Source organism: Ricinus communis, chromosome 10, assembly GCF_019578655.1.
Source record: "Ricinus communis isolate WT05 ecotype wild-type chromosome 10, ASM1957865v1, whole genome shotgun sequence".
In the NCBI taxonomy this organism is placed as follows: Eukaryota; Viridiplantae; Streptophyta; class Magnoliopsida; order Malpighiales; family Euphorbiaceae; genus Ricinus; species Ricinus communis.
In genome coordinates this window covers 21,101,830-21,173,918 of record NC_063265.1, presented here as the reverse complement: position 1 = coordinate 21,173,918, position 72,089 = coordinate 21,101,830, and the positions used below count along the sequence as shown (strand labels likewise).

The following is a 72,089-nucleotide window of genomic DNA, read 5'->3' as shown; positions in this document are numbered from 1 at the left end:
AGAAGAATCATGATGGTGAACTAGGCACTGATCCACAACGTAAAACTAAACAGGTGTACACGTACTAATTATTTGAATTATTAAAAATTTTAAGGATAAAAGCCTTATTGTATAGGTATGTGGAAACTGAGCATGTTATAATTTAAATATTTTATTGGTGCTAGAAATATATGGTTCTTCAAGGAATAAATATGTGAAAGACCAATAAAATATTTAAAGTGGAGTCTCAAGTAGTTCTCTAAGTTAGAAATATTCTTGGGAACCCAATAATACTTTAAAATACTTTAAGTCGGGAGCCCCAAGTAGTTCCTCAAGTTAAAATTGTTCTTGGAGATCTAGTAATGTTTTAAAATATTTTAAGTCGGGAGCCCTAAGTAGTTCCTCAAGTTAGAATTGTTTCTTAGGAACGATAATATTTTAATATGAAATCCCTAAGTAAAACTAGTTCTTGACGCTCTAACTTTGTCCATCGAATTTTTAAAATTAATCGATAATTATTTTAATATGAGAATCCTAAGTAAAATTAATTCTTGGTGCTCCAATTTTGTCTATCAGATTCTCCAAATTAACTGATAATATTTTAAATAAGGAGCCCCATGTTCTTGGAGATTTAGATAATATTTTAAAATATTTTAGTTCGAGAGTCCCAAGTTGGAAATGTTCTTGGGGATCCAGGTAATATTTAAAAAAAAATTCAAAATCCCCAAGTAATTTGGGTACCCCTAGAGCTTCAAGTTGGAAATGTTCTTAGGGATCCAATAAAAAATAAACTATTTTTTATATATATCAGGCTACATTTTAAAAAGTTTTCTAGCAATTTAAATATAATTATGCACAGTTACCCAATAAATAAACACATAAAAATCAAATATTTGGATAAAAAAAGTACCTTTTTAGCATTTTATTTGATAAACTTGGAAAGGCTTTTTGCAGGTGGGTATACTTCCCAGTACCAAGAATTTATGCAGATAGAATCTCACCAATTAACTCAAAGAGTCATGTACAAATAAGATGATTTCAATTTGAATCAAACCAACCGGCTCTCGGTTGAAGTAGTAGGTGGTAAGGATTGACCGACTAGTGAAAGGAAAACCATTGATGTAGTACCAACATCGTTGAACAGAGAAGAGGCAGTAGCAGAGGAACAAGTAGCGACAGTGTGATGGTTGTCCTCCTCAACATCGTGCGATTAGTGAAAAGTAGGCTATGAGGTTAGCAAGTTGCTGTCTTTTCCGATGTAAGGTAGCTGAAAATAAAGAGGTGCCACTAGTAGAGAGAGAAATTCAAGAAGACAAAAAGGTGGCTTGTTTATTGCTACATTGCTACATGTATTAAATGGAGGAGAACAATGGAGCTGATTTACACGTGTTATTGGCGAATACATGCGCAGGGGGCAATTATTGGCACCATAATTATTTTTTAGCCAAGCTATTGGAAAATAGAATTTTTGAGTCCAATTTAATTAATTAAATATTTGTCACGACCCCACCCGTGGGCCCGTGACCGGCACTAGGGAATGGGTAGGCTTAAGGCCACCGAAACCCGTAGTAAGCCTGACACTCACTAATTTAAACAAATCTCATCTCAAATTAGTATTATTAAAGCCACACTTTATCTTAACAGCTACATTCTACATAAATACTTCGGTCTGCCAGAAAAACTAGGCGAGACCTGAAGCTCAGAAAATTTACAACTGATACATCTACTATTACTACTGCGGAGAATCTAAGATTTACCAATTTACATACCAAATCAAATACATCACCCGATGATGAAGGAGTCGGGTTACTGAATAAGAGTCGCAAGAGAACTAACAGTCACGAATCTGAAAAACAGTAAAAATGAGACTGTCAGTCTCGAGAGTGAGTTAAAATCATATATCTAAAACAGTTTCAAATATCTCAATGTCACCTTATTTAATTTTAAAATAATTAATAAATCACGCGAACCATACGTGTCATGTTAAAACATATGTGTCATGCCATGCTTAAACAAAATTTATTCCACATGCAACGGGACGGAGTACTTCAGTAGAACTCTAATCCCAACTCTAAAATCTCGATTATTTCAACACTTATGTCTCAACTAACCTCAACTCTATCATCTCAAACCTCTCATGCCAACAGGAGTGGCGCCCAGAGAGCAAAGCTCGACCAGGGACCTTACCTCCGGTCCACTTAACTCTCGGCCTTAGCCTTTCGGCTCTCTTATCCAATAAGACTGCCCCGTGAGAGCTTAGCTCGACCAGGGACCTTACCTCCGATCGGTCACTTAAATTTCCAAATAAGTCGGCGCCCGAGAGCAATGCTCGACCGGGGACCTTACTCCCAAGCAACCACACTCTACTAAGCCCAGAGAGCGATGCTCGACCAGGCAGTCCTAATCTTTCTTTCTTAAAATTTTTACCTCTTTACCCTTTCCCTATCTCTCTCGGGATTATATTTGGGACACTCATCCAACTCCTATGTTCTACCGTCCCATCCCGAGTCATCATGCAATATTAAAATTGGTAATAAAGGAAAAATATATTTAAATAGTAATTAAAAGCATCATGCAAATGATAATAATAATAATTAAATGAAAAATTAAAATTGCAAATAAATATTCACAGTAGCAAATCAAATTTTATGCATGACACGTGCGTAAGCGATATATGACTTTAACTCACAGGGTTTGGCGACCTCCTAGCTCGCTCCGGTGCCTCGGTTGGAGCGGTGAGCGATCATCTAGTCACGGAAAATAATTTATCAAAACGATGGAACAATCGATCATTAATCCTAGGTCTAAACTCCTAGGACTGACTGTCTAAGAATCTCGACTCGGGAGAATTCTACCGAAAATCCGGCAGAACCTCCCTTACAACACGAACATTACCCCCCGTAAAAACGGGTCCAGGACCTGCCAGAAGAACACTTCCAATATCCAACAATTTAAACAACGGGAGTCGGGTCCCCAAACTTCACTATTTCCGACTCGCCACACAAAGACAAAACACAAGGCGAATCGACAGACAATTATTTTTGACTCACAATAATCATCAAATACTCAAAATAATCCAATAGACACAATTAAACCAAGAATTTCTAAAATTAACGGGCCAAAGATAATTACCGAGATGCTCGATCGCCGGCCGAGTCCGATCGACGATCCGAACACACCATCGGACTCACAATGACGCTACCGATGACGATCCCCGCTTTCGATTTTCCGATCCGACACCCGATCATCCGGGAGAGATTTGCGGACGATCTCGACTGTCGATTTGCAAACGAAGCCCGATCGCCCACGAAACCAGTGCCATCGCGAAGCTTGAAGCGGAGGAGAGTCGGGATACGTCCTCCGATCATCCATCCTCCGGCCGGATCTCACGGAAAACGTGGGCTGCCACTCTAACTTTCACTTCCGGATCTTGCAACTCGCCGCCATCGCCGCCGGGAAGAGAGCCCTCGTCGAGAGGAGCCGATCGCCACCCAACTCGGCCGCCAACAACGCCGGAACACGCCGCCGCCGCCGCCGCGCTCTTCCGGCCACCAGCTGCTGGCCGCAGCTGTGCGCCTCAGTAGCTCCGCCCGACGGCCGACGCCTGCAACGTCCCTCTCTCTCTCTCCTCCTTTCTTCTTCCCCGATTTCTTTCCCTTCAATATCGACATTTGACCCCTGAACTTATCCTTATTACAATTTGGTCCCTCAACTTTCTTAATTACTTACAATTTCATCCTGCAGAATTCCAATTTAATCCCTAAACTTCTTTTTAGCCTTTCAATTAAGCCCCTAACTATTTAATTTGGGCCAAATCCGAATTATTGAAAATACACAATTATAAAAATACCCCTGACCGACATATTTATTTACAAAAATACCAAGCTCACAAATTTCCATTAAAACCCCATAAAAATAACATTATACTTTCAATCCTTATTCCCAAAATAATCCTCCAATTTAGTCCTAACACACAATTAAATTAAATAATCAAATTCCAACTTAAAATTTAATACTACTAATCAATTATAATACCAATTTTTCCAAAATTCTTTTATAAAAACATCCTTTATAATTTCTTCCAAAATTTTCCGATATATAATTTTACTTATATAAATATGCATTTGGAAAAATTTTGAATAACCAAAATATAATCATTTCTCAAATAATTTACTTGAATAATTTCTGAAAATTTCAAACTAATTGGGTATAGAAAATAGCTCATTTATTTGATTAATATTAAATTTTTCATTAAATCATTTCAAATTAAACCCAATAATAATAAAGCTAAAATTAACTTAAATAAAACTCATTATTAAATATATAAAAAATTCCGGGTGTTACAATATTATAGTGGGTCAATGGATTACAAAAGGAGTGTAAAAGTGGAGCACAAACTAATAGTTAGTACACAAAGATATGAGTTACTTGACACTCTCTATAAAATAACTCCCTAAGTAGCTAAGATAATAGGGCTCTCCAACATTTATTTCCTCAAGATGCAATTAACTTGGAGTACTCTATAAATAGAAGAAGAGGGCAACAAAGGGGGCTGGAGAACAACAACAACAAATAAATTCTATCATTCTAGCTTTTTTAATTTACTCAAGTTTTGTTTGTTTCAATTCTAGTACTTTTCAAATACAAGTCTTGTTTCAATTCAAGCTTTTCGATTTCCAACAATGTTGATATTATCATGAATGCAATCCGATTTTCTTTCTATTAAATTATTTGGCTTTTACTCTCAATTTAATTTCTTGCATCAAACACATTATTTCCAATAGTATTTCATTAGGATCTAAGCAAATTGTGGTAAAGAAGCTTAGGAATTTACAATTACTCTGATTATAGAAGTCAAAGTGCAATTCAATTTCAATGGTTCGTGTACCTTACACACGTGGCACGTTCAACATCAAATTTCCACCAAACATCAATTCATTTTATCAATAAAAATATTAATAATTTATTAAGTATAAATCTAATTCTGAAAGTCTAACTCTATTAAAATAAACAAGTTAAGAACAATACACACAACCAATTAATAACCTTAATGCCATATCATTATAGATAATATTTATAATGAATTACAAATTAACAATGATTAATATACACGTGTATTAAAAATACTATTAGTTTATATAAATAATAAATATAATTATCTAAAAGTATCCATTATTATTATTATCACACTAATACCCTCCTCTCCACACCAATAGATTTTATATTCTTCTTACTATAGCCATGAATACTAGGGAAACTCTGGTGTATGATATCACTTCATTACCACACCATCACCACCTCACTCTAGGCATAGATCATTATCAAAAGATCACCCATACCATACCCTACTAAGTTTGCAAAGCGAGATTTTCCTAATACCTATATTTCATCCTCTAGAAGTTGGACACCACACTATAGGAAGAGCAAGCCATGGGATCTAAGGCCATAAGTGATAACAACCATGTTAGCTTATCAACGAGCATACCCTAAAGCCATAAAGTATACTTACTCCTTGGATAAAATACTGGAGAAAATGCTTTAGCTGAGGCGCCAAGCTCAGATGATAACATAGAGAGTGATCCTAGCAAACCTAGTGATTGGGAAGAAAAATAAGCCACTCCTCCCCCGAGGAAGCATGCTCATGTCACCTTAATACCGAGAAAAAGATGAGGATGTCCAAGGAAGGTTGAACAATCTTCCATGGTTAAGAGGAGAAAAGGACGCCCAAGAAAGTATTTGTAAGGCTGTTAGATGCTAGAATTGGAATCATATATGGATTAGTTAACTTAAATTTTTGGAACATTAGTTAGTTAGCTTCTAGTTATTTGATTTTATTTTTTTAGATTTGGATTTTGTTTTATTATTTAATGCTTCTTTCAGTTATTAATAAAACAAGTTTATTTTCATTTGGATTCGTGAATCTTAATTTTTCTTTACTAGATTCATCAGTATTATATCTTGATTTTAAAAAAAAGCTCTAAGAAAAGCCATGTTAAGGTGAACTGGCCCTACAAGTAGCCCTCAACCTACAAAACATTGAGAGCCCATCGTGGAGCTGGTTTAGAACAAAAGAGGACTGAAAATTTAGACATGCACCGGTCCTGCATAAATCCTCGAACCGGCCCTTATTTATGATGGGACTCAAATCCTCTCAATCTAAACTTAAAATCAATCATTCTTTTCAATTTTCTTCCAACCCAACCCCAAATTTACACGTCTAAACACTTTTAAACACATTTAGTTCACTTTGTAGCCAAGTTTGTCAAAGATAGGAGATTTCGACATTCTCGACAAAAATTAAGTGTTCTTCCTCCTTTCCTTTGGGGTTTTGGTTGTTCTCACCTTGACGCAAGAGGATCTTTCACTTCCCTTCTTAATTAGAGACTAAATTGCAAGTTGGGCATATATTGAGTGTTAGGGTTTTGAATTAGAAAATTTGTAAAATTGAGTAGGAATTACTAAATTGGTGCTTCAATTGAGTTTGTGTGTTGTGATTGGGCATTGTGAATTAAAGATTAATTTAAGTAATTGAGACTATATTTAAGAAACATGCCTAGGGAAAAAACATTAGCAAGGAAAACCAAGGCTAGTACTGGGTAGAACTGATAGAGATGAGGTCACTCATAATGACCTTATGAGTTTCACTACAAGAGACCATGAATTATGGTTTAATAGGAAGAGTGGCAATCATATCATTATGGAGAAGGCTTTAGCACCCAAATTGAAGCTCTTTTCAATTTAAGTGGAGCTTTTAAGAATATTGAATGAGAGGGTGTACTAGACATACCCAATATGACTATTTGGACTTAATTAAACATTTCTATGCTAATATTATAGAGAAGGATAATAAGAACTTAGATTCTATCTCTACTTGGGTTAAGGGAACCAGAGTGAATATAATAGAGAACTACCGTGTAAGAACCCTAAATGTTTCTACAGTTGGACCAACCTTCCACTTAATTAGAGATTTGGTTGTCTCTGATGTAAATTGGACTATCAGCATGTACCTAAAGAGGTTTAGTATTCAATTTTCTACAATGAAAAGGTGTGAATTAATTTTATGCAAGCCCCTTACTATTAGAGAGCGCTTGGTGGTTTATTTAATGAGTTGTAATGTGATGCCAAAAGCTAGTGGGTTAAATGAAGCGAGGATTTTCAACATGTACATAATGGACAAGATGTTCCATGTGTTTGATAGAAGAGTTCAAAGGATTCCCCTTACTCCGATTATAATCGAGCATATGAGAGAGGTGGTGAGATTCAAAAGAGTGGAAAAGCTGTTTATCTGAGGTTGATCACCAAACTCATAGAAAGCTTGGGCATGAAAGTGGAAGGAGCGCTAAAGGTAATGACTACCTCTACCGATGAGCTTACTAAGGGTAACTTACAGAGCATAAGTTATAGGAAAATTAGAGGGATTTAGAGGAATTTGGATAGGGAACCCCTTAAGAGAATGACAGGAAGAAAAAGGAAAGAAATGAAGGGGAAAGAGGAAATGATGAGATAGAAGAGGAATCCAATGAAGCCTCCCAAAAGCGGAGCATCAAGTAGACCCTCCTATTGAGGTACCTAATCAAAGAAGAAGTGCAAGACCAAGATGATCACTCCTATAACGAATTTTGAGTAGTTATAAAGGATTGAGGAGAGATGTTCAAGAATAGAGAGTAGTCTTAGATTTACTTCAGAGATAGGTTCAAGCAAATGAAGTGAAGATAGATAGGGCTCTAGAGCTTTTGGAGCAGTAGTGCAAACAATAGTAGAGATTCCATCCCATTCCATTAGTTTTTGTTACATGTCCGGATTTTCTTTTATTTTTACTTATCTCTTTGTGTTTTTTACTTTTTCTTAGTTATGGATGCGTTATTTTTCATTCCTAAGTTTATTATAGTTTAAGATTGTCATTAAGACTTTTATTTTGAAATGTGATGTTAAGAATTTTAATTTCTTTGGTTTGAGTATTAATAGCTATAGTTTATTCTCTTATCTTCAATCGAGCATAACTGTAATATCCGATTATAGGAACATCGAATCAAGAGGAAAGAAAGACACATGGGAAGTACTACTTCCTTTATTAATTTAATTAAGTTATCTTTTAACACTGAGGAAAATGTTTCATGAAGGGGATTCTTCTATTCTATCTTATTCATTTCGAAAAATCATAAGAGAGTAACCGGGTGCTTTCACCACAAGTATTAGTACTCATGTAAAAAGACTATGAACATCTTAAGGAAAAGAGTTAGTTATCATCCAAGTACTCAAAAAGAACAAATCCGGGATGATAAAAAGAAAGAGAAGGCAATCTCAGGGCAATGAAAAAAAATCAAACTAATAGAAGAGGTTGAGATAAATGCTTTAAAGACTAAGATGGTATGATCAGATAGTTTCATAGGTGATTGAATTGGTTGTTGTTGCTGATTTTGTTTCAAAATTGCATATACACACACACTCTTGCCTTAATTAGTGTGGCACTTGAAGTGAGTTAATTATATTAGTTTCTTTTTATAACGACATTGCATGGCAACTATGAGATTGTATCCAAAGTTATTGAGTTGTTTCCATAATCCGAGTAGGTTGATCAGTTTTAGGAAGTATTGATTGTCATTACTTAAGGAAAAGTAATAATTCAAGTATGGAAATTTTTTCGATAACTCTACATTATAAGTATATTTTATTAGAAATTACGTGTGTTTTAGGTTACATACTTGCATTTCTATAGAGTTTTTATTTGATTGTGATACTGAGTTATGATTTATGTGTTTTGTTGGTTTTACGATAATTTTATGAGGAACTAAAGAAAGTTTAAGCCTGAGCCAGCTCTAGAATCGGCTCAAAAAGCCACACTAGTGAATCGACCCTTAAATCGATTCACCAAGAGAGGACCAGTTGACAAGACCGGTCTAGAACAGAGAAGAAACAAAGTCAACTGGCCTTTACGACTGGTCCTAAGAAGGAAAGAAGGCTAGGATTAGCTGGAGAGCCGGTTGAGATTAAGATTTAGGCAATCACTCTACTTTATAGGTTGCTAGCTCAATAGTCACTCACTCAACATTAAATGTGATTTATGCCCCTACACTCTAAAATTGCCCTCATGTTTGGATTGTCCGAACTCAGGGTTGAGGTCGCAAAACTCACTGTCAAAGATTACTCTTTTTTTGGTTTTAGGCGGCCCTTGTGCTTCTCAAAGAAAAGAATTGTTGATTGCCAAGTGTCTCATGGTGATTAGGAGGCTTTTAGGTGCTCTTTGCCCATTGATGGTCAACTTGACCAAATGAAAAGTGACCTCACACTTTACGTGTCTTTACCAAACCAATTTGAATTACTTAAAAAGCTTTTATTTAATACTTGAACCTTTATAGGATTAAGTCATAGGCACTCAATGAAATAATCAGCAACAACCAATTTGGGTGTTAAGATCAAAATAGAGGTTAAATGACCCTTAGGTTAACACCTTAAATCATCATTCAACGTTCATCAACTCAAATAATATTCATTCTAAAATTATAGCAAGATAAGAGAATAACCCCATCCCTAGAGGGGAAAGGACTTTAGCTACGCATGAATTCCAAAATAACTAAAGAAGAGTTGTAGAATCAAAGTAACTAGAGAGAGTGATAAGTAGGTCTTTTTTCTTTAATCTTCAATAAAACACATTAAAAGCATAAAAGACTAAACATATATCCTTAACGTATGGTGGCTAGGGTATTTTGTTCTATCCTGTGAATAGAACCCTAAAAGCAATATGTAGTCCTTCTAGAAAAAGGATTACTAGCACCTGTTCATTTTTGTCTAGCTCTAGCAAAATCGAAGGCCTCAATTTTTATGCCTTATGAAATCATGGATCTCAATTTTGTATAGTAGTTTTAGCCAATTCTTCTTCAGAAATCAAAGGCTTTGATTTCTTATTCCTTAGAAATATAAAGCCTATGTTTTGGGCATTCAAGACTCCTTTGGACAGCTTTTTTCTCATTTACTCAGCATTTGTAGGGCTTTTCTAGCTTTTTTCTCCTTAATTTAAGGTGCCTATCAAAGAAGGTAAAGGCTCAGTTTGGATAACTATTTAAAATAGTTGTAGCCAATGATAAAGTGCTATTTTGAAAAGTTCTTTTTGTAAAAGTTAGTGATTATTTGATAAATATATTCTAAAAATACTTTTATAAGCATTTTTGTATGTTAGCTTAGATGATTTATAATATAGCTAAAGTCTCTAATTTTAAACTTGACATTCAAATTGAGTTTATATCTAATGATCTATCAAGTATTCTTATAGATTGAGTTGCTTTCAATAGTTAAGTCTGCTTGAAAAGCGACTGGATCCTATAGAAGCGTGATTGCGAAAAGCACCATTCACATGGCATAAGCTATTAGAGTTCTCAAGATAAAAATCACGACCGCACCAAGGAAAGTGCGACCGTGAAAATCAAGAGAAAAGAGGCAAAGGCTACTAAAATTTCAAAGCTCAAAATCGCGATCATAGCCCTTAGAAACACGACTGCGAATTTCATGATAGAATGTGATTGTTGCAAACCGCCATCAAACATCTTTGAAGAAGCCTATACCTATTTGCCATGTTAAATAGCCATTAGGGATGTTTTAAGAATCCCAACCATGAGGCAAGAAGCGTGACCATGATTTTCACTCAATAGTGCATTTAATGCACTATCTTAAAGCAAAAGTTAGTGTATCTTTGGGAGATTATTTATAATGGCTCTTTAAGGTATTCATTATTTATTAAAAATATAAAAGGATAAAATTATATATATAAAAGAATCTGATGTAGTGATGTTATTAATCTTTATTAAGGATACTATGGTGCAAATGAAAAAAAAAAACTAAAATCAATTATCAGTTGATTAAAAAAAATTCAAAATAAGGTTAATAAATTAAAAGTTGTTGAATACTTTATACTATCTAACTACACATTAATTTATTAAATAGATAAAGTGAGATAGGAAAATTCTACCATATATTCAGTATACTCACTTCAACAGATAGATGATCAATATATATTTATTTTATATTTTAGTACTAAATGAATGACACTTATTCCATTATTTACAATTAATGAATATATATCAATCATATATCGGTTTAGTGTATAGACAGGAATATACATTTAAATTAAGCAATAATTTTTCAGGTAAGAGTTAGTATCAGTATAAGCTAAACTGAAGAGATAGATAAATAATAGTAGAGCCAATTAGGAAGTGACTTTATTAGTATTACCAGTAGTGAGAATTCAGAGATATTGAATTGAAACAGGGGATTACTTATTAGTAAGGAAGGAATTATATAGAAAGTTGGTAAAGAAACATTGAAACCATAATTATGAACAGAAATTAAAGAAAACAGAAACATTAAAATCATAATTAATTCTTATACTTCTACTTCTCTGGATAGTGGAAATGTATTAAGAAGTAGTTACAGGTTGTTACTTTAAAAAATGATAGCAAATAATAATGGATTCTTTAACCATCTCCAACTATTTCAAACCTAACTTTTTAGACGTACAGCCATGTCAATATTCTGCTCATTTTTCTTTCCTTTCTTCTTCTTAATTTCTTTTAGCCTCCAAGTGAGTAAATATAAAATTTATTTAGCAAGATCTATTATTAAGCCTCTGAACTTTGTAAATTTATTCAATTGAGCCCGTCAGCTTCAATTGTGTTGCATTAGCCTCTCGTACTATTATTTTTTTTATTGCATGATAGACTTTTTTAATGGACTAATGTGAGTATATCACAAATATTGTTAATGGCGTGTTTCATAAAAGTACTTAAGAGAGAAAGAAGCCTAAAATAATATGACTAGAAAAGAGAAAGTATTTTCATTAAATAATTAAATAAATAAATATATATATATATATATAAAGAAAATTCAGATACTCAGTAAAAACTGAGAAAAATAACCATAATTTTTATCCAATTCTTTCTCTCTAAATTCATTTCTCTATACTTATTTATTTCTAATAAGCTTGCTTCTATCTTTCAAAATAAGAAATTATACTAAAGAGCGTGTAGAAGAGATCTATTAGTAATAAAAAAATTTAATATTTTAAATTTTATTGATTTTAAAAATTATTAATATAATAACATAAAATTTATTTTAAAATATTTTTAGTTTATTTTTAGTATTAAATTTATACTATAAATATAATTAATATTACTATTTTTAAAATTAAAAAATACTGTATAATTAGAATATTAATTTATTAATTAACTGTAGAATTGAAAATACAATATAGAATGTTGTTTTTAAAATTAAAATTAGAAAAGTAATTTATTAATTAATTTAGTATTATAATATAATTAAATATTATTCTATAAGATTAGAGTTATTATTTAAGGCCATGATCAGAACCAATTTGAGACCAAAATTGAACCGCATGTTCTAGTTTCAGTGGAACAAGAACCGAACCATAGGTAGACAATTTGATTTTTCAGTTCATAAATCAAATGGCTTAGTTGGACTCCTGTTTTATCCAGATCCAAATTATTCTTTTGAATTAAATTTTATAAACTAATCCCAAATGGAAGTTGATTAAAAGGATATGTTTAATTATCAATTAAATTTTAAATTATAATTTTTTTAATATTTTTATAAATTATTCTAAAATTTTAAAAATAATTACATATGTTTTTAATTTATTTTTAAAAATATTTTTTACAAATAATTTTTTTTTTCATAATGAGAAAACCGATGTGACATGTTAATTCTACTTACTGAAAGAAGAATTAGTGAATTAATAAAAAATTTATTGTATTTAGATATATTTAAATATAAGATGTATTAAAAGATACACATATGTGAGATTTTTAATAGCTATATCATTAAATTTAGAAAAAATTATTTTTATTAATTTATAATTATAATTATTTTAGTAAGTACAGTTAACTTTTCACACTATATTCTTACTGCAAAATTTCCAATTGTCATCTAAAGCTATTTTTAAAAATAAAATAAAAATATAAGTAAATTTTTAACAAATTAAAGAATAAAAAATATAAATTTAAGATTTAATTAGTAATTAAACTTAAAAAAAATAATTATAAATATATCAAATTTAAATAACAAATAATCAAAGATTAACATGGCAATTGGTTATCTATTTTTTTACTTTCTTTTTTTTTCCGGTGAATATAATGTTGCAACTCTAAACTACAATCAAAACGGCAATTCTGATTTAAATTGTTTTAAGAAATGAATAGACCTATACTGGAACCAGGTTATATAGTCCAACGACACAAAAATATAAATTAATTTTAAAATTTAGTTAAATTTATGATTGATTTAATCTAATTAGAGTCTAATTTAGACCGAAAATAGTTATATCTATAAAATAAACCTAAATTATTTATCAAATAAACTTTTAGAAAAACAAGTCTAAATTTATCCTAAGAAATGTATCATTTATCATGGACTACAGGAACGGGTCCGGATCCAATTCATCAAATTTTTCCTTTTCTTCTTCTTGTTTCTTAAAAAAGAAAGAAAGAAACATAAGCACAATTACTAAAACAAGAATTTGTACACCCTATTGAAAAATGGTCAGTGCATTCATTAGAGAGGGATACAGTTGGGTTAGCACAAAAATGTTTGAACATCTTAATCAGAGACAAAAATGACTTTTCTGTACAAAAGTACAGACTTCGGTGCAAAAGAAATATTAAAGTACAGACTATATTTACTGAGAAAATGACGACATAAAATTCTCCCCTTTTGTTCTTAAACCGCTTATGCTAAAAGTTTCAATCTGACGTGTAATATCTAATTTGTGCGACAGTGCTATTGTCCTTTTGGTGTTAATACTTTCTGAGCTTACCAAAATATGGTAAGAACAGAACTTGTACTATCATATAAATGACATATGTTTATATGAATATTTTTATAACTCTTTTCTTTTCTTTTTATTATCAAAATCCAGTATTATACTGCTATATGATTTAACCTAGTAGTAAAATGCGATTTATTTTGGCCCTTTCGCATGCGATTGATCAATGAGAGTGTCATATGCTAATTATTTTAAATAATTATTATGGATGTAATAATGTAAAATGTGCAACCGTTTGATTTTTATTTAGATGATTGTGCAGATAATAAAAAAAACTTAAACTATCTTGAATTTTAGTTAAATTGATATAGTTTTACTAAATCAACATGCAGAATTAAATAATAAAATAAAAGTAAAGTTAATAATGAGTTAAAGAATGTAAATTTAAACTATGAGCATATAATTAATGAACTAGGATTATAAAAATGAGCTCTAGGAATTAAGCTAAGACCTAAAATTACTGTAAGTTAAAGAATGATGATATGAAATGTAAATTAAAATATCTAATTGTAATAAATATAAGAGAAAAAAATAAATTTGGTATTTTAACTTTTCTGTTTTTCTATTTTGGTGTTTTTTTCAATTGAGTGTTTAAATCTACTAATAATATTCAATACAATGTCTCTAGCCAGTTTTGCACGTTAAAGTGCTTATTTAACTTATTTTGAATAGTAAAATTGACTTAAAGACTCTCCTTAAAAATAATATCATTTTTTTCTTATTTTTATCCATTTTCATTATTACTTTTTTTAAAATTTCACAAAAAATTAACAAAAAGGAAATTTTTTTATTTTTTTATTTATTTAAACAAAAATTGAAAAAAATAATATTATTTACTTATTTTTTCATTTTCGTGCATTTACCTTAAAGAATAAAATATAATATATTCTTTCACCTCAAAACAATAAAAGGAGAAAGAGAAATGTATTAAGTGTTCTACAAAAATAATTTTTAAAAATAAAAAGATGATAAGTAAATAATTTTTTTTATAAAATATTTAAAAGATTTAATTCAATATTTTCTGAGATGTATACAAGGTGATATTTGTGGACCAATTCATCCACCATGTGGATCATTTAATATTTTTATTTTGTTAATAGATGCATCAACAAGATGGTCACATGTATGTTTATTATCAACTTGAAATATGGCATTTGCTAGATTATTTGCTTAAATAATTCGATTAAAAGTAATAATCTTTATAATATACTATTAAGACAATTCGTCTTGATAATTTTGGTGAATTTACATCTAAGACCTTTAATGATTATTACATATCAATTGGAATAACTGTTGAACATCCAGTAGCTTTTGTTCACATTTAAAATGGTCTAGCAGGATCTTTTATTAAACGTTTCAAATGAATAGCTAGACCATTGCTTATGAAAACAAACCTTTTAAATAATTGCTTGGGGACATGCAATTATACATGCAACAACTATTATTCACATCAGGCCAACTAGTTATCATAAATTTTCACACATGAGCTTCAAAAGCAAGAAGTTTTAGATGTTCATCAAATTCGATCTATTGATAATCTAGCAGATTTGTTTACAAAAGCACTCCTTATAACAACATTTGAGAAGTTGGTAAAATTGGCTTGCGCTGACTAAGAAAACTTTGGGATATTTCAACGAGTTTCGATGAGGTATGGCCGATCAAAGGGTATATCTGGACTCCCTTCAGCTCAAGGTTTCCAATGGCACTGGTTTCGTGGCGATCGGACTCCGTTTGAAAATCGACAGCCGAAATCGTCTGTAAATCTCTCCGAATGATCGGAGGTCGGATCGAAAGCTGGGATCATCATCAGCGCATTATCTCGAGTTTGTAAGCGCGTTCGGATCGTCGATCGAACTCCGACGGCTAGAGGCGAGTCGACCAAATGATCAAGCATCTCGGTAATTCTCTGGCCTGTTAATTTTAGAGTTCATTGATAAAAAAATTATGTGTTTAATTATTGTGTTAGAAAAATTATATGAGGCTTATTAGTTAAAATAATAATTGTCAGGCCGTCTGCTAATTATAGTGATTTGTGTTGTGTGGCGGAGTCAGAAAAAATAATTTATTGTGGTGGCTCGACTCCCATTAAATAAATTGTTGTAGATTTAAAGTGTTTTCTGGCAGGTCCTGGATCCGTTATGCGGGGGGTAGACGTCTGTGTTTAGGGGAGGTTCTGCCGAATTTTCGATAGAATTTACGCGAGTCAAAATTTTTAAACAATCAGTCCTAAGAGTCTAGGCCTAGGGTTAATGGTCAAATATTTTACTGTTATTGATTGATTTATTTTCCGTGATTAGATAATCCATCAGTTCGGCTTGTTCCACTCGAGGCATCAGAGCAGAGCTAGGAGGTCGTCAGAACTGCCAGTTAAAGTCATATATCTTTTTATATGTGTCATGCCAAGATTTCACAAAATAGCTCTGATTACATTATTTAATATTTTAATTATTTAGTTAATCACTATGTATATATGTTTCATTTTCTACATTATGATTTTATTGATTGCGTCTTGACTTGGGATGGGATGGCAGTAGAACATGCCACCTGATGGGTTGCATCAGGACCGCGCGCGCACCGGTAGAAATCTGAGACATATAGTAAAAAAGATAAATTTAAAAAGTTAAATTTAGGACTTGCCCTGGTCGAGCATTGCTCTCTATGCTGAGTATAGCAAGTTTGTTAGAGTAAAGGTTCCTGGTCGAGCATCGTTCTCCGGGCGCCGGCTTATTTGGAAACTTAAGTGACCAGGCTGGACTTAAGGACCCCGGTCGATCTTCACTCTCTGGGCGCCAGTCTTATTAGAGTAAGAGAGACGAAGGGCTAAGACTATTAGTGATAATTAAGTGACCGAACTGGATTTAAGGACCCTAGTCGACCTTCGCTCTCTGGACGCTAGTTCTGTTGGAATGAGAGAGTTGAGACTGTTAGTATTGAGGCTAGGATTCTACCGAGGTACTCCGTCCTGTAGTATGAAATAAAATTTATTTTATTTTATAGAAGCATAGCATGACAAGTATTTTATTTTAATTAAATAAATATTTTATTGAAGTATTTATATTCGTTATGGGATATATGATTTTAACTCACTCTCGAGACTGACAATCTCAATTTCACTATTTTTAAGGTATGGTTAGTTTTCTGCAGTTCTTTTAATCTAGCAGCCCGACTCCTTCATCCTTGGGTTAGATGTAACTGAATTCATTGGTATGTTAACTTTTAAAATTCTAGATTCTCCGCAGTAGAAATTTTAGACTTATCAATTTGTAATTTTATGTAAACTCAAGTCTTGCCTAATTATGCTGGGAGACCGAATTAAATATGTAGAATTTGATATTAAAATTAATTATGAATCAGTGCTTTTTGGATTGAGTCCGAGTTTCAATTTGATTGAGTTAGTGAATAGTAAGGCTTACTACGAGATTCAGTGGCCTTAAGCCTACCCATTCCCTAGTGCTGGTCACGGACCCACAGATCATGTCGTGACTTTTTTTTTCATGCATAGATCCATGCCTTGATCACACATCTTTTTTATTGGGTTTTTTCTCTTTATTTATGCAATGAAATTCTTTATGTCGAATTTGTTTTATTATTTTATCCTTTTAATGTCTCTTTATCATATTTCTTTTTTATTCCTTTTGATTTTGCCAAAAGGGGAGATATATTAATAAAAATAATACTGATAACAAAAAATGAGCCTAGGTTATTAGACAATTACAAAATGAGCCTTCAAATTAGAATCATAAACTTAATATCATTTAAAGGGGGAGAAAAATCATATAAATAGATAATTCCTTTATCTAAAAACTTATTTTAGCTTCTCTTGACATTTTATGTCCCTATCTTAAAACCTACTTAGATTAAGGGGGAGTCCTTATTTCTAATCTTAAACTTATCTATTACTTATTCAATTGCACTTATAATCACTCAATTTATCTTTATAATAAATTTAGTTATCAAAATAAAAAGGAAGAGATTGTTCACATAAGGGTCAATTGATCTCTATTTTGATCTTAACACCCAAACTGAGTTGCTAATAAGTTATTTGAGTGTTTATATGATATTATCTTAAGGGACAAGGATTGGACAAAAGTGCCTTAAGCTTCTCAAGAATATTTTCAGATAACCTATAAAGCGCGAGGGCGCTTTCCATTTGGTCAAATTGACCATCTACATGTAAAGAACTCTTGGAAGACCCCCAACCACATCATGACACTTGAAAGTCAAAGAGTCTTCTCTTTGAAAAGTGCAAGGGCCTCTACAGTGCGTGAGGGCACTTAAAATCAAAGAGAAACATAGAATATGGCAAAAGGTTACGTGACTCGAAGCATGAGGGCGCTCCTAAGTGCGGACAAGGCCTTTACGAGGGCGGTATTCACATTTAATGCTGAGTTAGTGATCGTTACAAAAGACAGTCGCTACTGTAGAGCCACGTGTCTGGAGTCATTGGAGTCCCAACAACTATATTCAGAAAGCGAGAGAGCATTTTTCAAGCTGAAAGTTATTTTTTACCAAATCATCAAGGTTTATAGTTAATGAGTTATGAGGTTATTTCTAATATCTTTTAGGATTTGGTATGAGTATAAATACCTTTATAAAGACATAAGAGATAAGAGTGTGAATTCTTTAGTGTCCAAGCTCTTGCAAATTTATTACTCAATTTTCTGTACTTATTCTTTTATTGTATAGTGTATTAAGCTGAATTTCTTTATTTAACTAAACAAAAAAGGGTTTGCATGACAGCCTTGGTCTTAAATATACAAGGAATTGGTTGTTGAGTTTCCATTAAAACTTAAGGGTTAAGGGACTTAGTGAGAGATTGATTCATTAAGGGAAGATGTTTAGTGTTAGCTTGTCAAAACACCAAGTTGTTGGGTTAGCTTGCTAAAATTCAAGTTATGTAATCAAGATTGATTATAACAGAATACTTAAGTGTGATATCAAGGAATGGACATAGGTATGATTATTCTCAAACCACTATAAACCCCTTATGTCAATTTCTTTAACTCTTACTCTCTTCTTATTTCCTTGTTATTGTTTTGAGATCCTTGTGATTATCTACTTCAACTACTTTCCATGATTTGAAGTCACTAATTCAACCCCGCTTCTTAGTTCCAAAGGACAACAAAAAGCCCACTTAGTTTAGCCCAATTTTATTTATTAAGTCCAAATTTACCAACCTCTAATCTTAAATGGGCTATTTTGGGATAATTATATTTTTGGTCTAAACTTATCAAAAGAATGACAATCGAGTGGTTGAACTCTTAACATTAACAATTTAGTGTAGTAATTTGTAAGAAAGACAACAAAAAGCCACTTAGTCTAGCCTACTTTTATTTATTAAGTCCAAGTTTACCAACCTCTAATCTTAAATGGGCTACTTTAGAATAATTATATTTTTGGTCTAAACTTGTCAAAAAATGACAATCGAGTGGTTGAACTCTTAACACTAACAATTAAGTGTAGTAAATTGTAAGAAAGACAACAAAATAATATTTTTAATAGGTCATACTATAAATACCGATGTGGATTTTTTATGTTAAATGAGATGAAAAATAAAAGACATGCGGTAAAGATGTGTTGTAAAAATAATAAAATGATAAACTTGTCTGTCATATACAAACATGTTTTTACTAAGTTATTAGAGTTTTATAGTGTGACAATTATTAGAATTTATGAATTGGGAATTAAGAATTAAGATTACTAAATTAAGGATTAATAGAGCTCAAAGAAAGAGTCATATAAGATAAAATTTATTCTAAGGCCATATCACTAATTAATGCATTTTAGTTTTTCACGTACTCAAATTGTTACTCTCTCATTTATATCTGTTAAAAAATTTAAAGGAAACCTGAAAGTCACCTGCTAAAAATACTACTTTATTATTTTTTATAGGTTGTCAAAATCAATTGTTAATTTTAAAAATTCAACTACTCGATTGTCATTTCTTGACAAGTTCAGATATTAAAAATATAATTATACTTTTTACATACAAAGTTTGTTTTAATTTTCTAATTCTAAATGAGTTAGTTTATTAATTAAGCATGACAACGCCCACCTAAGTCTAGTTGGATTTTATAATTAGGCCCAATAATCATTTTATTAACCTAATGGTACAAGTTTTAAGTGAAAATTTAAATTTTAAAGCCCTAAATCTATATAAGTTAGTTTTAATTAGTAATCAAATAAGCAAGTACTTGTCCACTATCACAGATTATAGATATCAAAGAAAGCAGAAAAAGTAAAAATTACATCCCTAAGAATAAAAATGACAAAAACTAATAAAAAATGAATAAAATAGGCATAAACTAGTAAATCCAATCATCATGAGAAGATATGATGAAAACTATCAAAATCGTGCAACTAAAAGATGAACAGTCGATTAACTATGCTACAGAGCCGATCAGCTATTCATAGAGTTGATCGGATCTAGGATTAGTTCTAAGCCGATTTCAACAAACAGTAATTTCAGAATTCCCAAAACTGATGTACATGCATAAAAATACAAAATAATGATTAATATATATGTGAAATGCAGTAAAATAAGTAAATAACTTAATTTCTAGGGCAAAACAACACTAATAGATTTTAAATAAACTAATGGTAAATAATTAACTCTAAAGCAGATTTAAATAGAACTCAACTAAGTATGGCAATTTTTATCCAAAATACTAAAAGATAAAAAATTTAAAGTTTAATCATGCAACTCTAATAAGAATCATGGCAAAACTTAGATCTAACCATGCAAACTCATAAAAGTTATCCGGTTTAAAACCCTTACATGCATATCTAGTGAGAATAATATTAATTAAGTAAAACATCATAGAAATTCTAGATCTAAACATGTGAAGCGTATATCAAATAATATTCATTGTATAAATCCTAAACATATAAGCTTATAAAAATATTAAATAAAAGAAAAGGAAGATGATTGTTTAATAAATCCTCAATTTGTCACCATATTATGCAAATCCTCGAGTCTCAGAAGTAGAGGAGAAGGTTGATCCAAAGATGGAGTGAGAATCCAGAGTGTTTTAAGAATTATGTTTGTTTTGGAAATCACATTACGTTCACCAACTTATCAATTGTTCTGTCTGCCAAGAATTGACAACCCCCTAACCTAGACCAAAATAATCATCCTTTTAATTATCGATAATTCAAAGAATTATTGATAATTAAAGAGATTTATTAAAACCTTTTATTGATCGATAAATATAAATTTTAACCATTTGGGATAATTATTAATAAAAAACTATTTATTTGTAAAAATAATTCAAAGTTAGATAATTATCAATAAAACCTTATAGAAAGCACATTTTAGTAATTATCAATGTGTAAAATTGAAAAACACCAAAAAAGATGCAAAAATCCAAGTTTTAGGCCAATTGAAACTGTGTAGAGCCGATTGGCTCTAGGTTAGCAATTTTGAGGACTTTTTGCACTTTAGTCCCTAGATTTGGTAATTTGTTTGATTTTGACCCCAAAACTTAATTTTTCTTGTCAATTTAATCTAATTTGATTTTGAAAAGTAATATTTAGCTCAATTACTCATAACCCTAACCGAGATTTTGACTCTCCTCGACTTTGTGAGACTCAAGTGGAACAATAACTTTTATCATTGGATATTTTATAATTTTCTCGATATCTAGATTCGAAAAACGGATGCTTACACTTTACCTTCGGTTTGTTAAGATTTATAAATATTTTCATAGTTAAGTAAACCGAGACAAATCATATATATCAAGAATATGGTAAAAGAATTTATGAGTTGCATAAGCTATACTTCGTAGGCTCATGAGATCTCGAAGACCAACCTTCGAGAAGATGTATGCAGAAACTTTTAGCTTTGATTTAGAGACAATGTATGTCGATCCTTTTTATGATCTTGTAAGTTCATTATTAGCAGCTCATAGATATCGCCCGTCTTCTTATTCTTGTTCAGTTTTCTAATAGCCCTTTGTCCTCTTCTTTTAGCACTTTTTCAACCCGCTTCAATGCTTGTTCCCTTTATGTCCTTACCATTGCCCACTAGCTCAACTTCTCTATCAGAATCGTTATCTGCCCATATATCTTTTGCCCCACTGTCTTGGACTTCACTTTCATCCTTGGAGTTGTACCAGATGTTTATGGCCATTACCAACTTCTTTTCACCCTCCTTCCATACTTCTAGAAGGCAAGAGTCACTAGTTACTTGCTCATCGTCATTTGATCCCCAAACACTCGGCAGACTGTCCTTAATCCGAATGTCGACCGAATGGGGCCTCGAATACAGACCTTAAAGTTAAATTTGCTCGAAGGATGCCCTAACAGGTCCTCATACTCATTCCAAAGTTGTTCCACTTGCCATTCCCCACAATCTATCAGGTCCTAAATCTCATGTTTGAGACGATTGTACTAATCTGTCACATGCTGAAAGCCTAGTGATACTTACAATATTGACCATTATGAAGGATAAGATCTTTTTTTGGTGATAGGGGCTTGAGTTTCTTGCTCCTTACTAGATTTTAAAACACCATAGTTAATGGTGCCCCTAGCTCGTTGAAGGTTTTTTGTGGGATTTTTGGCTCTGGCTTTGGCACTATTTTGGGTATGAGTATGTCTTAGAAGAAATCCATGACCTCATCTTCACTAAAATCAAGGGTGATCATGGATACCTAGTTGGGGTAGTGTATTGTTGTAATTAGGCAAGGGGTTTCTTTTTATTACTGGGCTAGACAGGGTCAGTCAACTTTCTAGCATCAATAAGGTCTTAGATTTCATGCTTAAGGCGGATATAGTTTTCTGTGTGGTTTCTAAGTGCTTGGTGGAATTTACAGTAGATGTTGGGTTTATAACTAGGTGCATTAATGTTTGGTAAGTTTTTAAAGGTAGTAGGTTGGAGCAGACCATTCTATATTAGCCTTTCAAAAATCTTCAAGAGAGGCTGCTTGAAGTTAGAGAACCTCCTCAGTTGCTGGACAACATTCACATCTAGGGTTCTGCTTTCTCCAGCCTCCCATCTATTCTCATACTCTTTCTTTTATCGTTCTTGATTTCTTCAACCTAAAGCCCATTGTTATACAAATTCATGAAGGTCTTCGAGTTCATCATCTTGAGCCTCTCAGTCCATATTGGAAGAACATTTTAGACTACTATACAAACCTAGTCCTTTTTAGAACGCTTGTTCTTCATCAGTCCCATCTTATCCTCCACTTAGTTAAGAAATCAGAGAATGACTCATTTGGTTTTTACTTAGTGGACTCAAGGTCCCTTTTTGACACTTATAAATGAGTGTTGTAGTCATATTTCTTAATAAAAGAATTGCATAAATCTCCTTATTCAGCTTTGGCAGTTTTTTCGACTCTATGATACTAATTTACAGCAGGTCCTTCTAAGGGCAATACAAATAACTTGACAATTTGGGTCATACTCAGTTGAGTGGTTCCCATTATGATAACATATTGCTTTAGATGAACTTTCAAGTCACCAAACCTGTTGAACATGTTCATGTCGGGCATTCTAAACTTTGTAGGCAACTTGTCCTCAGTTGTCAAAACTAGCTCGTCAAAATCATAGGTCAGGTCCAACTCTTTAATTGCCAGCAATGCCTTACATCTTGTCGACTCTTGCACTTAAGGCACTCATAGTTTTATTAGTGACAAGGGTAGTCTCCCTCTTGGCCTGGTCCAACATAAATTCATCAAAATTCTAGAAGTTCTGGGCACTCCCCTCCTAGTAAGGTCTTCAAAATTAGCATTAACAGTAGTTATAGTAGCGACAACAACAGCTGGGTCAACAACAACAGGTGGATTGGCTACCACAAGGGCAGCTGGTGCAATTGGAGCAGTAGGTGGGCCTTGATTTGTAGCCATCCCAGCCAAAAGTTTTTGGAGCTCCTCTTGAATCACACCCCTCAAATCATCGATGACAACATTCTTAAGAATCTCGACATCTTGTTCATTAGCTCTCTCATTGGCCATCTTTAGTGCAACTTCGACTTCGATCACAAGAGCTTGATATTACCCTCTCTAGCCTACTATTGTCTTGTCTTTTCTAATCCAAATGATATTTTGTATGGCTTCAAAAGATAATGTTAGTGTGATGCATGAGATGCATAGTGCACATGTAATGCACAAATATAAAAAGAAGGTTAGCGAATATAGAAAAATTTACAAGATACTATACAAGCATCCTTCCAACCTTATTTCTCCTACATAAGATTCATGGTGAATCTTTCTTCCCTAGAATTTTAGGCCTAGGCTTTCTATCAACAGGGGATAGTAATCCCGATGCGCATGTTATAAGCTCTTAAATAAAATTAAAACAAACAAGTTGATATTTCCAATATAATAGTAAAACCTCCATATTTTAGGCTAAGGCTTGTCATCACAGTTTTAGGCCAAGGCCTTTCGATATATGGGCTTAAAACACTTATAGGAGAGAATATCTCATATAGCAAGCAATAAGGTTCCTAAGGAAGATTACTACTATTATTACCATGAGTTGAGTCTTGAGTAAGGATAAAAGGATCCCACAAATAAAAAGTATCCTTCATTTGCTCGTCTCTCCACCCAAGGGTCCATGCAACGAAGGAAATTTACTCATTATTTGTGAGTGATGGTTAGCCAGTATCATAAATTCAAGGTTTGAATAGAGCTAAAGAACTACTAACCAACGCCATCGAGGCTATAGAGACCAAAATGTAAGATATGCAATGTAATATTTACTCATTAAATAATAAAATTAAAAATAGAGATACATTAAAATCAACTTCTCTTATCCCTAATGGAGTCGCTATTGTGGGCGGCGATTTCGGGCACGCACCTAAGTGTCTTTAGCGACTACGGTACAACAAGGCTTTTCAACCTAATAAGGAACACGTTAATTAATCACAGAGAAAAGTGTGAATCCCCATTCTCTGGGACACTTTTACTAATTTAGTGGTATTTCTCGATTCCATAAGGAAACTTCGCTACATCTAGAGATAGATCAAGAAGCCAACTTCCTTATTTATATATCCTTATTTTTAAAATTTATTGTTTATTGGTTTATTCTTTATAAATGATACAATTTATATTTTACAAGCAAACATCACAACATGTGAAATCCACCTAGGTCTAGTTCATTTTATTTAAGCCTAATCCCCATTTAAATTATTAGCCTAATTAAACTATTAATTATATACAAGCTCATCTAATCTAAGCCCAATTATAAATTATATTTTTTTAATTTCCAAAGCTTTTAACATAAATTGACTATCTTTTTTTACATGCTGAGGCCCAATTGGATGACTTTATTCTAAGTGAACCCATTTAATTAATTAAAAAGTATGACAAAAGTCCACTAAGTCTATATAGATTTTACTTTCAAGCCCAATATGCCAACTTATTAACTTAATGGACTACCATTTTATGTTAAGGTCCAGTTTTAAGCCAGATGTCTATATGTCCAGTTTTAGTTAAGCAATTAGATATCAGATATTTGGCATACAACCAAAATAAAATAAAAATAAAGTCAGAAAATTAAATTTAGCTATTACAATCCTACTAGAACTAAGAAATAAAAAAATAACTAAATTGAGTTACAAAGTATGGAAGCCAAAAGAGAACAAAATCCAAAATTAGGTCACATTTTGGAGCGGAGCCGATTGGCCTGGGTCATTGCGCCGATCAGCTCTAGGACTTAATTTCAGACGATTTCGCTTAATTCTTCAATTCCCTCGCCTAGAAGTCGATTAACATGCATAAAAAATAAATAAAATGATTAATACATAAAATAAAACCAAATAAAGAAATAACTCGATTAAATAGAATTTAAATACATAAAAAATCAAAAAAGGACAACTAATAAAGAAACAAGAACTTCATATGGCAGATCCTAGATTCAACAATGTAATCTTAAAAGGCATAATCAATCACATAATCATATAAAAAAATCATAAAAATAAATCTAACATGAAACCCTAGTCATTTCAAACCCATCAAATCCAAAAATCAACGGAAATTATGTTATCAAATTCCAAAATCCAGCACAGATCATGTTATCAAATTTCAAAACCCAGCATACATAATCATAGCAGATATTAATCCATCAATAACCCTAGATCTATTCACATAAGTCCTATAAAGCATTGGAGGTTAACTCTAATCATGTTTCTAAAACCATAAAAATCAAAGAAAAAGAGAAGAGGATGCTGATGATGAAGGCTTTTGGAAACCCTTAGGTTGTCACCGTATTATGTTGATCCTCGGATATCTAGAAATGATGAGGAGGTAGAATCAAAGATTGGATATGAATCTAGCCTTTTTAGGATTTGATTAAGTGCTTGTTTGAGTGAAAGAAAAAATCCGTCATTCTAAAGAAAAGTTTCCTAGAATGGAGTTGTTGCTTCACTAGTCTTTTCTCTCAATTGCCTAAAAACTCTCTATTTAAGTGTCGTAGTTAATATATACTGCTAAAGATTGCTCTTAATAATTGCTAACCCTAAACCTAGGACATAACATTCTATTTATAGCTTTAGGGTTTAGAAAACCTTAGAAATATTAGTTGATATCAATAATTTATTAATAAATCAAACCCTTGATTTTATCGGATATTTAGTTAAATGAAAATCTATTTAAAATTTATTTAAATTCAAAAAAGTTATTGGCTCGGGAGCAAAAAGTTTATAAAATCCCTTGACGTTTTAAATCAATTAAACACATAAAACAATATCAAAATTCAGAAAATAGGCCAATCAGAACTGTGTAGAGCCAATCGGCTGTACGCGGAGCTGATTGATGAGGAGCTAAAAAATTTATAAAATTCTTGCAATTTAGTCTCCAAACTCTTGAAAACTATCGATTCACCTCTCAAACTTAATATTTTTCTATCAATTGGGTTCAAATTAATATTAGAAAAGCAATTTTAGTTCAATTACTCACAACCCTAGTGGCATACATTCGTCCTCAAATAATTCCTTGGATATCTAAATCCGAAAAATAAATGTTGACTTCGATTAACTAATTTTACTAAACAATTTCATATTTATCAACTGCAATTTACAAGTGACAAATATTAACTAATATTAAGAGTTAAATCAAATAGACTTCAAGAAATAGCTAATTATAATTAAGAATTTATTTAGGAGAAAAGTGAAAAAGAGCAATGTAAAATAAACTCAACAACATGGAAGCGCAGATGAAATAAAATAATATACAGAAGCGAGGTACATAAATGGCCACCAAAATGAAGCTTAGCAATACATCCAAAACATTGTTGTTGTGGACTCTAAGACCATATAGCTAAATGGTCTAGAGTCCACAATATAACTTACCCCGTATTAATTAAAGCATTAAGTATTAAAGTGTACTAAAACATTCGTAAGTAACTAATCCATGGAGAGAAGTAATAAAAAAATCAATTTAAAACTTGCAAGGATCAGATGTAAGACAGCTTAGAACATAATCTAATTTAATTACAGAAATTATCCTTGCTAGATTTGTAGCTTGCAAGATAAGAGTAGTGATGGCAGATTCCAGCAAGTTTTTTCTTTCTTTCTTATTAACTTAGTTTTGATGGCAATATTTTTGTATATTATCAAGAGAATATTAAAGTTGTAAAATGAAAGGCCTTAGATGGGTAAAGAACAGAGAGTGGCTAAATAATTTGACATATTGGGAATCATAATTTAGGTGTTTTTATATTCTAATATAATAGGATTTTATTATAAATAGTTAGGTCAGAAAATAATATCCACCAATTAAAAATATATTAAGTTTCAAAAGTTAACGGGCTCTACATAAATGATTTACTTAAATCAAGTTACCCACAAAATAACTCATTGATACCATTGCTTCATTAAATATATAAGTCTACATAACATAAATAAGAACCTAATAATACATTGAAATTATTTTAATATATACTATTTATATATAATAATATTTATTATGTTCATATTTTTTAAAGAGTTATAAACAAAAGTTACATTACATTATATATATTTTATAGATTTATGTATTTGTTTCATATGTATTTTTAGTATATAATTAATATATAGTTTATTTGACATATTTATTAATTATGTTTAAAAAAAACTAAAGGAAATATATAGTAAAAGGTTTGCTAGGTAACCTTTCAAAATTTTAGTTTATTGAACATTTTTATTTTGGAATTATTTTCATTTTTCGGTTGCAATGCAAATAATACCAATTCTTATTCAATATAATGAGATACAAAACTTATATTAGTTTATGTTGCTTATATGTTATATATTTATTATATTTATAATTTTTAAAAAAATATAAGCAAAAATTACAATAAATAGTATATATCTCATATATTTTAGTATATATTATATATATATTGATTTAATTTTAATATATAATTAATATATAAAGTTTCTTTTTAATTGTTTTGTACTTTTAGTATCTATTTGATGTATTCTAATTGGTTTATATTTTTATAAATTCGGAATATAACCAGAATTGAATTATGCTTCTGTAATGCGTTGCATTTAGAATAATATATTTTTTATTTACTAAAAATTGAAAGGAATAGTCCTAGAAAAGGGTATATGTTATACATACATACATAATTTTGTATGTATGCATATATGTATGTATATTTCTCTCAAATTAATTGTTAAAAATGAACTAAATAACACAGATTCTATAAGAAAACATGAAGAATGGAATGTAAATTTTTTAATCAAATATCAAATTTATTAATACTAAGCTAAAACATTTACTTAAGGAGAGCTATCAAATTGTACTATTCAATTTTCTTTTAAAAAAATAAATATTTTAACCAAAGTATATGTATATAGTGAAAGACAATTAAATAATCAAAAGTTCAATAATAAAAGTGTATATATCAACTTAAAATGTATAAACTAGTTAGTAGAGGAATTATTTATCAATCATGCATAACAATTAACATCACTTATATGGACATGCACCCATAAGTAAAAATGTATAAAAAGAAAATAAATACAATAAAAAAGAAATAATTTAAAAAAGTATATAGTATAATGTTCTTTATTATTATTAAGTTAAAAATATTAGAATTGATTATTAAAAATATCGGCATCTATTAATGTAATTTGATAAAATATAAAAACATTACAATAATTAATCCTATTATTGTTTTGTTAACATTAGCCCCCGGACACTAATTAACACATTCCCTTTCTGTTTCCTTCTTTCTCTGCTGTCTCACATTCCATAGAGTCGCTGCACGGTACATGAGAGTAAACCTTTGAATTATAATTGATTTTTAGAGATTTTGAACAGTGAAAAACTGAGAAAGCAGAGGTTGTTCGTAGATAGATAAATGGGATCTAAGCTACAGAAAATAGAAGGAGATGAGTCAGTGGTATTGCGCATTACTCACTCCAACCTCAAGACCTTCTCTGCCGATGTTCGCTTCTCCCTTGAGGTTAATAATTTTTCGTTTCTATTCACTCACTACTTCTCATACTTGCCATTTCTCATTTTATTTCTTTTGTTTTCTTAGTCTACAGTGGAATCTGTGAAAGAAAAGCTATGGAGGAAATGCGGGACTTCAGTTAATTCAATGACATTACAGCTATATGATGACACCAACTCCAAGATTTGTGATTTAAGTGATGATTCAAGACCCCTTGGTTTCTATTCTCCTCTTGATGGGTCTGTTTCTCTGTTTCCAAATTCTTTTAATCTTTTTTTTTTTTTTCAATTCTTTTTGCTAGTTTCTTTGTTTATTGATTTTGCTGCTGTTTTTTTTTTTTTTTTTTTTTGTTTTATTGGGACTGGAACAAAAGGTATCGGATACATGTAATAGATGTTGACCCTTCATCAGTAACCTCAGGTGGGTGGCTGGAAGATACTTCATTGGTTGAGAAATACACAATTTCTGAAGAGGCTTACGAAAAACGTGGAGGTGAGTGGGTTTTCATTCAAACTAGACTTGTTTTAAGTTTGATATTCTTGAATTTACAGTATTTCTTTTATCATGAAATGGCACAATTTTATTTCTTTCAAATGATTCATTTCTGTAAGGAATTTTTGTAGATTATTGTGATTGCATTTTAGGTTCAACTTGCTACCAATTGTCTTTTTCAGGCACTTTTAGAAAATTTAAGGAAAAATTGGTCTCTCAAAATCCATCTGCCTTCGAGCCTAAGGTACGCGTTCGGTTATTTTCTTGCTTTGAGGGGCTTCTACTGTTTTCATTTGGTAACTAACTAGTACATAATAAATGCTGGGTGTCCAAATCCAAATATGATGATGCTATACTAACATCTCTTTCACAGATAACTGAAAACTACATGGAGGACTTGTGTGCAAATATCAAGGTTGGTATTTGTTCTGTTGGTGTTTTAGACAGTAATTTATGGATAAGTTCAGTTAGCTTCAATTACCCATTACATAGAGTTAAAATTACATTCCCAATGCTTGAAATTTTTTCTCTTCTGGCTGTTGATTTAAGCATTATATAGACTGCAAATTTGACATGCTAGGAAATTTTTGATACTGCAAATACTGATGATTAAGTTTCAAGTCTTTAGACCTATATATTCTATCCTCTTTTAAGTACAAAGAGTGAATTCATTCATTTACATATGTTCCTATATCAAATATTAGTTATTGGCATTCCTCACGTCTACTTTATCATGGCACCTACCTTCATTTTTCTCCTTCAATTTCCCTATTCTTGAACAATTAGTTGGGAGATAGATGTGAGGTTGAACCTGGGGCGAAAAGAGGGATTGTCAAATTTGTTGGTCGAGCAGAATCTCTTGCACCAGGCTTTTGGGTTGGAGTTCAGTATGATGAACCATTGGGGAAACATGATGGCTTGTATGTACATTAATCTCTCTCTCTCTCTCTCTCTCTCTCTCTCTCTCTCTCATTATTTTAAGTTTTGCACATTCTCTTTTTCTTTTCCTTTAGTTTTCTTGGTCTCCTCTATATATCATGTTAGCATGCAAGAAGGCCCTATATAAGATTGATGTTGTTTGTTGATCATAGGTGTATTAAGGAAGAATAGTGTTGTAAGTTGATTAATTTTTAATTAACAAAAATGAACTTTAGGTTTATTTGTGTAGATTAAACAATCAGAGAAGATGCTTAAACCAGAAATGAATCACACATGTCATGAAAATTTTTGAAATAGATTAATATATAATGCTGTCTGAATGCTATTGAAATTTAACAATGTTGAGAATTCAATTTTGGGTTTGATGATGCTGCAATCTGAACAGAGTAACATTTTCTGAGTGAATCCCAGGGCTGTAGGTGTTATTTTCTCAGAATGACACTGTTATAGCAGATCATAGAGGATGGGAACCATAATATACTGAACATGATATGCTGGGCCTATGTTTGTATGCAGACATCCTGTCCTGATAACGGAATTAACTTCATATTTTTGCCTTGTTCTAAATTTCTTTGAGAACTATCTTGACCAAAGTCCTTCCAGAGAATCTAACACGTAGGGCTTGTTATTGCTGCTTTATGATAGCTTGAACTTACCCAACACCCATTTTAAAATCTCTCACTCTTGAATCATTATGTTCTACAATTTCACTGTTTCTTGATCATGTGCCAGGGTGAAAGGAGTACGCTACTTTGATTGCCCCCCACTTCATGGTGGAATGATCAGGCCTGACAAAATAAAGGTTTGTATGGAACTCTGTTCTTGCAATATCTGAATGATGGAACCCTTGCATTGCTAATGAAGAAATTCAGATCTAGAGTATTTTATAGCCGATACCATAATGACTTCAGATGCTGTAGTTTTGTATGTATTCCAAGGCTAAAAATATGAACCAGTAGGTTGAAGGCTGCAAAGATGTGAGGCAATAGGCTCCTATGAGCTTAAAGTTTGTAGTGATGTGGGTTTGCCTTACTGTCTCTAGCTGGTTGACTGCCCTGCTAGTATACTTGTTAGAAACATGGATATGGAGAATTTGACGCTGCATATTTTGTTACTAATAGCAAGCATGTTAACATTTTGTTTGCACTGCATCAAGGACTTTTAGGAGATAAGAGTGTGCACAGAGCACGCTGCAAAATGAAAAAGCTGATCACCTCGAGGACTAATGACCTTTGAAGTTTCCCTGTTAGAGTGGAACTCATAAGTACCAGAGATTGTCAATATTCTATTTCGGGATGCATCTAGCAATTTTGGGGTCATAATTCTCCTCCTTTCCGACTCTCATTAACATTTTATTTAGGATTTATGTTCATTAAAATAGGTTCCCTCGCAGGTTGCAACTGCAACTTTGTTGATTCTTTTTATCTCATATAACAATGCGTAATGCAAGACTTTTGGGGCCATTATAAAAAATCTGAGCCAATTTTCTTGACTGTAATTTAAATTTTGAGGAAAGAGCCCAATTTTGTTGTTTGCTTTGCTATAAATGTAAGAAACTGAGTTTTGAGCTTACTCTTTCATATTCTGTAGCCAGTTTTAGGAATTTATCCCAATCTCTTAGTGCATCTTCTTTTCCTATATGACAATTTTTATTGTGTGGGGGTGGGTGGGGGAGTTCAATCAAATGCATGTTTCTGAGCTTTAGAGCTGTGACAAGTTGGATGAATCTTATATTTTCTTTATTCAGATACCTTACCTAGTCATACAAGCATAGTAAATGATTCCACCACTGTTAGAAGGCATGAGAAATCATACTTTTACTCTCCATGACTTCGTGCGACATCAATCTTCATTTATTTCAATTGTTTTTGGATGATGTTTTCTGGGTAATATTCCTTGTATCCTAGTAATCAAGACAAATTCTGAGATCAACTACTGCCATTAATAGCATATTACACAATGTAAATAATTTTCAATATCGTTGAAACTAATAAAAGTTCCTGTTGAGAACATCCTAGAGATTCCCAACTACTGACCTGTATCATTTTTCTTTTCTGAACACTGGTACTTAATTTTTTAATGGATGTTATTCTTCAGGTTGGTGACTATCCAGAAAGAGATCCTTTCGAAGACGAAGAAATATGAACTGAAGATGCAATCATGCCCCTTGCATGCTCTGTATAACCATAACTTGAGTGTTAAATTGATGTTCCCAGTGCAGTTTTTCTTTCAGTAGCTTGGTAGGTGAAGATTGATGTTTATAGTGGAGATCTATGCAGGGCCATAAAATTAAAACTGAAGTGTTTGTCATCCGAAAATTTAAAGGATGATGAGGTGTTGCAAATCTATTGGCTTGTTCGAGCAAGCCAATACTAAGTTGCACTTGTAAAAGGGCAGGAGCTAAGTGTCCTCTTGTTTTTTATAAAGTTTCTCAATTTGTGCACTATTATGTTGCTGTGTGCCATTAGGCTATATACTGTAGAGCTTATGCTTCTCCTTTAAAAAATATTTTATGTACCCAAGGTAACAGAATTGCTCTGCAAGCAGTACATCAAAAGCAGCCAAAAAGAAAAATAACCCTAATTTCTATGTCTGTTGGAAATCCTTAATACAACAAGTTAACAACCATTTATTTGAGTAATGAAAAATTACAAGTTGCGGTAAAAGTAGTAGAAAGGAAGCTAGGAAGGAAGCTGCATAATCCTTATGGGGAATGTTAGGCTAGAAGATAATGGGTTAATAATGCTAGGAAGGAAGCTGCATAATCCTTACTACTGATGAGTCCCCTATCTTTTCAAAAACAACTATTTGGTCATTAGGCTTGAGTAATCCCACAGATTTCCCATGATCTAGAGCAACTTTTAGTGTTGATACTTCACTTGAAGCACCTGAAGTTGCCTGCTCATAGAAAAGAAAACACAAGATTTATCAGCAAAAAGAAGAAAGAACTTGCTAGTAAGCTCAATCTTCAGTCGAGAATTTCTGAACAAGGATTGTTACAAAGGCTTACCACAAGGGGACTAGCCAAAATAGGGTAAACTCCTCTCACACCGAGCAATTGACGAGCCTGAACATGAGAATTCAATGATCACAAAACATGCTTACAAAAGAAACTGTAAGCTTAGCAGCAAAAAATGCAAGAAATCTCTGATGAGTTCTACCACCAAAATGGTAAAAAGAGCTTCATGTACCTCTGCTGAGCCAGTAAAACTCCATTTCAACGAATTCGATCTAAGACGAGGAATGACAACAGCAAACACAGGTACTGGTGGCCTATACTTTGCAATCAACCTAACAGTATGAATTTGAAAGAGTCAGCTGCTAATTTCCCATTTCTCATTTAGTTAGCCTCTATCAGATTACAAGAACTGTATAAGAAATGTAAAAGAGTACCTGGGTGCTGCGCCGGAGGATGTGAACACAACAATCAGTGGAGCCTTGACCTTAATAGCAGCACGTACCTTCAAGGAACATATTTATCATCAGCGAACGTTGCATAGTAATAGAAAGGAGTTTGAGAACTACTCAGTTTTCATATGATTATGATAGAAAGATACCGCTGATGAAGCGACAGATTCAGCATGAGACATAGGCTCTCCAACATGCCTGCTGATTCTCTTAAAGTGAAAAGAATGATTGCACACGATTTCAGCCTATAGTATACAAATAATAAAAACACCTGAGTACATAGTAGTTAGATAAATTAGGAATTAGTATATAATGACCTCAAACAACATTCAGACTTCAATGTTAACGGCCAAGGCTAACACTAACTGGTATTGATCAGGAAGTGACTAGGCTGCACTTGATCTTTGAAAACTGAAAGTGTGTTATATAACAAACTGTGATGCTTTTACAAGTTTGAATTGAAAATTCCAGTTTGCAATTTGTAGCTGCCAACTATCAAAGTGCCAACTTCAATCAATGACCCAAATCTGTGCGTAGGACCAAAACAGAAGCACCAAACAGGAACTTCCTGGAATTAACAGAAACAAGTAATCTTTTGGATTTCTTCATTTCCTTGACAATTCACCATTCTGAATATTTCTAAACTATAGCAAGAACATGTAGTTTTATATACAAGTTCAATTACTTCAAGAACATTTGCAGTCATAGAAATGACTGCTGTGTTTCTTTCCTGCTGCCTTTCTACTAATTTGACCTCCATTTCCACTATTTCGGGCTTCCAAACATATATGATATTTTACATGAATGTATAATGATTTGCTGATAAAGAGCTCCTGTACTCACCTCCGCACAAATTCTTCCCACAGTTCTTATTGTGTCAATTGGATATAGACCTCTAAGTGTCTCAGCACCCAATAATATACCATCAGCACCTAAGTAATTATGCAGGAGACAAATTATAATAATAACAACAGCATTGAGTGGCCAAGAAATTAAGAGAGCTATATTAAACTTGTCAACTTCCATACCATCGAGAACAGCATTGGCAACATCAGTTGCTTCTGCACGAGTTGGTCGTAGATTTGCAGTCATGCTATCGACTACTCGAGATATTATGACAGGTTTCCCTGCCATGTTACACTTGTACACAGCAGATTTCTGGAACAAAAAAACCTGAAGTAGAGAGATCACAAAAATTACTCGGATAAAAAAATCTTCTCATGGTTTTGACATTTACTTGACTTTCAGATAATAGAGAAAACATAAGACATAAAGATAGTAGAGAAGTGCAGTTTGGAGAACAAGATATCCTCCTAATCCTTCTCAAGAAAGCCAGTTAAGTAGGTCTCTTCAATCATATAATGATTTCGACTGCAATATACAATTAGGCCAAAATAAAGAAGCTTTAGAAACTGAGTTCTTAGAAAAGAGATTTTGTCATCTTGAATTCATGGTCCAGTTAATAAAAGCTTAATCTGCATTAAGTTGTTAAGAAAATAGATGTTGGTTCTAGGAAGGGAACATTCTGACTAATCATTGTTACAGAATAGGATAGAAGTAAATTATTCCTTAATTATGGGGATTGTATATACTTAATTAGGATTCTTATTTTTCTTCCTAGTCAGAAATTCTTTTCCTCTCCGAACTGTTACATGGTATCAGAGCATAACTCCTCAGAATTCTTTTTCATCTTCTTCTTTGCTACCCAGTGGCCTTCTTTCTCGGCTGCCTAGTGAGTGGCTGCTGTGCTTCCTCAGATCACCCTTGAACGTGATCATCTGGCATCAAAGCCGGCACCAAGAGCAGTACCACCTGCCGACAGGCGATCCCCTGAAGTCCGGCCACCAGACGACCGACGCGTGAGCCTCACGCACCGATTCAGTTTTCTGTCTTCGCGTGGGACTCCAGCTTCTTCTCCGGTCAAGCTCTCCAGCGTCGCCCCTTCTCATCCAATCCTCCGGTGTTCTACACGCCTTATTAACCAGTTTCTTGTGTCCCATTTTTTTTGGTCTCTGTCACTGAAATTCCAGTAGATATTGCAGCACATATTTGGATTTGGGAGTTCCAAATTGATATTTGGAATTTTATGGGTCTGTTACTATGACTGAAGAGCAAAAGAACCTACTTGTTACGGATGTCATTCCTGTAACGTTCAAGATTACCGACCATAAATTAACCGGTTCTAATTTCCTAGATTGGTACAAGACTATTAGAATTTATTTACGCAGTATTTCTAAAGATAATCACTTGGTAGAGAATCCACCGACAGATAACACTCGTAAAGAGTGGCTTAGAAATGATGCCCGCCTGTTCCCAAGTATCAAGAATTCTATTGAAACAGAAATAATTAGTTTGATCAATCATTATAAATATGTCAAAGAATTGATGGAGTATTTAGAATTTGTGTATTCTGGGAAACGAAATCTCTCATATATTTATCAGGTTTGTAAGGAATTTTGTCGTGCTGAACAAAAAGAGCAATCACTGCATAAGGGCCTATGAAGGATTAAATGACTTGTTACCCTTCAGTACTGATGTTAAGGTGCAACAGACTCAACGTGAGCAGATGGCAGTTATGAATTTTTTAGCAGTTCTTAATTCCCAGTATGAGGTTGCCAAATCCTATATTCTTTCCAGGGCTGAGGTTTCCTCTCTGCATGAAGCCTTTACCATAGTTCTTCACACACATACTAGTGCCCTTGTTCCCTCCAGTGCTTTTGTTAGTCATACCAGTGGGCCTGAGAATGGAAAGTCAAATTCTAGAAATAATAACAGAGGAAGAGGTACAGGCAATCGAGAGAGTAGGAATTAAGATGCAGGGATAGGTTGCCGAAATCAGGATGTAAGAAAAGTCGAATGTTATTACTGTCATGAGAAGGGTCACACTAAACGCACGTGCCGTAAGCTGCTAAATAAATCTAGGACTTCTTCCTCTGCTCATGTTGCAACTTCTCCTAACCCAACCTCTGAACAGACTATTACAGTTTCTGCAGTAGAGTTGCTAAGTTTACTCAGTCCCAAGAAGCATTGAAGAACTCAACCTAGTCTATTACGGCTATCGCCAATTCAGATAAATCAAACACGTGTCTCCTTTTTTTCTCCTCCCAATGAGTGATTGATTATGATGCCATGGAACACATACAAGTAATTCTAGTATCTTCTCCGCTTTTTAATCACACACTTTTCCTTGTACTGTTATTCTAGCTGATGGCTCTGCCGCTTCAGTTCTTGGTTCTGGCATTGTTCACCTAACTCCATTAGTTTTGTTATCTACTTTACTAAATTTATTATAATTTCTTTCAATTTGATATCCGTGGCAAATTTACTCGTATCCTCAATTGTTGTATCTCATTATTCTTTTATTACTATGTATTTGAGGATCTTATGACAAAGTAAATTATGGGTAGAGGATATGAATTAAGTGGTCTTTACTGTCTTGATAGCAAGGTACCCAAGTTTGTTGCTTGCTCCAGTGTCTTGTAGCATTTTGAAGCACATTGTCAGTTGAGATATTCATAATGTCCCATCTTTGTCTCTTTTGAAGAAGTTGTGCCCTCAATTTTACAATGCATCCTCTTTAAAATATTGTCGTTTTTTATTAGTTTCTCGAAACTATAAATGAATTAGCTTTCCATTTGAGATAATTCATTCAGATTTTTGGATTTCGTATCTTTTTTTTTTTAATACTTGTTTTAAATATTTTATGACTTTTGTGAATGATTTTTCTAGAATAACTTGATTTTATTTAATGAAAAATTATTTTTTAAATTTTTCATATTTTAATGCATTTTATGCTGAAATTAAATCAAAGTTTAATATTTTTGTACATGTACTGAAAAGTGATAATGCCACAAATAATTTTCCATTTCTTTCCAAATATTTATGCTTCAGAATGACATCCTTAACTAATCCTCGTGTTGATACACTATCTCAAAATAGTGTAGCTAAAAAGAAAAAATAGACATCTTTTTAAAATAGTTAGAACTCTCCTATTCTAAATGCATGTCCCAAAACCATTTTGGACTGATATGGTCTCTACATGTTTTTTATATTAATTGCATGCCATCTTATATTCCACGTGGTGAGACCCCTGATAATGTGCTTTTTCCTAATAATATGTGTTTCTCATTGAACTTAGAATTCTTTGCAATACATGCTTTGTCTATGATGTTCGTCCTCGGGTAACTAAATTAGATCTTAAGTCTTTAAAATACGTTTTTCTGGATTATTTTTGTTTGCGAAAAAGGTATCGGTGTTTCGTTCTAGTCTTAAAAGGTATCTTTTGTCAGCTGATATTCTTTTTTAGAACATCTCCCCTTCTTTTCTACTTTTGCACTTATTACTAAAGGGGAGCACGATGACCTACTAGTTTATGAGATCACATGTCAATCCACTAATACGACTCCTACACCACCATAACCTCCAACCTCGCTCCCCACCACCACCCTTGCCAAAACCACCTCTTCACCAGGACTATTCCAGACGACGAGATTCATCTGATCCATGTCCAACATTGGTTTCATTCATCAAATCTAGAGATCACTGATCTTGATTTACTAATTGCCCTTCATAAAGGTGCTTATAAATGCAATTATCATATTTCCTCTTTTGTTTCGTATGATCACTTGCCTTCTTTTTCTTGTCCTTTCATTGCATCTCTTAATTCTGTCTGTACTCTTAAGATTGTTACTGAAGCCTAATTATCTCATACTAGATGGCATTTATCTATAATACAAGAGATGAATGCTTTATATGCTAATGGTACTTCAAATTTAGTGAGCTTTCCTGCAAGATAAAAGGATGTTGGATGTAAATGGGTATTTGCAGTAAAGTTCAATTTTGATAGATTAGTAGCACGTCTAAAAACTCATCTTATTGTTAAAGGTTATGCTCACACTTATGATGTGGACTACTTAGATACTTTCACCCTTGTTGCCAAATCTCAGTTTGTTTATTCATTTCTATGGAAGCTACTCATGATTGGTCTTTGCACCAGTTAGATATCAAGAATGCTTTTCTTATAGGGTGATTTTGTGAAAGAGGTGTATATAGAGCGACCACTTGGGTTTGTTGCTCAGGGGGTTGTGGGAAGATTTTTCATCTTCATAGATCCTTATATGGATTGAAACAGAGCCCTCAGGCCTGGTTTAGAAAATTTAATTAGCTAGTTGAACAATTTGGCATGCATAAGAGCAAGTATGATCACTCAGTTTTCTATAGACAATCTGCATTGCCATTATTCTTCTTGTTTGTGTACATAGATGATGTTGTAATTACTATTAGTGATACAATGATAATCTTATCTTTAAAATCATTTGTTTACCGTTAGTTTCAAACAAAAGATTTAGGGGTGGTGAAGTACTTTTTGGGAATTAAGGTAATAAGAAGCAATAAGTGCATTTTCCTGTCTCAGAGGAAGTGTGTGCTAGACTTGTTAACTAAGAATGGAAAGTTAAGGGCCAAACACGAAGTGAGTCAATGCTTCCTAATCTTCAACTTACAACAAATGAAGACTTATTTGAAGATCCTGAGAAATATAGGAGATTGGTTGGCAAATTGAACTATTTGATTGTAACTCGCCTAAATATTGCTTACTCTATTAGTGTTGTAAGCCATTTCATGTCTACTCCACAGTTAGTCATTAGACAGCTTTGGAACAAATCTTATGTTACTTAAAGGACGCTCTTAGACGAGGAATACTGCATAAAAATCCTGGAAACACTAATATTTAATATTTTCCGTACGCAGAGTGGGCATGTTCTAAGATTAATTGGAGATCAACTACTGGCCATTGCATATTTATAAGAGGAAATTTGATTTCTTAGAAGAGTAGAAGTAGAATGTCGTGTCCATATCTAGTATAAAATCAAAATATAGAATTATAGCGCAATCCGTGGGTGAGATAATATAGATATATCATTTAGACCTGGCTTGGACATTGACCCAAATAATGCAAAAGTCAAGGGTCAGAGGTCCAACTGGGGTTGAGCCGGTAACTAAAAATATATGTATAAATATTTATATATGATGCTGCATAAAGGTATGTATTGTTTAAAGACACTTTAGACAATATAATTTTTAATATTACCTAATAATTAAATCTAATAAAATATAATATTTAACAAATATTAATATCCATTTCCCATAGAAAAATTTCAATCACAAACTTAGTTATTAAAAGATACTCAAGTAAGTGATCACAAACTCCTTTTACTTATAATTTTAATCTTTGCATAAATTGTATATTAATATTACTAGCTTTGGCTAAATTTTTAATCTTTTCGACTCAAAAATTTAGTCAATATTTCTCAATACATTAATTGATTGAAGAGAAGATAATAAATTTTTTTGAAATGCAAAATTTAGAAATTGAATAAAGAAAAAGCTAATACAAGATATAATTAGGGTTTTTTTAGTGTTTATATGTCTTGTCAAAACGACACTATTTGATTAATAAAAGTATATTGTGTTAATTAATTTTTTTTTAAATCAAATTCACCAAACTCGTGTGACCTATGACTAGGTCGTCGGGTCATCGGTCTACTCAATTGGGTCGGCAGGTTTTTGGCAGGTTTATTTAAAATGGGTTATATAGGTTGTTCAACTCGGACATAGTGCCAGTTCTCGGTTCAACCGGCTGGGCTGGGCCAAGTCTGACACCCATGGATATATCAACTATTGACTAAATTGGATTCAAGATTCAATTCCAGCAAAATTGTGGTGTGATAATTAAGTTGCTCTTCGTATCACTTCGAATCTTGTGTTTCATGAACGTTAAGCATATTTAGATTGACCGCCTTTTCATTTTTAAAGAGATGCAGCAAAATATGATCTCTACAGGGCACATGAAAGCTAGAGAACAACTAGAAGATATCTTTATGAAAGCTCTCAATGGAGCACGTGTCAACTACATTTGTAACAAGCTAGGCATCATTGAAATTTATGCATAAGCTTGAGGAGGAGAGTTACATAATAGAATAGAAGTAAATAATTCCTTAATTATAGGGATTATATATACTTAATTAGGATTCTTAATTTTCTTCCTAACTTAGATTCTTTCTAATCTAGACTGTGCCAACTTATATATATATTATAGGTGTAACTTCGCATCAATAAAACATCAAAAAAAATTATTCTTTCTTTATTATCTTGAAATGATCTAGTTAATAAAAGCTTAATCTGTATTAATGCGGGATAATAATATAAATGGTTACTGAACTTTGCATTTAGTTTCATTTTAATCACAAAATTTTAATTTATTTCATTTCAGTCATCCAACTTTAATTTTGTTTCAATTTAGTCACTTCGCAAACAAAAGATCAAACATGTGGTAAAAATAACATCAGAAATTTTTATTCTCTCTTATCATCTTGAAATGATCTAGTTAATAAAAGCTTAATCTGTATTAATGCGGGATAATAATATAAATGGTCACTGAACTTTGCATTTAGTTTCATTTTAGGCACAAAACTTTAATTTGTTTCATTTCAGTTATCCAACTTTAATCTTGTTTCAATTTAGTCACTTTGCAAATAAAAAATCAACATGTAGTAAAAATAATTAAGAAAAAAAAATATGACCTGTCAATTTTTTATTGGTAAGGTGACTAAATTGCAACCAAAATCAAAATTGAATGATTGAAATGAAACAAATTAAAATTTTATAACTAAAATGAAACTAAATATAAAATTTAGTCATCATTTATGTTATTATCCCGTATTAACAGTGTGCATAGTAATGAAGAGAGAAGGGAAAGGGAAAGTAATTTAAAGGAAAGGAAAGGAGTTGAAGGAAAGAGAAGAAAAAATAATTATCCTATTGTGTTTGGTTACATAAATACAATCATTAAAAGGAATGAGGAATTATTATTTTTTATTACAATAATAGATATAAAAATGATAATTAATTAGATTTTAGTTTCTTTTTGTGAGGTGAAACTTCTTACACCCTAAATTGAAGTATAATTAATTTCAACGGTTTACATCCCAAACTCTTCTCCTCTTAAGAAATTTTATTAGCCAAACACGATTAGAACTAATTCTCCTAATATTTCCTTTTCTTCTTTTTACATTATTCTCAATCCATTCACAGTCTAAGTTGTTAAGAAAGTAGATGTCGGTTCTTGGAACATCCTGAGTAATCATCATTAGAATCCAGTTTTCTTTTTCAATTCTTTCAGTACAACTCTCATCTTCGTCCATTAAGTCATAACCAATGCTATCATTACTCACTAAACAAAACAATTCACAGTGGAAGATTATGCCAATGAAAATAAAGCACAAATGCTGACAAGATTTTCTGCAATTATGGAAAAAGTTACTAACCTTTTCTGGAGGAAGATCTATTCCTAAATTTCCACGTCCGAGGATAATGCCATCTGCTTCCTGAAGTATCTCATCAAAGTGCTTCAAACCCTGATGCCATATGCCACCAATTAAAGCATTACAGAAGAAACAACTACAAATAATAGTGACAAAAGTTATATATACAATAGCCATAAAATACCATTATACAATATGTGATTACTTCATTAGCTCACCTCCACAGTTTCAATTTTGGCAAATACTTGAGTTTCATGAAGACTATGTGTTTTAATGAAAGCTCTAAGCTGCAAAAAGAACAATTATGCATGATTAGCTTATCTTTCCATGAAATTAACAGAACAAACTATTTCGCAAAGAAACAACACTGTCTTTCTTTTCAACTACAGCAAACTTCTTGATGAGAAAGCAATGAGTCTCGGTTCAAACAGCAGTAACAACAAAAACAAAAATCCAGTGTGTAAAAATTATGGACTAACCTCTCTCACATCTTCAACATTGCGAGTATAAGATAGAGATATAATATCAACATTGTTACAAGAACCCCATTCTGAAATAACCTGTCATATCAAGAAATAAGGGACAAAGAAAAAGAATTCAGAAGGCAGGCCATGGCACTAAAGTAAAACCTCAGTCAAGCTTGGATGCATTACCCTTAACTGCTCTGACAAATGGATAGGTATAGAAGGCAGAGGAGAATAAAAGTTTGCCAGGAATTAAATGTACCTTTTTATCATTATCTGTTAAAGTTGGCAAACTGGAAAGAACTTGTGAAATATGCATTAATACAAATCCTGTAAGAGTGGCAGTGTTTTTTACAAGGCAAACGACATCTTTACCATTTGTCTCTAGAACCTGAATATCAAGCAAAGAAATTAGCAGATGAACCTGACCATCAGACATAGAGATTTAAACAAGCAGTGAGATGGTTTCAAATGGAATTTTCACCTCGAGCCATACAGAGGTGTTTTCACTTCCTGTGAAGAGATACTGTCCAAGAAAAACTGTGTCACCCTTCTTAAGAATCTGTAATTCAAAAAGAAAGTAATAAAAAAGAATAACTGGAAGCAAGAAAGAAATCAAGAAAATGAGACTAATGAATGATGCAAATGCTCTATGTTTGGATAGATGGCAGCCTCTACATATGCATATACATTTACCTTCAAGCTAATATGTCAACATACAGTACAGTAGAAATTGTAAAGATGAGGAAAACATCAACCTATTTCCTTCAAGTAGAAAACTTATTTCAGGAAAAAAAATGTTCCAAATAACATATTCCTGTCATCGAACATATACCTGCGAAAGTCCAGAAAAGTTAACAGGCAAGATCTCTGCGGATGGTTCTTTGGAAACATCTGAAGTAATTGTCACACGGTTATCAGCCTTTAGCTCAATTTGTTTCACAGTTTGGTTACATATTGGAAGTTCAGGGCCAACTGTGTCCACCATTACCTGAACAGGAATGATTGCAGAGAAAAGTTGCAAAAATTCAGTCCATGGCAATAATCATTCTGCTTCAGTAATCCCAGGATGAAAAATTGTCCAATTTGTAATTTAGTACATTTATCGACTTCAATTACAGGTAGAGAACGTTAAGGTCAGAAATGTGTAATCTTCTACTTACAGCACATAGTTTCTTAGCATTTCTCATAGCTTGCCTTAAATTGTTGAGAGTTTCTTGGTGATAGTCCACATCCAACCATGAAAAGTCAAACCGTGCAACTGATAGCATAGAAGGGAAAAGGGAAAAACCATTGACCATAGTGTAAGATTTTGAGCGAAATTAGGAAAATGAATAATGGAAAAGCACAACAATCACCTGACATTCCTGCATTAAGACAAGCCTCAATGGTTTCAACAGAACGTGACTTGGGTCCAAGTGTTCCAACTATTTTGGTTAGTGAAGGTAAATAGCTCTGCATGTTCCAAAATAGCAGCATCTCAGGACAAGTATTCTTGTTCTCTATTAATCATTGATCAATAAGCATCATTCTGTGATCCAACCTAAGCGATGAACCAGGAGGGACAATAATGAAGGCGAAGTTTTGTTAGTAGTTTAAGTAGTTTGCATTAGATCCTTGGAGGGTTGTTTGAATGGAAAGAATGATCATACTGCAAGCAGTTCATCTGTCTCTTAAGGTGCTTCTAAAAGATATGGAACTGTTGAATATGGCTACTATACATGAAGGTTCCATCCATCAATAGAAATGATGAAGCTTTGAAGCTTTCCTATATATAATTTTTGCTCTGAACATACTGCTATCCATCTGCAATTGCATTTTAAACTAATTCTAAAACTAAGATTTCCAAATGCCCCTTCAAACTAAAGTTTTCAGTTGCTTCATTAAGTAAAACTAAGAAGGATTTTCTTAGTGACAACTGCATTACTTCTTATTTTTCTGCATTTTCAATAGTATCAAAAGATATGGTGACTGAGATAGGAAGAAGAATCATTTATTGCTTCCCTTTGGAACGAAACCGACGATAAAAAAGCTTAATTACTGGAGTAAGATTACTTGAAGAAAAATTTAGTACCATAAAACTGAAAAATTGCTTGACATTTAGATCTGTGATGAGACAATTATTTGGCCTTTACTTAGTACATCTTAATATATTTAATAAAAGAAAGTAGTACATTTTGAATCATTAGTTTTTTAAATGAGATCAATTGCTTTAGCACATTGCTGGAGACAACTCTAATACCCATTAAGCCAATTTTAGTATCAATTGAGATAATACAATTTAATTTCGGGCCGTATTGAAATATGGCTACTAGATAGAGTAGTGGATAGAAAGCCTTTTACGTGTCTTTTTTTTTTTTTTTTAAGGTATGGTTTTCTTCTTCTTTTTTTACACTAGTAATCAGTCTTACCTAACACTTGCATTTGTGTGTGTGTCGGAACATATGTATATATACATAGATAAACATGTATAAATAAGTGAGAATGTGGGCTCAGCACCATAAATTATGTATTGTAGTGGTGTCCTAGTTGATAATAATAACAAGTATATGTGCACATTAGTGTATTATTTGATAGAGTGGTGGAGAGAGAGAGAGAGAGAGAGAGAGAGATCTTACTGGTTTTGAGGGAGTTAGAATCGAGGAGAGCCTAAGAGGCTCTTCAACAACCATATGTCCTCCTTGCATTGTTTATATTAAGAGAGAGAGAGAGAGAGAGGATAGAGTGAGTGAATGCTGCATGCAAGACCTACTTATAGTGCAAGTGGTCAAGACTTGAGAATTAGGTGAGGTGGGGAGCCAACTAAAATTTCCAAAAAGGACCCCCCCATTCTTTTGCTGAAGAGGTCCCCTTTCTTTACCATTACTAGTTGATTAAGGGTTTCTTTTATTTTTAAACTTTTAGTACCTTTGTTGCCAATGTTTATTTTTGAGCTATATTGTTTCAAGAACATCACTTTTCCCACCATATTTTCAAACATTTATGGCTATAATTGGATGTTTATTCAAGGCATAACATGCTTCTCAGAATAAGAATAAACTCTAAGAATACTCTATTACTTCTAGCAATCAATAAACTATATCAATCGAATAATTTAACTAATATTTTCAATTGCTAGAATTAAAGAATTTTTCAGTTTAAATTTCATCAACACCATCTATCAATATCAATATTTTAAAAATTATTACTTTTATAACAAACATAAAAATAAACAGTTATTTCGTAGCTTCGATCCTATTAAACTTTCAATGAATTTCTTTTAGAAGAAGAACGAATTTATTGAAATTTAATTGGAGGCCTTGAATATAAATTAACCATTTATATTTTCTCTAACTAAAAATTTATACATAAGCTGTATGAGGATAGAGATACAAGGATATGTCCAATTTAGTAAATACAAAGCTCATGAATGGTCTATTCATCTGAAGAAAAAGCTGTCATGTGCCTCTAGTCATTTGTTGGGTAGTTATTAGATGGATAGCTATATCATAAATCATATAATTAGAGGGGACAAAATAAAAACAAAGGACAATGAATACACACTTAACAAATTGTTGGAAGATGGTCAGTGGGTCATGTTCCAGTAGCTCACTACCAACTATGCTTAATATGCACACTAAGGGGTCGTTTAGCATTAAATTTAAAAAAAAAAAAAAAAAAAAAAAAAAAAACCTTTGCCAACCTGAATTTTTATTTTATTTTACTTTTAAATTTTAATAATTATTTTTAAGAAAATCAAATAAATTAATATCCCAATCACACCCTAAAATTGCTCAGAGCTAACTTCTTGCTAAGTAACCTCATTTTTTGGTCCTTCCTGTAGACCTTTATAAAGATTTTTGTAACAAATGGGAAGAAAAACAAAGGAAATCTTTTTCTTTTGGAAAAAATAATGAATCAAAATGATTTCTTTCTTACAGCCTTAGGGAGGAAGCCTTTACTGCAAAAGATCTCATTTTTATCCATAAATTTCAGTATGTGAGTCGACCTCACTACCCTGCAATAGTTCCCTTTGCTGACAATTCCAGTTCGGTTCTGGTTCAAATAACAATAGGAACAAGTGGCAAATGTGCTTCTAAACCAGAACTGAACCAGGCAGGTTCCAATTCAGTTTTCAGACTGGAATTGGCCCGTGGTTAACCAAACTTCAGATAAAAGAAATAAATTAGTCTAGGTGTCATTATATAAGTAAATATTAGGATGATGATCCTACATTCACCATCTCAAAACATAAGCAATCTGCAAATTAGGGTTAGACTCCACTGTTAGAACAAGTATGCATAAAGCAAATGCATTCAAAGGGTTGGCCATAATTTCAGGAAAGATAGAAACAGTGGAATAGTTCCATTTCACTTAGCTCTACATACAGACTGCATTCCCCTTTTTTCTTTTTTCCTTTCTTCCTATTTTCTACTAATGCAAGTAATATATTACATCAAATGTTACAATTACCTTCTGCAACAATACAGTAACAAGAAAAAAACTTAATATTTTTTCTTCCAAGCAAAACTAGGGATGATCTGGAAGCTTTCCAACTCTTCTTACCTGCACAATCACCTAAAGAGTTGTCTTACATTTCTTAATCCTTGATGAGAGAAGTATGCCTAACACCATATCTGGTGACATCTCTTAATCACAGAAAACTGAATACCAAATTCATGCAGACATATATGTGCAAGGGATCAACAGACGACATATTTATTATGGAAACCTACCTTTGTTTTGATCTTGTATATCTTCTAGTGGATGCAGAAACACCACTCTTGTGATCAATTGTGTTGCTTTTCTTAGCTCTAGATCTGGAGGTCCCTGTACCTGATAGTGCGTTGTAGCAACTGCAGGAGTTAATTTAATTATAAAAATAAATTAAAACTACTAAAAGATTATTACCTTTTCTAGTAACTCTTGGTGACTGCACTTCTTCAGTTTCACCTAGCTCTGTCTCTGTCAGCTCACTGGAAATACCCGAGTTTCCATCTGAATCATCTAATTTTATATCTGGTACTACATTCTTTGATTGAGATATTCCCTCCATGGATGGATCAATGACTTCGCCATCTGTTTTAACAGTAACCCAACCTTAATAACCAAATTATTTAATAGCATAATCTCTCGGAGAAAAAGAGTACAATCTGAAACAGCATAATGACAATTATGAGTTTGTGAAACCCCAAAGAAACAACAATTTTTCACCCTTCTAGGATGCATTAGTATATTAAGCTTGAAGTATAAAGCCTGACAGAGATATGATACTTCTAAAACTTTTAAAGCAATTATAAAATTCCTCAATAAATTGGTCGAGAGCATGGAAATTGCGAGCCATTACCTGCAATCCATTGTCAAGAGCTTGGCTATTTTAGCAATTCTACTAACTTCTATCAGAAGAATATTAGCTGATAATAAAATATTTAATAAAAATGCTTGGCAAAGACTATGGCTCGTCTTCGCTAGCACAAGTATAAGAAAACAGAAAGGAAATAGTTTGGTTACTGACTCCTCTTGGCATTTCTTTTTCAAATTATACAAGAGTCCTAAAAAGGAGGCCGTTCAAGGAATTCAAGCAGAGAACGGAAAGTTTAAACATTAATATCAGAGCAATTAATAACAATACCAACCTTCATTAATATTGGACCCTTCACATTCTTCACCCTCATTTCTAGCCATCACAACACGCTCTACATTTTCAACCTTCTGCCGATGAATTTGGGCATTTCTTGCCGTCACTTCCTGCTCCTTCTTTTCCATATGGAATTTCTGAAGCTTCTCCTCAAACTCCTCAATACACAATTTAAGTTCTGGTTTTGCAAACTTTTTAGCCTGTTTAAGATCAACGAGAACACCAATCATGTAACTGGACATTAAAAATTAGAAGATGCAGAAACCCTGTACCTTGTTAATTATGCTTTTGAAATGGTCTGCAACAGAATCCTCCAACAAAGCATGTTCATAGCTCTTGAATGATTCAATGAGTTTTCTTATTCCCTTTTCAGTAAATGCCAGTTGCGAGAGGCAGTAAGAGATATATTCCCACTGCTTAACATCTGCAGCAAAGAGTATTCCATAATCACCACTAAACAACTAATGAAATGGGAGAAAAAAAAAATAAAAAGCAGCAGCTAAGAACGATATTGATTTCTTTTCTAAGCACAGATAGGACAGTCATGAGTTTATGATCATAAGAACAAAAAGCTCTTTAAACATATATCAATAAACTAGTTTACATGGGATGAGCTGCCTTCAATCGCTCATTAACTGCAACTTTTAACTGACCTATTATTGCCTAAATCAAGCAGTGGTAAGAGATGGAACATTGTGCCCTAACCTAACATGAAAAGAAAGGTCCTTATTATAACCATCTACAAGGCACAAATAAAGTCCTACATTAGTAGATTTTCAGAATGCAGCAGCAGAAAACTGCAAGAGGATGTAGGAAACAAATGGTGCTTTTTTTCTTTTCTAGGTTGGCGTTAGGCATTATGGAAGAGTGAAAAAAATATAGAGATAAATAAATCACATTCACAAACACAAGAATTTAACTTAAGCAGTTCATCTTTTCAAACAGCTTTGCTAATGGGCTAAGATTACATATTTGTATATTTTTATCCCAGAACCCCTGAGTATCAACTTTTATAGAGCTTTTCCACTCATTACTAACTAAAAAGAGTTTGTTCTCTCGTTACAACTTCAACTACTCCACCAAACTTTATCTCCGCTCTCCACTTGAAGAAAACTTTATTTCAGAGTTTAACCTAAAACTACCCAAAATCTAAAATAATCTCTAAATTAAAGAACTTCTAAACTCGCTCACCAATCAAATGCAGTCTAGTCCAGTATAGAATTCCAGAGACACCTTCCATTATTATGTCCAATTTGTTTCCCTCTTATCGAAGTCTTGTTCAGAAGGGAATTCCCCTTCCCTGATCTTGTTAAACCTTATTTACTTTTAGTTAATTTTCCTTTATGACAAAGAATTAAAAGGAAAGAGCAAAACAAACAAAAAGTAAAGAGAAGCAGTGAATACCAATTTATATATCACCTCATTATACAACTATTAATGTTAAATAGGACAGTGTACTGAATGGCAAACAAGAAAACTACTGTGGCCAAAATACTCGCACAAGTTTAAATAAAATAATAAATGCTATAAAAATCGTATCAGTACATTGATTGTAATAACATAAATATTGATTGTAGTGATTGTATCACTTTGCCATGTAGTTGGAGAGTTAAGGTTATAGAATGGTGTCAGAGTGGCAAACAAATAAAAAAAAAAGGTACTAAAGATGTACCAGTGACTCCACTAAACCGATTGCAGAGCTTTTCAACAAGAGCCTCCATTTGTTTGTCCTGAGAAGGATCCAAGAAAAGTAACGTTCAAATCATTGTTAAGAGAAAATATGAATCAACTAGGTGAAGAAATCTGTACCTTTTTTATGGACCCAATTAAGAACTGCATGATGTTGCAGAAAGACTCCCTGTTTAGGTTCTGGACAGATAATTTGCTAAGTATATCCGGGAGTAAATTATACACTGGATTGCTTCCTGCTTTCACAATTGGGAGGTACAAAAGGATTCAATTTCCTTTTTGCTAGAGAAATGACCAACTGGAGAAAGTTTATTAGAAATTTCATAGTACCAACGATTACCTTTCTTAGACAACTCATGGAAGAACAGTTTAGCCAGATTCGATATTCTCTCATCTTCATCTTCTAAACACAGAGCCATCTCATTTAAATAACCTTTCACCTAATCATGCACTATCCGAAATAAGATCTTGTATCATTATAACAAAAGAGGAGAAGCATGGTGCCAGTCAACAATTCTCTCACCTTCATCATGTCATTTAAGATGAGATGTGAAAGAACCAGCACAGCATTTTTTCTAACAGACACTGAAGGATCTCGTAACCTGGCATACATATTCTCAGTCCACGGTTCTAACAGATTAGGAAAGCGAACTGCCAAATCTCCCAGTGCAATTGTGCAATTGGTACGAACAGTTTCAGATGGTGCACTTTCCACAACAGTGAAAAGAAGTTGGAGATTTGCATCACTGACATTACATTCAAGAAAAAGTTAGTATACACTTGTCTTCACCTGTCGTGTTTGTGTGTGCAAGTGCATGGTTGTGTGTGTGAGAGAGGAGGAGAGAGAGAGAAATATCACCAAAAATGTGCATCAATAATCATAAATCTACAAAGAGCGAGCATTGCAGATGCCTGGAGTATTGGATACTGAAAAAAATAATGACCCCATGTCAGCTTTAGACGCAAAACAAATAACAAGTACAGATTGGCAAAGAGATAACATTTGCATGGGCAATTGAGCAGATCATGAAGGCTCTAAATGCAGAGAAAATAAAGAGAATCACCCGCTGCATCAAACTAATATTTCTACATAGCTTGGAGAGGAAAGGTACACAAAGGCCAATCAAATTCTTCTCATTGGAACCACTAGAAATGATCTCTTGCTCAGCTCTTTCAGAGAGTGCATCAAGGATCGCATCTTCTGAGGCAGCAACACCTAGCTCGGCATTTATATTGTTTTCCTGTAATGAAGAATAAAAGAAGAGGGCTTCTGAATGAAAGCCAAAAGCTTGTTGGTCATGATTAAAATGATGTTGGCATAATCGTGGGACATACATTTGGTGAATCAGCTGGTTTCGGGACAGTATTATGAACATTCCCACCATCAGTAACCATTTTCTCCTTTATCTTCTGCTTCTGAATTTTCCGAACACAGGATTCTATGTATAGCAACTGGTTCATGGCAACATGACTTATGATGAATAAATATCTACTAAGTTTTGATACTTGAACTGCTGTGACAACAGCGGTGCTACCACTCTCAACGTTATTCTGCAAGTCATTTCCTCCACTACAGTCAAAAATAGAACTAAGCGATTTCTTAACAATATCAGCAGCTAATGTTTCTGGAGTTGGATGAATTGTATATATGGTACTTATTGCTTTATCAGCAGCAGCATACCATATGTTCTCTGGGAGCCAAAAGCCAGTTATTAAGCTCTCTAGGATACCAAATATGCGGCTACCATTACTAACCAACAACTTCTTTCTATCGTCTGCAGACAATCTCTGAATGGCAACACATGCCAATCTGGCAAGCAAAGGTTCCACTTTAGCCCAACGACCAAATCCAATATCAATAATATCTTGCAAGTGAGAGCCAAGAACTCCAGTGGATGATTTTGCAGCCATGCAAAGGACAGATAAAGCACCACGACTTTGTTCTGCTGTGGTTCCACTGACATTGAAGCAAAAGAAATCCCATAATGCTGATATCTGCAAAGGGGAATACTCAGTGTGGAAGCTGACTGTTTAAAAGTGGAGAAAAATAAAAGAACTTGCTGGGCTCAGAATAAAAAAAAAATTGGCATGACATCTCAATCCTGCATGATCTTTTAACAACCAAATCACACAGAACAACAGCAGATTCATAGTCCAAAATCAACAAAAAACTCACTCGGCATGTGTGAAAATAAAAAGAATAATAATGATAATACTAATAATAACAGAGCTGGATAGTTCAGATTCAGGAGCTTTTTGTTACTGGAATTCAACTTTCTGTTGAAAATAACTTCCTCGGGAAGGTAAATTTCCAAGAAAATGAATAAAATAATATAACACCAAATTTTTTGGACTTTGGTTAGACATAGCAATTTCATTGTAAGTGTACAATTATTGTGTTGTTAATCTATGAGAATTTAGAAATAACGTGGAATATCTTGCATAATAATCTTAATGCAAACAGATTACAGCTACTCAGTTTCTTGATCAATATTTCATTGCTAAGTTGATAGAAGTTTACTAGTCTCAAAAAAAGTACCAGTTCAATTCGATCTATGATTAATTTTCTATTCCCAAATGAGAGTAACTTTTCCATCCTTTAATATGAGTTATAATGTCCAATATGCATGAGAAAGTAATAATATTACCCATAACTTCAGGAATCTATCTGTCCCAATAATTCAGCATTCCTATACAAATCAGACACCAGAGTATTACATTCCAGTTAACTTTCCTGAGGAAACTTCTATTCCGTGCTAGTTTAACACTTGATGAAGTCACAAGTCAGTTCAGCCATAAATCTCACTAGATAGAAGTCAGTTTATACATAAATTCCATAAACTGCATGGTACCCTCAAACATATTAAACTAAAGGACACAAGAGCTTCATATATTTGTTCTCTACAACACATTTTCCTACTAAGCCAGCAATCATCCTTGAAGAAGCCTAAAAATTATGAATCATACAGTTCATTTGACCAATCTAAGATATGAAATATGTTCATATCAAGAGCTAAAAGTCGCAAAATATATTCATATGTATTCAGGATCTAAATATTAACTTTGAAATAACAGGCTGTAGTAAAAAGACATTGGAAAACTTCTTTTCCAAATCAATCATTTAAAACAAACTTTTTTTTAGCATTTCACTTGTTCGAGCCACCAAATAAAAAGGTTGGTAGTATTCACTTCTGTCATCAATTACAATGCTAAAGCTAAGATCATGTAGCAATTGCCTAAATTATCAGATGCTCAATCAAAGCTAATTTATATGTATGCTAGCAGGGATATTATAAGCTATCAGAACGCTGATAGTCATCTGATTTTCCAAGTTCCAGCCTCATTTGTCTAATAACTTCCAAAGGATGATCACAAAATGCAAAACTTTTTCATCATAACCATTATGCAAGTTATAAGAATTAAAACTTTGAACTGATTTAAAATTTTAAGTCTAAATACAGATGTAACATAAGAAGGGATTATCCCAGCATGTCTATTAAAGGTACCACAATGTATTTAACACTATGAAGTATCTAGAAATGATTCAAATGTCATTTCCCTAAAACCCATTTATTAGTACTCTAAAGATAGCATTTGTGAGAGGTGCACTAACAACCTAAGGAAAATATTATTGGGAAAGGAAATTATTCTTTATAATTTTATTTTATTTTTTAGTTCCCAGTTGCTTTCAGAACCTAAGTAAAAATTGAATGTTGTCTATAAAATCCACGTGAATTCCACAAGTGAGTTCATCAATTTATTTGTAAACAATTTTGTGCATAGGCCAGTTGGTCTGAGTGTACTGACCAAGTGACAGCTGCAATGCAAGAAAACAACAGTATGAAAAAAAATTCATGAACCACATTAACAGTGTTGTTTTATGTCCAGACATGCCCGTGAAAGTTGGAAACAGAGCTTCCTGAACCATTAATTAAAAAAATCTCAATAGGCTTATTATTGCATAGCATGAGTCGAATAAATCTCAAGTAAATATGACCATCAACATAACATTTAAACATCTCCTTTTCCACATCAAATAAAACCGAGTAGTATTATTCAGTCTAAACATATTACTAAAACTGACCATCTCATTCTCAAAATTTTATAATTAACATTTCAAACAAGGAATGGGATTTAACTCAAAATGGCAAGTTCAAAGCCCTCTGTTAATTTAAGTTAAACGGCATTGAACGTCATAACAAAAAGCTCACCGTGCTTGTAGATATTTCACCTTTAGAGACCAAGGCATTGATAATGAATTCCAGAGCTGCAAGATCCCCAATATTTGAATCTATAGCAAGACTCAAAATATTTTTAGCAGTTTCTACTGGGAGTTTCCTAACGTAAATAGCAATAAAGGCATTCTCCACAGCTTCATAGATAGATTTATCCTGAGAGAACACCTACAAGAGCCAGAATTATAATATTAATGGAAAAAAGTTCCTGAATCTTATCTGCAGAATAGTTAAGCTTAAGATAAAGAAAACGTAGTCCAGGTTCCAAATGTAATGTCTTTTTGGCCTGAATAAAAACGAAAGCTCACCAGAGGCAACATCTTCCGGAGGCACTCTTCTGCGCCATCAATTTGGAACTGTCTGCATCTCATCAGCAAGAGAATTGTGTTCTCAACATCTGTGGCAGAAGAAGAAGCCATTAATTGGACAAGTGTAGGCATTGTGGCAGAGATGCACTTAGAAAACCTCAAGCCAGCCTCAAGAGATGCAACCAGAGCCCGAGTTTGCTCCAAGTTCCCAACATCTGGCACTGAACTATCCTTCTGAGTGATACCATCTTCCATATGAGGCAAACAACTGTCAGTTAAACTCTCTTGCTGCTTCTCAGCCACCTCTTCAGCATTTACATTATCAACCTCATCCCCTCCATCAGAGGCATCATTATCAGATTTCAAACCATCCCTGGCATTCTGTGCACTTTCATCTGGTTCAAGCTCGTTCAGTTTCTTCTTGTATTGTTCTAATGTAGCTTCAAATGAAGCTATTCGAAGTTGTGGACCAAAAGGATTATGCTGCAACATCATGATAAGTAAATTTAATGCAGCTTTTCTAACCATTGCAGTTTTGTCCTCCAATCTCCCAGCAGCAACTGCTGCAACCTCATTCCACAAACCCATTGAAACAGAATGCTCTTCACATAGTTCAGCCCAAACCTGAAGAACTCGACTCCTAGTATAAGCAGAAACATCTCGACATCGTTCAAGCAAGATTTCCAACATAGCTTGCTTTGTTCGAAGACGAACAGATTGAGAACTTACTTCACCCTCAACATCCTTAAATGCCTTGGCAACCAACTTGCCCAAAACACCAACTAAAGCATTTCTTATCTTATATGATTCCCCACCAAAGTGTGGGACCAACAAAGCAATGTGGGTCGAAATTAACTTTGGCATCCGATCAGCAAGTTCTACAAGAAAACGACCAACATTTTCAGCTCCAACGGTATCCTTAACATAAGCTTTTGGGTTAGTCCTCCCGATCTCTCTGATAAGAGAACTAGCAAGAGTTCCATCAGCATATTTTTTCTCAGCTCCAGCAACTGCATCAGCCATGTGGGTAACAACAAAATCATATTTGTGAATTATGTGCATGATTGAAGCACATGATTGTGCTGTGTAGTGATATTTTGTAGCACAAGCCCCAATTATACGACAAAGAGCATCTTTAGCGTCAGAGTCTTTAAGAAGTACTGGATTCTCACACATAGAGAAAGCATTTCTGCATGAATGCAAATCAGAAATTATGGACCTAATACCAATGACACATATGAAAGTGCACAGACATAAAGGATGCTAAATTGTTTAGCTTACTTTGCAATGAAAGAAAGATAATTTTCATCAGGATTTGATGATCCAAAGAGCAAGGCAAGGTTGACCTCTAAGGAATTAGCAATCAAATTAAGTATCCGACCCCTCTGTGGTTCCCAGTTCCATGAGTTTAATGGCTTTTTCTTCCTGGTACTTGTTATCACCTAAAAAATCCACAAACTTATAAATTGATAACTGTCACAACTTGTTTTTAAAGTCCAAAACGTAAGAATTCATTTCAATTAAATTCTATTTAGTCAATTCTCATGTTTGGATACCCTGCAGTTGAGTTGATAGAATCAATTCTTTCAACTAAAAGAAAGAACAAGACAATTTGGATAAATGATACAATGCAAAAAAAAAGTAACATGATTTTGCAAGAATGCAGTTCAATTGAAGTCTGGCAGATGATTTTTTTCTAAACAAAGCCTAATAGCAATATCACATTCCACAAGAATATACCATTGTAATCATGAAGTTCCACATATAAGAGATTTTGCTATAACTAAATATAAAAAATGGACAAAAAAGTACCCTTGAGTTGGTGCCATTAACAGTAGCATTTGACTCCTCAGAGAGGACAATATTGAGAAGAAAAAAAGAATATATTTTAAAAGCATTTCTATGTGATGTGACCCTATCAAGCAGTGGAAGATGATCGTGATCATCATCACCATCCTGGCATTGGGAAACCCGAGAGAGTGAATCAACATTTGGAAGAAGTACACTGAGATTTGATCGAAGGCTTTCAACAAAATTGAGTTTACAAGATGGAGTGAGACTAGAGAAACCCAATACTAATGAGTACACTCGATCAAACACTTCTTGTTCTTCAATGCAGAATAGCTCTTTATCAGAGAGATCAAAGCACAAACCTGGTTACATAACAAGAAAATGCAGAATTAAATTACAATTCAACTCAATTGGATTCTGTTCAGTCAAAATATATGTGTTTTGAAAGCCCATAAATTACTGAAATTCAATTCTTTCTCAATTCGAAAAAGACAAGACATTTTAGATAAATGCCAAATGTACCCCTTTCTTAAGAAAGTCAAAAAATACAAGAATTCAAATATCCAACAAGAATATGGAAAACTAAAACATTACTTTTCTATCCCTTTCTTCTTCAGTATTAAATGAAATTGAAGTAAAGATAACACCTAAATTGAACTCTAACAAAACCTATAACAGGTCCAAGAAAAAAGGTGAAGTTAGAACGAGAGTTACTTGAATGGGGAGAAGGGACATAAAAGGGAAATACTGAGAAAGTGAAGGGAGAAAAAGGACCTTTGACGAACTCTTCGAGATCAGAAGGACGAAGAGAAACGACGTCGGTTAGGTTCTGAACATAGAGACGGTTATTGTTGTCGTTGTTATCGGCTGGCTCCTCCTGTAGAGATCGGAAGTTCTGCGGGAATACAAAATGCGGAGCCATTAAGGGGATAGGGAGAAGGAAGAATTGAATAATAGGGAAAAGGGGAGAGCTTTCTCTTTTTCAGTGTAATGATTTCAAAATGGCGAAACCAAAATTGAAAGAAGCGGGAATCTTTAAGGATTGGGTTACATCACAATTGTTAACCATTTACTGCCGTTGGATTAGGCATATTGCAATTCAACGGTCACGGTTTTTAATTTTTAAAAATCGAGTTTGAAGGACAAAGGGTCAATTGGCACCCCCGAACTTGTCCGGAAAGATCAAATCAGGCAGAAATGAGTTTTTGAATCAAAAAGGACCCTGACATTTCAAGCCTAAACTAAGAGTATATACACTGTCCTAAAAAGAGCAATTGTGCCGTAACAATTAAAAAAAATATTTTTTTTATCACTTCTCTTTCAAAGACAACTCTTATTCTCATAAAAGTGCAACTCTTACTCAACCGATCATCGGTCAAAATTTAGCTCTTATTCAACAATTGTTTATCAAAATTTAAACTAAATACATATTTATACTCTTTAACTGCATCCATTAATCAGTTTAACACTTTAACTTCTTATTTAATTTAATAAAATATTTAAATTTTATTTTTTTAATATATAATTATTCTTAAATTTTAATTTAACCTAACATGCATATGAATTTTATTTTTTGATAATATTTAAATATTTTTATGTAATACATGTTAACATATTACACGAAAATATGTATCAAAAGGTATTAAAATATTACAAAAAAAAATTCAGATGTTTGTTATATTATATTAAAAGTTAAAATATTAAACTGACTAAATAATCAAAATTCAAAAACATAAATATACATTTAGCTCGAAATTTATATAATAGAAAACCTCAATATCCAATTCTTATGATCATATGATGACATGGAATCTTCTTTTCTTTTGTGTACATAAGTAAAAAGTATAAATATCTTTGATGGTATGTTAATGCTTGAATAGTGAATGAGAACAGAGGTTTAGTTGAGTCATATCTTATATTTAAAATCAGATAACATGACAACTCTAATTAATGAAATAAAGATTAGCAAAAATAAGCATATACTTGCAATAGTGTGTACTAAATCTGAAATCTCTATTCCCTGGATGTTGTTATTATGAGATAAATTAATCTTTTGAAGGTTTAAGAACCTTAATATAATGAATTTGAAATAAAGGATAATACATTTATTTAATTATTATTGAAATAGTTTAAACTAAAATTTGAAGTATGGAGGTGATAAGGGAGGAGATAATTAAGACTTCATTAATTGCCTCTGCTATTTTAGAAATTATTCTCTATTTTCTTTCTATTTTTCTTTTTTGTTTTGATTGTTTTCTTGATTGTAATTATCTCTTTCATTAAATCTCATTGTTGTTTTGTTATTCTTTTTTTTTTTTTTTTTGGTACTACTTAACAAGTAAATTTGTTCTATTTGTATCATGGTATGTCTAATTGTTGAAGAGTAAAATAAAATATAAGAAATCTAAAATTATTGATAAAACAATGGTCTTTGCAAATAATATGTTCGACAAAAATCTATAATAAAGTGTCTTTCTTTGAAATTCCATTATTTGAGCTTATGTGTGTCTTATTTAAGCATATCATTAGAACTTTGATATCAATGATATGAGTAATTATTTGTAAGATGGGATTTGATTTTATTATTGTAGTGCATCAATGACAACTTATTATACACAATATGTTCATTGACATTTTTATCGTAGTGAGTATAGTGGGGATGGCAATAAGTATGATGGTGGTAGTGAGTGTGGTAATAATAGTTATAGTTGAAGAAATTAAATAAGAGTGGATCGAGACATCAATTTTCCTAATATTGTGATTGGATGCCATGGATTTGGATTTGGGTTAAATTCTTTGATTGGATATATATTTATAATATGGATTTAGATTTCAATCAAATACTATATGAATCTAAAAACCCCATAGTTTAAATTCCAAATAATTTTTTCTTTTTGTGTAAGAAAATATTCACTTGAATTCATCTACTAAGCTCATTCTATTTTTTCTAATTGTGTGCATCTGCTATTATTAATATAGATTTTGGATTTTGTGAGCTTAATTGGACTCAATAGTAAATGTTTTAATTTTATAAATATCTAATTATTTAGTTATCTTTTTCTTATTTATTTCTCTCATTTGGGTTTACTTTTTTTTTTTTTGTTTTACCGTATGCTTGAGGTGATCTTTTTTCCTGTTTAAATTAGTGTTTGAGGTTAAATATTTCTTTAGTGCTTCTGTTTAATGGTTAATAATTTATTATCATATTTTCTATATTCCAGTTTATATTTATGATTATTAAAGATTGATGTGTTTCATTTTAGCTTTGTATGGTTATTTTTGGTGGCTTTTATTTAATCAAGAATTTTAAAATGATGAAAAATTTATACGTTATTAATATTAGTTATCTCATAATTTATATCTTTTAATTAGTTCAACTTAAAAACTTCAGTTGAATTAATTATTAATTTGAAGATTTGATGTTTAAGCCTAAAAATACGACTAGTTAACACTAATTGATTTTATTTTAATTTAAATAATTTTAGCATGCCAAAACAATATTATCTTAAATTTGATTATAATCCGATTAAGGCCGAGTTGGGGAGTATTAAGAGATTGTATGTAATACCTGGAAATTTCCTTTAATAATGATAATATTAGTAATAATTAATAAATGAATTTTTATTTAAATTAATTTTACTTTATTTTATTTGGTTTAAATTGGAATGATTTAAATGAAAATTTAAATGCTAGACAAATAAAGTAGTTATTTCTATATCCAATTAGTTTGATTTTTAAGAAATTAATTAAGTAAATTCTTTGAGAAATAAATTATATTTTTGGTTATTCAAATTTTTTCTCCAAATGAATATATATAAATTAAATTCTATATTTGAGAGTTATTGAAGAATCTGTGAAGGATATTTTGTAAAAGAATTATCGGGGAAAATGACATTTTAATTAGCTAATGGTGTTAAATTTTAATTGAAAAATATTTAGCAAATTGATTAATTAAATTAATTGTGTGTTAGGACTAAATTGAAAATTTATTTTGAAATAAGGATTAAAAGTATAATTTTATTAATATGGGGTTTTAATGAAAATTTGTATGTTTAGTATTTTTATAATTAAATATGTCGGAAAGGGCTTTTTGATAATTTTACATTTAAAAGCAAGGGTAAATATGTAATTATATATTTTAAATAATTCTAATTTGGCTCAAATTAAATAGTTAGAGCCTTAATTGAAAAGCTAAAAAAATTTAAGGGTTAATTAGAAATTTTATAGGACGAAATTGTTAGTAATTAAAAAGTTGAGGGACTAAATGGTAAGAAAGAAAAGTTCAGGGACCAAAAGTCAAAATGAAAGGAAAAAGAGAGAAAATAAAGAAGGAAGAAGAAGAAGAAGAAAGGAAGGTGTCGGGGATGTAGGGCTTCGATGGCAGATGAGGGAAGCGTCCGTTTCGGGCCGGAAGACGTTGGTAGGCGGCGAAATGGAAGGAAAGTGGCAGCCTTTTTGGACGCCAGTCATGGCATTTCCGGCGTTGGTAGCCACTATTTCTGATGGCGATCGATCCCCTCCGTCTTGCCTTCGTTTTGGCGGCAGCGGCAACGCAAATGGTGGCTGGAGTTGGAAGTTCACGTGGAAAGAGAAAGTGGGTGGCAGCCGTGTTTTCTGACTTTTCCGGCGAGCTCCGACGAGGGATGGATGATCGGAGGGCATATCCGGACTCTTCTCAGCTCAAGATTTCTAATGGCACTGGTTTCGTAACGATCAGACTCCGTTTGAAAATCGACGGCCGAGATCGTCCGTAAATCTCTTTGGATGATCGAGGGTCGGATCGGAAGATTGGAAGTGGAGATCATCATCAGCGCGTCGTCTCGAGTCCGTTGGTGCATTTGGATCGTTGATCGGACTCCGGCGGTTTGAGGCAAGTTGACCGAGCGATCAAGCGTCTCGGTAATTTTCTCTGGCCCGTCGATTTTAGAAATTTTTAGTAAATTATATGTTTGTTGATTTGTGTTGAGCATTAGAAATATTATGTGTTAAAATAATTATTTATCGGACTGCTTGACTTAGGTCGTGTTTTGTGATGTGTGGCGGAGTCTAGAAAAATAGTAAAGTCTTGGGAACCCGACTCCCGTTAAAATGAATTGTTGAATATTTGAAGTATTTTCTGGCAGGTCCTGGACTCGTTTTATAGGGGGTAAATGTTCGTATTGTAGGGGAGGTTCTGCCTAATTTTTGATAGAATTTACTCGAGTCGAGATTTTTTTTAAACAACCAGTCCTAGGAATCTAGACCTAGGGTTAATTGTCAAATGTCTCCACTTTATTGATTAATTGTTTTCCGTAATTAGATAATCCGTCAGTTCGTCTCGCTCCATCCGAGGCATCGGAGCAGAGCTAGGAGGTCGTCAAAGCTGTGAGTTAAAGTCATATGTTCGTTTACATGTGTTATGCTGAGATTTTACGAGATAATTCTGATTTCATGATTTAATATTTTAATCAGTTATTCTAATCGCTATTTATATAAATTTCATTTTCTGCATTACGATTTTATTGTTTTGTGTTGACTCGAGATGGGACGGTTGTAGAACATGAATCAGAGACAGAAAATAAGGAGGTAAAGGTTTGTAAATTTTAAAAAGGTAAATTAGGAATTGCCCTGGTCGAGCATTACTCTCTGGGCTGAGTAAAGTGAGTGTGCCGGAGTAAAGGTCCATGGTCGAGCATTGCTCTTTGGACGCCGGCTTATTTGGAAACCTAAAGTGACCAGACTGGAGTTAAGGACCCTAGTCGAGCTTCGCTCTCTGGATGCCAGTCTTATTAGAGTAAGAGAGCCGAAAGGCTAAGAGTGTTAGTGATAATTAAGTGTCTGAACTGGATTTAAGGACTCTAGTCGAGCCTCGCTCTCGGGGCGCCAGTTCTGTTAGAATGAGAGAGTCGAGATGTTTAGTGTTGGGATTAGAGTTCTGCTGAGGTACTCCGTCCTGTAGTATGTGAAAGTTATTTTTATTTAAGCATGACATGACACTTTTATTTTTGCATGACTTAATATTTATTTCAAATTAAATAAATGTGTTATTGAAGTGCTTGTAATTATTTTTGGATATATGATTTTAACTCACTCTCGAGACTGACAGTCTCAATTTTACTATTTTTTCAAATCTGTGATTGTTAGTCTTCCCGCGGCTCTTATCTAGCAACCCGACTCATTCATCATCGGATGATGTATTTAATTTGGTATATTTGATTTGTAAAATTTTAGATTCTTCGTAGTAGAAATAATAGACTTATCAGTTGTAAATTATTGTAGTTTCGGGTCTCGCCTAATTTTTTTGGTAGACCGAATTAAATATGTAGAATGTAATGATTAAGAAATTGTGGCATCAGTGATATTAAATGAGATGTAATTAAGTTAGTGAGTGTCATGCTTACTATGGTATTCAGTGGCCTTACGCCTATCCATTCTTTAGTGCCGATCACAAGCCCACAGATCGGGTCGTGACATTGTACATATATTAAAGCTATTAAAAGAAAATTAAAACATCTTTACGTCTAGGCTTAGTTCTTCAGTTTGAAAGAAAAAGAAGTCTAAACTTTGGTAGTTTATCAATTAATAAATTAATTATGCTTATATAAATTAAATTAAAATATAATTTACATTAATTTTTAGATAAATATTATTTAATAAAAAATAATTTATTTAATTTATATTAAAAGTACAATGTATATAGATATGTGTTATTTTCTAGAAGTTATCTTCCATCAATAAAATGGTCACATATTAACAAAATATATTAAACATATATCAAAACTTTTGATTTTGTTATAGTTTAGTTTCCCGAACTATCATAAATAATTTTAAAGGTATTTAAGGAAGCCAGGAAGGCCTACATGCCACCGTCCTTTGTTTATAGTAAAATGTTTAGCTATTGGAGAGTTGACATTTCAACTAGAATCTTAATTTTAAAATAATTGTTATTTATCATAAATTATAAAAACTAATTATATGAGATCGATTAAAAATAACTTATTATCAATAAATTTTAATAAAAATAATATTATTCAAATAAAAAAATCAAATTAGCTATTAACTGATAAAAAAACTCTAAAATAGAGCTAATACAATCATTAACTGATTGCAATTAAATCAGCTATTAGTTGTTGATTCTTTAGTCTTATCAAATAGTTTAATATAGCTGTTTAGTGAGAAACAACGATCAACTGCATAAAATCTCTGAACCAACATGCTAGTTATTTTTATATTATCAACTGAGTGTTGATTGCATGTTAAATCTACTCTACATGCTGATTCATAATCTGTTGAGACAAATTTTATGAGGTAAATTTTGAATAGATAACGTTCATTTTTAAAGTAGTTTAATTAATTTTAATTTTACTGATAGAAAGCTTTAATTTTGAAAAAAGAAAATAACAACCATAACTATGAATAATTAGAGTTTTCTTTTATAAAACTTTTCTTTTTCAGTTTTAATTTCGATCGATCAACTAAAAGATTGAGCAAGATAAAGTCAAAGGGTTTTTTAATTCTATTTTATCTGTTAAAATAAACATTTAAGCTAATCCAAATAAAATGAAATGAAATTAAAAATTGTGGTTCTTTATTTTTTTATGGTAGAAAAAGGTTTATAAGATGAATCATATGACTATATGGACCCAATGATGATTCAGTTATATACTACGTTAGCTGTTAGATAAATAGGAGCTTCGCTTCTCAATTCTATTTTGATATTTACTCTCTCGTAACTAGAGTCAAGTAACTTTGAAGTCCTTAAAATAATTATTTTAACTTATATTACTATATTATCCATAGATAAAACTAATTGCACAGTATACATGACATTATCTGCTAGTGTTACATTTATATTGATTAACTTTAAATTATAAATAGCTAATAATAATAATAAATAAACTCATTAGTATAAATCTAATACTAAATAAATAATGCTACATATAATCTTTTAGTCGCTAATGCTCAAATTTTCTTTTACTAACCTAAATATCTAGCTTGAAGTAAAAGGCTACAATTTATTTTCTTGTAGCCGAGTCGCTAAGCCCTATTAATATAAACTATGTTAAGGTCATAAATAGTTGTAAATATTCTCTGAACTTAATGATGCATAGAGTTGAAGAAATATTTCTAAATATAAATAGTTAATAATATTATTTAATCAAAAAAATAATTTATTAATTAATATTAATATTTTCAAAAAATCATCTGGGTTAAAATAATTTGTAATACATCAACAAAACTGTCACATATAAACAAAGTATATTAGATATGTATGAAGCTTGATTTTGACTTTGTTAGAGTTTGGTGTAACCGAACTATCATATAATTTTTTTAGAGGAATTTAAAGAAGTACGGACGGCGGACATGTCACCGCTCTTTGTTTATTGTAAAATGTTTAGATTATTATTATTATTATTTTATTATTATTATTATTATTATTGTTATTATTCAGTTATACGATGAATACTAACTCAAAAAGTAAAAAGATTATAAAATGTTTTCAGTTTATCTATAATAATTTTTTTGTAATAATATAAAAATAAGTGTTTTTAATTATTTTTTATTCAATTAATTATCAGTTTTTAATTAATTTAATTAAAAAATAATTGTAAGATAAAACATGCTTATCAAACTAAAAATATCAACCGCTGTCTATATAGTAAAACGATAAATAATTGATATATTTTTATTAATTTTAAATAATAGAGTATGTGTTAATTTTTTAATATAAAGTACAAAACAATTATATATGCATGTTATTCTCTAATTTGTTGTGATTTATATATATTATCTAAATAAGAATTTTTCACAAAAATTAATATGTCGACATATCCGCGTCAGAAGATTCTTATCTAGAATGTATACACCACAACTAAGAAAAATAACATGTATATATAAGTGTTTTACACTTTGATATTAGATGATTGACATATATTTTATTATTTAATACTAATGAATATGTGTTAATCATCTATCGGTTTGATATATAGATGGCGACATATACTAAATCTAATCAAGAATTTTCGTTCCGACTCTATTTGAAGTAGCTTAGGGCTAGTTGTGTTGCTCGTGGATATGGTATAAATGCAGCCATTGCTTATTAAAATTCTTTCATTGTCTATTCATAAAAGAACAAAAAGCTATATGTACTTGGTACCTGAAAGAAGAAAAAGGAAGAATTATGGTTTTTGTAACAGTGGTCGGTCTAAGCTTACTCTTATGCCTTGCACATTGGGTTTATAATTGGAGGAACCCAAAGTGCAATGGCAAACTCCCACCAGGTTCAATGGGTTTTCCAATCATTGGAGAGACCATTCAGTTTTTTATTCCTCACAGGAATCTTGACGTTCCTCCTTTCATCAGAAAAAGGACGGAGAAGTATATATATGCTTGCATTGTTACAATTCTTTCTAAATTTGATAATCATGAAGCATTTCTTCATCTTGTAGTTAATTTCTCTATGTATTTGTGTTGCAGGTATGGTTCTCTGTTTAAGACCAGTATAGTTGGCTGTAAAATTATTGTCTCTGCAGATGCTGAGGTCAATCATTTGATATTCCAACAAGAAGGGAAGTCATTCATATCTTGGTATATGGATAGCTTCACCGATATTCTTGGGAAAGACAATATTCTTTTTCTTCAAGGTTTCATACACAAGCATCTGAGGAACTTGATCTTGAACTTTGTCGGTAGTCAAAGCCTGAAACAGAGATTGCTTCCTGAAATCGAAAACCTGACTTGCAAACATTTGCAACTCTGGTCCACCCAAGGCACAGTGGAACTGAAAGAAGCTATTTCAACAGTATTTTATTTCTACTTTTTTGTTTTCTAACTCATAAATCCTTTCTTCACACTCTAACTAGAATACTTAATTAAGAAAGAAATGGTCAACAAAGCTCAAGGTTTAACACCTGTATGTGTATATATATATATATATATATATATTTTATGGGTTGTTTTACAGATGATATTTAGTTTTAGCACCGAACTGCTGTTCAGTTGCAATGGAACAAAGTCTACAACGAAGATGAGAAAATACTATGCTGATTTTCTTGATGGTTTGATCTCCTTCCCTTTGTACATTCCCGGAACTGCTTACTGGAAATGTTTACAGGTTTCTTTTTATGCTTCTCACTTACTTCATATGACATTACACTAATAAATCAGTAGCAATACAATAAATTGAATTGATTCTATCCTGATAAATATTTTGTAGGGACGGAAGGAAGCGATGGAGATTATAAAGAGTACGTTAGAGGAAAGGCATACAGCACCCAAGAAAGAAAAGAAAGATTTCCTTGACGTTATGCTAGAAGAAACAGATAAAGATGGAAGCTTCCTGACGGAGAAAACGGCTTTAGATTTTCTCTTTATCCTTCCTTTTGCTTTCTTCGAGTCTACCTCCTCAGTTATGGTTTTAGCCCTGCAACTTCTTTCTGAAAATCCTGAAGCACTGGAAGAGTTAACTGTGAGTACACAATTAATTCAGCATTTTCTTCTACTGTTCTTTTTTCTTTTTTCTTTGTATGTTCATGATTAATATTTTGCTAATTGTCCTATCAGAAAGAACATGAAGCCATTCTAAGCAACCGAGAAAAGAATGATTCTAAACTCACATGGGAGGAATACAGGTCCATGACTTTTACCCATATGGTAAGTCCCAGCAAATTCCAGGAAAGCTTTGTACTATTACCTGATATTTATATACCTTTATTTTCATATATTTTGTTTGATTGCATTGCAGGTTATCAATGAAACAACAAGGCTTGTGAATATTGTCCCAAGAGTTTTCAGGAAGGCTGTCAATGACGTACAAATAAAAGGCAAGTTTCACACATTAGCTAATCAAATCCGTGCATGTTAGAAAAATTGCCGAGGTTCTTTCGGTTTCTTGTCATCAACATCCCTGTAAGAAAATTGCATGAGCCATATGCAGGATATACAATTCCAGCAGGCTGGATGGTTATGGTATGTCCAACAACTGTTCATTTAAACCCCGTGAAATACAATGATCCCCTGGCCTTCAATCCATGGCGCTGGCAGGTAATTTCAAGGCATAATTAGTTATTATTCTTTTTTTAATGAACTTTTTGAATTCTTTATGTTTATAAAACGCCAGGGAGAAGAATTAAACGCTGGATCGAAGAATTTTATGGCATTTGGGGGAGGAGTGAGACTTTGTGCAGGAGCTGATTTTGTTAAACTGCAAATGGCCATTTTTCTCCACTATTTGGTTACAAAATACAGGTACCTTCATTTCTGGTACTCCATCGAGTTCTTAATCTCGCTCTTTTCTCTTAATATTGACCAATTTTAAATTAGGTGGAGTGTGATCAAGGGACATGTCCTCAAGAAGCCTGGTGTGGTGTTTCCTGATGGTTTCCACGTTCAACTCTTCGACAAAAACACTTAGAATATGTTCCTTGTCACGTGACGTGACATAATGGAATGTAATGTAATCAATTATGTAATGTGATAAAAGTTATAATGTAATATAACATAATAATCATTTTATTACTCGTTTGGTCATAACCCAAAATATATACGTAAATGTAAAGCAATTAGAATTATAATTTTTAATATCTAAATAATTTATAATAATTGATTTAGAAATAAAGTGTTAAAATATATTAGTTAAAAATAATATTAAAATTTATTATTATTTTTTAAATATTACCGGTCACCGGATTATGTGGTTAGTAGTGGTTGAAGATGTTTTACTTTTATATATATATATATATATATGTAAATACATAGACTTTTTTGTATATTGAAGAGTATATCAAATTAAGGATAATTGATTACATATGATATATTTTTTTATTATATTATATGAAAAAGTGATTTATTATCAAAAAAGTGACTCACAGCTTGTTGAATCCTTCTATAATTTTATTTTTACAAAACCACCAATGAGACGATGAATGATACTATGAAAATATGATTACTTTTTGCTGAAATATAATTCACGAAAAAATAAGTAAATTTACAGAAATATTAATTTATCATAAGCATAAAACTTATTGCTAAATTACAAAAATTGACAATTTTCTTCATTTTTTCGTAGTCTTACTATTTGTGAAAAATGAATGATTTTACTAAAATATGATTATTTTGTAAAATTTAATAATTTAAGAAAAATTGATAAATTTATAAAAAATATTAATTCTTTTGGTAATTGCAAAATTTATTGCTAAGATGAAAAATGACAATCATTTTCATATTTTTTACAAATTATATTAATTTTTTATAAGTCTTACTACTTGAGAAAAAATAAATGATACAATATGATTACTTTTATGAAATTTAATAATTTATCATAAATTGAAAAATTTACGAAAAGTAATAAATTTCTTAGTAATTATGGAATTTATTGCTAAATTAAAAAAATTGACAATTTTCTTTATTTTTTTCATGAATTATAATAATTTTTCATAAAGTCTTACTATTAAATTTGCAAAAAAAAAGATGATATTATGAATATATAATTACTTTTGTAAAATTTAATAATTTACGAAATAATTGGCAAATTTATGAAAAATATTAACTTTTTTCTTAATCGCAAAACTTATTTTGAAATTATAAAAGATACAATCTTTTTTTATATTTTTTTATAATTGTAAATTTTAAGGGTATAAATTTTTAAAATTATTTTATGTTACTTTAGTAGACACTATTGTAATGGAACCACAATTATTTATATATATATATATATATATAGGAGGAGGGGAATTAGCAGCATTGGTCGAAAACATGGAACCAAGCATTCCCTTTTAAAAGTTCCTTTCGAGTTGGGATGTATATATATATATATATATATATATATATATATATATATATATATATATATATATTTCAAATAAATTACACGACAGAATTCTATTGATAATTTAGAATAAATTGTCGTTATTTTGTTTTAAAACAAAATTACTATAAAATTTTTCATAATGTAATGGTTAAGAAATATAATAACTATTTAATTTTATTAAAGTCCAAATTTAATTATTTAATGTCTTTCTTATTTTATTGAAATTTTAATTTTTTATTATTTTTAAATTATTATTTATAAGAATGTCACTAGCATTTGAACATTATAAATACTCTTAATAATTGGTTTATAAATAACTTTTCATCATTATTATTATCAATCTAATTCTTTTGAGAATTCTTTTATTCTTGAGTTTATAGAGTTTAGAAATTTATTGAACTAGTTTGGTTCAGTTGATCAATGCAATTGGTAGCTGATAACTGTTAGCTGGTAGTAGAAATGATAATAGGTAGGGCATTCGCCCATTTAAAGATACCTAAACCCGAACTCGATTAAACTCGATTAAAATATATATACATTGAACCTGTCCCAAACCCATTTAGAAAATTACCTTGTTATATGAACTTGTCTTAAAACTAAATAAGAATACTCGCATACTACCCGAACTCGATCAAAACCCATTTAATATGTATAGATATTAAATAAATTTTATGGATATATAAATGGGTATTGTGGGCAGCGGTTTCGAGTGTGTACTCAAGTGTCTTTAGCGACTATGACACTGGAAGGCTTTTCAATCTAATCGCAAACATGCTAACTAGTTATAAAGACTAGCACGGAGATAGGAGTCGACACCCGGGTAATTCACCGGGACACTTTTACTACTAAGTGATGTTTCTCGATTCTATAAGGAAGCTTACGTCACAAATTCAGATATGGATCCAGAAGCCAACTTTCTTATTTATGTATATTTATTTTTAGTTTTATTGTTTAATGAGCTATTTCTTATAAATGCAACAGTTATATATTACACATCAAACACTACAGCATGTAAGGTCCTGATTCTAGTCCATTTTATTAAAGCCCAGCTCGTGTTCAAAGTTATAACCTAATTTACTAGTTAATTATGTACAAAGCTCACATATTCTAGCCCAATTATAAATTATGCCTTAATTTCCAACCTTTAAGCGTAATGGACTATCTTTTATAAAAAGGCACAATTAAGTGATTTAAAATCTAATATGGCCCAATTAACCTAACTAAAACCTAGCAAAACCCTCTAAGTCTTTATGGATTTGAAATTTAGGCCCAATATACAATCTCATTATTCTAATGGACTACAATTTTCATGCTAAGTCCAATTTTAAGGCTAATGTCTATATTGCCCAATCTTAATTACACAATCATATAACCACATTTAGCATCCATCTAAAATAAAACAAATAATAAAGTGCAAAAAAATCTAGCTATTACAACCATCCTACAACTATAAAATGAAAGGAAAAACACCTAAAACTAAGTTACAATTTATAATATCACACAAAACTCGAAACATTGGTCCACTGAAGCACACAACCGATCGTCTCAATGTAGAGTCGATCGGCTCTGAGAGGTTTGGCAGGTGCTTTTCATAAATTTTTCCAATATTTACTCTTAGAAGACGATTGGGTCTAAGAGATCTGACAAGTCCTTTTCATAATTTTCTCCAATTTCCACTCCCAAAAGTCGATTTTTACATGCACAGGAAAAAAAATTAATTAGGAACGCATGAAATTAATTGAAAGTGTAAAATACATAAACTTAAGTGAAAACATTAAATCATGCAAAACCCTAGAAAATTAGACAAACAGTAGATGGAGACTGAAAATTCAAATATAGATCTTGAAATCCTAAAACCATTTTTAATTACTAAAATATGGAGAAATTATTCATCCATCATACAATCCTAATCACTTGTCTAAAAAAAACAATAGCTAACATATTATTAGATCCAAAGCCCTAATATGTTCTTACTATCATATTCAATTTCTAGCACTTTATAAGCATGTTATTTTGCAAGAAAAATATAAAAAATAATAAATAAACCCTAATCATATTTCTAAATCATAAAAGAACATAGAACAAATTTAATGGAAAAGATGATGTTGATGCTGGATGTTTGGGGAACCCATAAGTTGTCACCGTTGGTTGTTGTTCTGCGAGTCTCAAGAGACAAGGAAGCTGTTGAATCAAAGATTCATTGGGAATCCAGTTTTGCCTTAGGTTTTTAAAAAACTTTTGTCATTCTTCAATGAGTTTTCTAATTTGGAGTTCTTAGTTAGCGGCTTGCTGAAGGCTAATTCTTTGTATATGTTGATGTAAAGACTTTGAGGAATGTGTCTCCAGTAATTAATCAGTGTAGCTTAAAGAATACTGCTAACCTTAGACCTAGGGAATATTATTCTATTTATACGAGTAGGGTTAGGAACCCTAGGAAATACATATAAACACTCAATTATTTGAAAAAATAAACTTGTAATTATTCCTCCCCTTCACCATATTAATATCAAATAAAAAGGGATTAAAAATTTTATATTCAAATAATTTAAATAAAAATATTTTAAAATCTCAATGACTATCATAAATAACTTTTAGAAAATGTTTCTTACCAATTTTTGACGTTTTAGCTAGAAAATATATGTAAAATGGAGTCAGATTTTAAAAAATGGCCAATCGGCACTATGTAGACCAGTCGTCTCTACACAAAGCCGATTTGGCTCTACGCAGAGTCGATTGGCATTAGAGGCAAAAAATTTTAAATTTTTTTATAATTAAGTTCCTAATCTTGCAAAAACTGCCGTTTCACCCCTCATATTTTATTTTTTCTGTTACTTGGTTCCAAAT

The 72,089-nt window shown here is 32.1% G+C and overlaps 4 protein-coding genes across 6 annotated transcripts; 2 read left to right on the top strand and 2 right to left on the bottom strand.

The window, feature by feature from the left end:
• Nucleotides 1–28,923: 28,923 nt before the first annotated feature.
• LOC8260410 (tubulin-folding cofactor B) lies at nt 28,924–33,074 on the top strand. The gene is made up of 8 exons (XM_002529114.4): nt 28,924–29,203; nt 29,282–29,433; nt 29,568–29,686; nt 29,869–29,930; nt 30,060–30,101; nt 30,473–30,606; nt 31,358–31,427; nt 32,723–33,074. The coding sequence occupies exons 1-8, from the start codon at nt 29,099–29,101 to the stop codon at nt 32,768–32,770; spliced, it is 732 nt and encodes a 243-aa protein (XP_002529160.1). The 5' UTR covers nt 28,924–29,098; the 3' UTR covers nt 32,771–33,074.
• A 25-nt stretch (nt 33,075–33,099) lies between these two features.
• LOC8260411 (pyruvate kinase 1, cytosolic) lies at nt 33,100–45,566 on the bottom strand. The gene is made up of 16 exons (XM_002529115.3): nt 45,437–45,566; nt 44,177–44,273; nt 43,982–44,079; nt 43,654–43,809; nt 43,303–43,380; nt 43,081–43,209; nt 42,834–42,914; nt 42,573–42,641; nt 42,358–42,447; nt 35,062–35,206; nt 34,877–34,965; nt 34,183–34,278; nt 34,019–34,086; nt 33,817–33,916; nt 33,636–33,692; nt 33,100–33,523 (listed from the first exon to the last, which is right to left on the bottom strand). Exons 1-16 carry the CDS (start codon nt 45,503–45,505, stop codon nt 33,371–33,373), a joined length of 1,575 nt encoding a protein of 524 aa, XP_002529161.2. The 5' UTR covers nt 45,506–45,566; the 3' UTR covers nt 33,100–33,370.
• Nucleotides 45,567–47,083: 1,517 nt separating this feature from the next.
• LOC8260412 (condensin-1 complex subunit CAP-D2) lies at nt 47,084–57,632 on the bottom strand. 3 transcript variants are annotated; one of them, XM_015725381.3, is made up of 17 exons: nt 57,233–57,632; nt 56,480–56,820; nt 55,949–56,109; nt 54,668–55,856; nt 54,336–54,527; nt 51,460–52,119; nt 51,189–51,365; nt 50,984–51,051; nt 50,648–50,870; nt 50,465–50,564; nt 50,245–50,360; nt 50,108–50,165; nt 48,708–48,859; nt 48,434–48,635; nt 47,709–47,876; nt 47,534–47,633; nt 47,084–47,375 (listed from the first exon to the last, which is right to left on the bottom strand). In XM_015725381.3, exons 1-17 carry the CDS (start codon nt 57,378–57,380, stop codon nt 47,372–47,374), a joined length of 4,059 nt encoding a protein of 1,352 aa, XP_015580867.2. In that variant the 5' UTR covers nt 57,381–57,632; the 3' UTR covers nt 47,084–47,371. The 3 variants fall into 3 exon arrangements, with proteins under 3 accessions (XP_015580867.2, XP_015580865.2, XP_048226068.1); XM_015725379.3 differs by having other exon boundaries at nt 47,084–47,363; XM_048370111.1 differs by lacking the exons at nt 56,480–56,820; nt 57,233–57,632 and having other exon boundaries at nt 54,668–55,677; nt 55,949–56,104.
• Nucleotides 57,633–65,554: 7,922 nt separating this feature from the next.
• Nucleotides 65,555–67,954, top strand: LOC8260413 (cytochrome P450 87A3). Its single transcript, XM_002529117.3, has 9 exons — nt 65,555–65,815; nt 65,915–66,239; nt 66,402–66,551; nt 66,654–66,905; nt 67,001–67,090; nt 67,182–67,260; nt 67,374–67,480; nt 67,557–67,684; nt 67,760–67,954. The coding sequence occupies exons 1-9, from the start codon at nt 65,619–65,621 to the stop codon at nt 67,848–67,850; spliced, it is 1,419 nt and encodes a 472-aa protein (XP_002529163.2). The 5' UTR covers nt 65,555–65,618; the 3' UTR covers nt 67,851–67,954.
• Nucleotides 67,955–72,089: the final 4,135 nt, after the last annotated feature.

Coding starts and splice junctions, on each gene's coding strand:
- LOC8260410 (XM_002529114.4), top strand. CDS start 29,099: ATGGGATCTAAGCTACAGAAAATAGAAGGAGATGAGTCAGTGGTATTG. Junction 29,204..29,281: donor ATGTTCGCTTCTCCCTTGAG/GTTAATAATTTT, acceptor TTGTTTTCTTAG/TCTACAGTGGAATCTGTGAA. Junction 31,428..32,722: donor TCAGGCCTGACAAAATAAAG/GTTTGTATGGAA, acceptor GTTATTCTTCAG/GTTGGTGACTATCCAGAAAG.
- LOC8260411 (XM_002529115.3), bottom strand. CDS start 45,505: ATGCAAGGAGGACATATGGTTGTTGAAGAGCCTCTTAGGCTCTCCTCG. Junction 43,381..43,653: donor ACTTTTCTGGACTTTCGCAG/GTATATGTTCGA, acceptor TTTGAATTACAG/ATTCTTAAGAAGGGTGACAC. Junction 42,642..42,833: donor ATGTTGAAGATGTGAGAGAG/GTTAGTCCATAA, acceptor TTCTTTTTGCAG/CTTAGAGCTTTCATTAAAAC.
- LOC8260412 (XM_015725381.3), bottom strand. CDS start 57,380: ATGGCTCCGCATTTTGTATTCCCGCAGAACTTCCGATCTCTACAGGAG. Junction 56,821..57,232: donor TCTCGAAGAGTTCGTCAAAG/GTCCTTTTTCTC, acceptor TTATGTAACCAG/GTTTGTGCTTTGATCTCTCT. Junction 51,366..51,459: donor AACCAGCTGATTCACCAAAT/GTATGTCCCACG, acceptor TCTTCATTACAG/GAAAACAATATAAATGCCGA.
- LOC8260413 (XM_002529117.3), top strand. CDS start 65,619: ATGGTTTTTGTAACAGTGGTCGGTCTAAGCTTACTCTTATGCCTTGCA. Junction 66,240..66,401: donor TGAAAGAAGCTATTTCAACA/GTATTTTATTTC, acceptor GTTGTTTTACAG/ATGATATTTAGTTTTAGCAC. Junction 67,481..67,556: donor TCAATCCATGGCGCTGGCAG/GTAATTTCAAGG, acceptor ATAAAACGCCAG/GGAGAAGAATTAAACGCTGG.